The 72,089-nt window shown below is 32.4% G+C and overlaps 2 protein-coding genes across 3 annotated transcripts; both read right to left on the reverse strand.

Moving 5' to 3' along the window:
• Positions 1-11,961: 11,961 nt before the first annotated feature.
• On the reverse strand, positions 11,962-22,912 carry LOC143081925 (uncharacterized). The gene is made up of 5 exons (XM_076257567.1): positions 22,797-22,912; positions 21,182-21,324; positions 18,741-18,910; positions 13,497-13,693; positions 11,962-12,072 (listed from the first exon to the last, which is right to left on the reverse strand). The coding sequence occupies exons 1-5, from the start codon at positions 22,909-22,911 to the stop codon at positions 11,999-12,001; spliced, it is 699 nt and encodes a 232-aa protein (XP_076113682.1). The 5' UTR covers position 22,912; the 3' UTR covers positions 11,962-11,998.
• A 15,714-nt stretch (positions 22,913-38,626) lies between these two features.
• LOC143083590 (uncharacterized) lies at positions 38,627-44,989 on the reverse strand. 2 transcript variants are annotated; one of them, XM_076259853.1, is made up of 6 exons: positions 44,639-44,989; positions 43,104-43,331; positions 41,638-41,858; positions 40,645-40,793; positions 39,845-39,961; positions 38,627-38,947 (listed from the first exon to the last, which is right to left on the reverse strand). In XM_076259853.1, the coding sequence occupies exons 1-6, from the start codon at positions 44,955-44,957 to the stop codon at positions 38,719-38,721; spliced, it is 1,263 nt and encodes a 420-aa protein (XP_076115968.1). In that variant the 5' UTR covers positions 44,958-44,989; the 3' UTR covers positions 38,627-38,718. The 2 variants fall into 2 exon arrangements, with proteins under 2 accessions (XP_076115968.1, XP_076115969.1); XM_076259854.1 differs by having other exon boundaries at positions 38,822-38,957.
• Positions 44,990-72,089: the final 27,100 nt, after the last annotated feature.

A 72,089-nucleotide genomic window follows, 5' to 3' on the forward strand; every position in this document is an offset into this window, starting at 1 on the left:
TCCGAAAATGGTTAATACATCTACTCGGTTAAAATAATTTTGTCGTTTGTCTTTTCAACCTTTTTTCTAATTATAATATAACTGTAACATAATGCCATTTAATAAAAGAATAACATAATGACGGGATCTTTTAAAGTGCAGAGTCACGTTATAAGAACCAAAGAAACACACAAAGTTGCATATACAAAACACACCAACAAAAATAAAAGATAATACAAACACGGGATGTATATCACAGAAAACAATCCAAACAGTAAATAACGGCAACAGTAGTATACCGCTGTTTAAAACTCGTAAATCTATGGACAAAAAAACAAAATTGGGGTAACAAACTAAAACTGAGGGAAACGCATTAAATATAAGAGAACAACGACACAACATTAAAATGTAACATACACAGAAACGGACTAAGCATTAGACAAAATCCGATGAGAATAACAAATATAACATCTAAATTAATATTAATAGTAGTACAAAGACTAATGAAAGAACAATATACCACGTTGTTAAGATGATAAACAACGTCAGTACGCAGAATATATAGATTAAGACCATCATGTATTATTTGTGAAGTTGATACGGAATATTTATCAACAAGGTCTTGGTTCGTTCCGATGAACTTTATTTTTTAGGAAAAGGACGAGTCGCTGGTGATGTTTTACAAAGTCTGAGTAGGAGCTGCAAGCTATTGAATATCGAATAAGTTGGGAAATGTATATCCCATATGCAGGTGAAGTTTGTATAATGCTACTAAGGTGGGGAAAATTTATAATTTCAAAATTAAAATCGTCTCGTTTGTCATAGATTCTGGTACTGAGATGACTGTGTATGTCAAATTCGAGATATAATTTTTTAAATAATGCGGAGGAATCCGTGTCTGTTGTTTCTTTAATTTCAAGATCTGGGGATATATTTATGGAACTTTAATTTCGACTGGAGCCTTATATACAAGATTAAACGATCGAAATGGATGATCAGTCTAGAGTATATTTGTTTGTGACAAAAATATACGATTTTTTATAACGTACTGCAGTTTTTATAAAATTATCAAAGTTTTATTGCTTATTGTCCTGCTTCCATCTTAAACAATCGAAGAAAACAAATAATCCGATGACTGACGCAATAATAGCAGCTCCCATAATTCCAATGGTTTTTGCCGAGGTTCTATTTTCATAAACACTTCTTTTAGATCTTTTATACACTGAAATAAAACAACAAATTGTATGATTTAATATTTTACTTGCATTTATATTGTTCTAAGCACACATTTAGTATGAATGTAAATAGTAAGCAATGCATGCATGCATTTAATTTGATAAATATTGCCAAAGTGGCGTCCATTTGTCTGTGCAGGACGTCCGAATATGCAACCACGCCAAGTGACAATGGGGACGTATAACCGAATACCTGCGCTCTTTGCACTTTGAGAGCCCAACCAACAAATGATCAAAGGGTCTGTTGATGGATTTTTTTCAGGGGCGAATCCAGGATTTTGGAAAGGGGGGGGCGAAGTTAATTATAAATTCGCCGACTGGAGCGAGGCGAAAAATTTTTGGGACCTTTTTAGGCTAAAAAACATAAAATAAGTGTACAATGAACTTTTCACACGGTTCCTAAAGTTTGGCAATGTATATTTCATAGTTGCTGTAAAGTGTAAGGGTCGGACATTTTTAATGCCGTATTCTCCCAATTAAATGTCTATCATAAAATGATTGGATAGATCGAAAGGTATGTACTAATGTATTTGATGTGGGAGTTGTCAGTAAAAAATGGACATGGACAATTCTCGTTTGTCTAATTTGTATAACCTCACATTTTTTGTGTGTGTTGTAAACAAGATATACGCCGGGCTATCGATGAAATTTACAATACGACAAACACGAGTTAAAAACAAACAAACAATTTTTTTCCAAATGTTTGGTTGAAATGTTTCAGCCAACAAGGGAAGTGAGGGTTCCAAATTAACCAAATTTACGAATGAGCCTGAAAGGACAACGAATTTATGAATGACGGTCGACAAATGGAGACATAATGGTCACACCCAGCAGGCAGGTTGCAGCCGGGCCTTGAAAAAGTATTCAATACATCAGTTCGGCGAAACAAATATTCCGATCAGATATGGGATTTACATGCAAACCCCGGCACCAAAAAATAACACCCGTTTATTATTCATCATGTTCATTTTATGCTAAATAATTATGTTTGAAATTTTTGTTTCTAATAGCAAATGAGTGGATAAACTTATTGTTTACAATCTAGATATATACGACCAGAATTTTTTATGTAAGACAAAAATCTGGGTAAGATTTTTTTCTCTCAAACTTCTCAGACTCCCCGCTCAAATCAAATAGTCCGTACCTTAGACTTTAAATATATCTAGAGCTTACTGACTGGGGATCATTATTCAGCTATGTTATCAATAGGCTGGGCGTTTGGGCTTAAACATGTTTACGTAGATAAATAATATTGCTGTGGAACTTTCACGAGAGTGTAATAGAATATTACTTTCTGTTTGGTGGAATTATGAAATAGAAGTCAGTACGTTCTTGCTCGATCGTTTGTCGCTTTGAAGGTGTCATACTTGTCAGCCTCAGCATAAGCAAGTGTTACTGTAATCTGAATTTCAAAATGACTGAATGGCGTTTTTTTCGACGCACTGGTTAACTCCGCCGTTTTGAATCACATGACTTAGACATAACCAATAGTATATATTACAGTAGCTACGAGCGAAAAATATCGTATAAGTTAAGAATTGTCGCATAAAAACAAAATACACGGGAAATGGCAAATTTCACGAAGTCTTAGTCTGATTAATCATTTTAACAAATTAAAAAAAAAAAAAGTCCAAGCAAAAAAGGGGGTTGGGGTTCGCCCTCTACGCCTCCCTCTGGATCCGCCACTGGTTTCAAAGCAAAAATGTCTTTACCTATCTAATATACCATCATTTTGTAGTGGCAGTATAAATGTCACTGACCTATATCTATTACAGCTTTTGTATTTATAATGTTCATTGTTAATTTGATCTCGTCCTATACATTAATGTTATACATGCCACTGGACGTTACGCAACAAACCACCAATCAATGCATACTAAATATAGTGTTGCTCTACCGACTATTTTGCATTAACTTTAGCCATATTTTTGAATTTTTAGTTATTCTCATGTCTAATACATTTCCGAAAATATTGGTTTAGTTTACACGATCTTCATTTTCATATCTATATTATAATTAAGTCATTATTGCTATGTTCTATTATTTAACGTGTACCTATTTATTCCCCCTTTTGTTTGGGTCGTCTCCCTTTTTTGAAATGCTTCAGACGCTATATCTTACATAAGAACTGTTAATGTAAATGTACATGATGCTGAAACAAGATTGCGGTTTTCAGAGTCTATGGTATTTCTCTAGTACTTTAATGTCAACATGTTTACTTTTATTATCAAATAGTGCATAATGAGGTTAACCGATTATTGATTAAGATTGCCTATGTCAATGAAAATAAAATTAAAAAAAAACCAAACGTTTAAAACAATACTTTTGAGATGTTCACTAATCGGGTTTTAGATTTCTTTTCAGATATTCGAAAAAAACAGGTAAGGTTTATTTATGTAGTGCCATTTTTTAAAATGCCAATATTAATGATATATATTTGCAAAAAGTAAAATCCCAAAAATATGGAACTCAGAGGAAAATCTAATCGGAAAGACCATAATCACATGGCAAAATCAAATGACAAAACACATTAACTAGAGGCTCTAAAGAGCCTGTGTCGCTCACCTTGGTCTATGTGCATATTAAACAAAGGACACAGATGGATTCATGACAAAATTGTGTTTTGCTGATAGTGATGTGTTTGTAGATCTTACTTTACTGAACATTCTTGGTACTTAGAATTTTCTCTATCTATAATAAACTTGGACCTTTAGATACAGTGAAAATTTTTTTTTATAAAAATATACAAAAACTTACCAAATTAGTGAAAATTGTTAAAAATTGAATAAAATGGGCAACAACTCCTTAAGGGGTCAACTGACGATTTTGGTCATGTTGACTTATTTCTAGATCTTATTCAGCTGAACATTATTGCTGTTTACAAGTTATCTCTATCTATAACAATATTCAAGATAATAACCAAAAACAGCAAAATTTCCTTAAAATTACTAATTCAGGGGCAGCAACCCAACAACAGGTTATCCGATTTATCTGAAAATTTCAAGGCAGATAGATCTTGACCTGTTACACAATTTTACCCCTTGTCAGATTTGCTCTAAATGCTTTGGTTTTTGAGTTATGAGCCCAAAACTGCATTTTACCCCTATGTTCCATTTTTAGCCATGGCGGCCATCTTGGATGGTTGGCCGGGTCACCGGACACATTTTTTAAACTAGATACCCCAATGATGATTTTGGCCAAGTTTGGTGTAATTTGGCCCAGTAGTTTCAGAGGAGAAGATTTTTGTAAAAGTTAACGACGCCGGACGACGACAGACGACGGACGACGGACGCCAAGTGATGGGAAAAGCTCACTTAGGTGAGCTAAAAACGAATGGTCAAGAACTGTCATATTCCTGACTTGGTATAGGGATTTTCAAATGTAGAAAAGAGGGACGAAAGATACCAGAGGGACAGTAAAACTCATAAATCGAAATAAACTGACAACGCCATGGCTAAAAATGAAAAGGACAAACAGACAAGTAGTACACATGACACAACATAGAAAACTAAAGAATAAACAACACAAACCCCACCAAAAACTAGGGGCGATCTCAGGTGCTCCGGAACGGTAAGCAGATCTTGCTCCACATGTGCCACCCGTCGTGGTGTTAATGAGATACTAGTAACAAATCCGATAAATAGTCTAAATTCGGAAGGTCAGATTAATTTATTTATTCATGAAATGCACATTTATACCCCTGGGGGTTGAAGGCATATACAAACAATACGTGTAGATTATCGGGTTTTCTACACATTGATATCGTAAAATATCAGCCGCGAGCCACAATGTGAATCTTTTTGACGAGTGAGCGTAGCGAACGAGCTAAAAAGTTTCACATTGTGTTGAGCGGCTGATATTTTACATTCCAATGGGAACAAACTGTGCCCCTCTACTCGCCAACTTGTTTCTTTATTATTATGAGGCTGACTTCATTCAGGAACTTCTTAGGAAGAAAGATAAGAAGTTAGCAATATCCTTTAACTCTACTTTCCGCTATATAGAGATGATGTTCTTTCACTAAACAATTCAAAATTTGGTGACTATGTGGAACGCATCTATCCAATCGAACTAGAGATAAAGGATACTACAGATACAGTTAAGTCGGCTTCATATCTTGACTTACATCTAGAAATTGACAATGAGGGTCGGTTGAAAACAAAACTTTACGACAAAAGAGATGATTTCAGCTTTCCAATTGTGAACTTTCCATTTCTAAGTAGCAACATTCCAGCAGCACCTGCATACGGGGTATATATCTCCCAATTGATACGATATTCCCGTGCTTGCATTTCCTATCATGATTTTCTTGATAGAGGTTTGCTGCTCACAAGGAAGCTATTAAACCAAGAGTTCCAAATGGTGAAGTTGAAATCATCCCTTCGTAAATTTTACGGACGCCATCACGAGTTGGTTGACCGTTATGGAATAACCGTTTCACAAATGATATCGGATATGTTCCTTACGTCGTAACTACAATCCCCTTCCCTTTCATGAATATGACCTACCGAATTAGACTATTTTCCGGATTTGTAATCACTTAAGCAACACGAATGGTGCCACATGTGGAGCAGGATCTGCTTACCCTTCCGGAGCACCTGAGATCACCCCTAGTTTTTGGTGGGGTTCGTGTTGTTTATTCTTTAGTTTTCTATGTTGTGTCGTGTGTACTATTGTTTTTCTGTTTGTCTTTTTTATTTTTAGCCATGGCGTTGTCAGTTTGTTTTAGATTTATGAGTTTGACTGTCCCTTTGGTATCTTTCGTCCCTCTTTTACGATATCTATACGTAGAAAACCCGATTATCTGTTTATCGTTCTATTAATGGTTTTTTTTCCTCTCCCTAAGACAGTTTTACGCTTGACGAACGCAAGCTTGATAACGTCTCCTCTCGCATTGTGACGTCGCTGATAACTTCTCCTCTCACATTGTGACGTCGCTGATAGTTCCTGGGTTGAGTTCAATATCGTAGCAGCTACGTAGCTGTTATTGATATCTATGTTACAACTAGTATATAGCTACACGTTCAATAGTCAAAATCTACGTAGCCGCTACGATATTGAACGCAACCCTGGTCTCGTTTTGAAGTCACGATACGAGAATTACTGAGCGACAGAGCAGGGTGATATAGGCGTAGGGAAGGACGATAAAATACAATATACACAATGGAAAAATGAACATATTAAACATCTTATATAAAGTGGTAAAACAGTAATATTTATGCAGGCGTTGTGTCCACTCCCCTCAGTGCAAATGACTTTTTAATGAACGGAACAGTAAGCTGCATAATATCAATGAAAGGGAAGGGGATTGTAGTTACGACGTAAGGAACATATCCGATATTATTTGGGAAACGGTTAATTCATAACGGTCAACCAACTCATGCACTGTGCTTAAACGGCTGTGGGTAACTTAAGTTACCCACAGCCCAAGATGGAGCCGCCTTGCGTCGGTTAGATACTTTTCTTCTATAGAATAACAATACCACGAATGCATCAATTAAACAACTGAATTTAAAAGTTGTATTAATCGTTTAGGGAAATCCCTAAACTGGAAAGGTGATTAAATTCTACAAAATAAACGATCACAGCACGATTTTAAAAAACACTTAGGCTGTCCGTAACTTCAAAACAACTTGTCCGTAACTTTTTTCATCATACCAATAGAGATGTCCGTAACTTTCAAAGAATCGACATACGCATACCTGCCAACTTTTCAAAATGTCCATGGGGGTTTTACGTGCAAGAGGACTCTTGTGGTCCCAAAAAAACTCCCAAGGGGGCTTTACAATGCATTTTAATGTTGTTTGTTGGCTTCTTCATACTTTTAATCGCCTAAAGCATTTATAAAATTAACTGTTATGTTTAAGAATGTGAACAAAATTGCTTTTTCAAAATTTCTATTTGGGAGCTTTCATGGGGGAAATCCCCCACAAATAGTGACAGTTGGCAGGTATGCATACGCGGATGTAATGTTTAAACTGATGATAGAGATTGCATCGAATACTCGAATACATATTCACAAAACGAAGTAGATGTCTAGTATGATATAATTCATTGTATCGATGGAAGACAAAATTGGGAAAATATGAAAAAAATCACGATAAATCCGCCAAACTCGGGTCTCATTTTGTATAACGTCGGGGTACCCGAATCGCCTAGTTCGGAGGGTTGTTTCCGATCATAGCAGATAAACTGTTGAAACATCATTGTTCGTTTTTATTTTTGAACAAGTAGACTACACAAGTATTTTTTACACATACATGTAGCATGTATACACTTACTGATTTTCTGCCAGCAACGACAAGGGTATCGTGAATCCGGGATTTTGGAGGGGAACCCAAATTGCCCAGGCATGCAGTGGATAGACTATACGAGACTTAAGTGCTCAAACTTTTTGCGTCTTTTTGAAAAAGCCAAAAACACTTTTCTCTCATCCCCACAAAAACAAATCCCATCAGCATTGACAGTAAAATGAAAAGGGTGTCAATCTGGACACACTGGGACGTTGCGCACGGTGATATTGCGGCACCCTGGCCAAGATTTACAGTAAATGGGAATACTTAAAAAAAAAGGACATTTTGTATAAATGAATAAACCTAGTTTTACAGCTAGCTGCATATTTCATTTGTATGCAAGTTGCAAACTGAATAAAACTAAAAGACACAATAGGTAAAAGTCAGTGACAATAAAAGGAAAAGAGCAGTCAACATAGTGTAACAATTCGACATAGTGTATAAAAATATAAATAACTATGTAGGACAACAGGGTAATTTAATAGTCTAACAACTCCTGATAACATACAAAGAGAGAAAAAAAAAACATACTAGGAAACATATTCAAAAAATCATAACACTATAACTAACTGGTGGGATGTATAAATACCGAGCCGCGTCAAAGAGTATTCATCAAAATACACATAGAAAGAAACAGAGGTGAAGGTAAACCGCAAACATATAATTAAACTAAAAACATTAAAGAGTATGGAAAAGCCTTGGTCTGACCAGCGAAAAACGTCGATAAGACGCACATCAGTAAATAAAAGTTCAAACCATAACCAGGATGGAGTACCACAAACCCCACATAAAACTTCTGTGGTGTAAGTATGATGCGTTAATAAAATCACATTTGGTGGTGAATGAGTAGTATAAACGGCCGCGAAGGTTACAAATATGATGTTAATTGTCTCCTAATTGTTGAAATTATAATTCTTAAAATTTTAATTCAAAAGTTACCCACATCTAAAAATAAAGTTACGGACAGTCTGCTTAGTTTCGATAAAAAAGTTACGGACATCTTATGCATTTTTTAAAGTTGACCTTGCGCTTTAGTGAACTCTATATTAACAAATTTATGGTAATTGTTAGTCATTTCTTTGTTCAATAATCCTATAAATATTTACATTCTGCATGAAAAACGTCGCAAAAGGTACATTTTGTATGAATTAAATATCAACGAGTTTAGAGTCCGCCATCTTGGGCTGTGGGTAACTAAAGTTACCCACAGCCGTTTAAGCACAGTGTCATGGTGACATCCGTAAAATTTACGAAGAGATGATTTCATCTTCACCATTTGGAAAATGGTGGATTAAACCTGTTTTTATTGCGGTATACCTCTCACTTTGTTGACAGTCTCATCAAATTCCGTTAAATTTACAATGATGCGTGAACTAAACAGACATAATAAATAAAATAGTCAAAAATATGGGTACAGCAGTCATCATCGTGTAACAATTTTAAAAGGAACAGTTTAACAGAACACAAAAACATCTACAAACACATTCATTGATACGCGTGTCTGACGTCAGAAAATTTTATACGTCACATATTTTTGTCCTTCAAGTTATACAAACAATTTTAAAATTTCACATTGGCAATGTTAGCATACAGAAAAAAAAATCAAAAGTATGTATGAAATTATTTCAGAAATAGACCGAGATTTAAAATGGTCCAAAAGTTATATAAAATTTATAAGAATCCACAAAAAGGTCATTAAACTACGCAATTAAATAATTTTGACGTTTGTGGTTCAACGTATTTTCTTATTCATAATAGAAATATATCATAATGACATATATAATAGAACAATATCATACTGATGGGATCTTTTAAATTATAGTCAAAGAAACACAAAAAGTCCCATATACAAAACACACCAGCAAAAATGAAAGATAATGCAAACACATTGACGGGACGTTTAAGTACCGAGCCACGTTCAATGAATATCACATAAAACAATCCAACAGTAAAAGTAATATTAATAATAGAAAAGTCAAACGAAAGAACAATATAACACGTTGTTAAGATGATAATCAACATCAATACGCAGAATCTATACATCAAAACCATCATGTACTATTTGTGAAGTCGATACGAAATATTTATCAACAAGGTCTTGGTACCTTCCGATTAATTTTTTTTTAGAAAAAGGACGAGACGTTCTTTGAAATACCCCTCGTTCATCAACTTTCTGCTCAGTCACTGATGACGTTTTACAAAGTCGAAGTAGGAGCTGCAAGCTCTTGAATATCGAATAAGTTGGGAAATATATATCCCATATGCAGGTGAAGTTGGTATATTGCTACTAAGGTAAGGGAAATTTAAAATTTCAAAATTGAAATCGTCTCGTTTGTCATAGATTCTGGTACTGAGTTGACTGTGTAAGTCAAATTCGAGATATAAGTCTAACAATGAGGCTTCACAAGTGTGAAGAGAAAAAATTTCCAACGAATTTTAAATGGCTTGTATCTTCGGATGGATTTTCCAATCGTGCGAGACCCTCATGGATTGTCAAGGTAGTTGTAAAATTGAATTATTAATCTGATTTTATTCACATTACCATTTTTACATGTTTTAACACCCATTTTATTTGAATAAGATAACAGATGAACTTGCAAGTTAAAAAAAACCCAAGTATGTCCCTAGTACACGGATGACCCATCCGCACTATCATTTTCTTTGTTCAGTGGACTGTGAAAATGGAGTAAAAACTCTAATTTGGCATTAATATTAGAAAGATCATAGGGAACATGTGAACTAAACTTCAAGTTGATTGGACTTCAACTTCATAAACAATACCTCGACCAAAAACTTTAACTTGAAGCGGGACAGATGGACGGATGAACGAAAAGACAAAAAACGGAATGCTTATAAATGGGGCATAAAAAATGTTTCCAAATATACCTACTTGATGTATTCTTTCTATCGACTGTTAAATTTTTCTTTAGTTGTTTCACTTTTTGTTCCAAGTCGATATTATGGATATCAATCTGGGAATCAACTGGTTTATGGATGTCACATGGTTTATAACAATAGGAAAATGCATCCTGCTGTACTGGCGTAGAACACATTCGAACGCATGTCATATTACTTCTATCAACTGCAATGATTTATATGAAATAAATGTTAATTGAGAACATCGTATGTTATAATATAAATTTTTCCGACAAGACAACAATGTTGCCTGCTTTTTGATTTTCTTGGGTTAAATTTAATTAAACCAATATAGCCATCATGACCATAAATTGCGTATAATATAGGTGTTGTCAATTGTTTTGAAAACCACCGTATAGCAATTCTGACAGGACAGAAATGTGAAGGATGTTGAGATGTGCCTACTGTCTATTTACAACAAAACTGTCAGAAAACTCCTTATCATTGTGTTATAGATATTGTTGCCCTTAAAAATAAATAAAGGATTAGGTCCAGTGAGGGCCAATTTTGGCCACAAATTTCAGGTTCATCTAACGAAAGAGTTTTGACACTTTTTAAACACTTAAGTGTCTATTTCAGTGAATTCAGTTAGTAAATGTGAAAGATTTTAACTGGTGTAGTCATTGAAAACCTCCGATTCAAGCTTAAATAGGAAAAAAACTATTAAATATGCCAAAAAATGTAACTTTTCAGATGATTCTTGTCAAAAATGAATTCGGCCGCATCCTTTATTTAAAAGACGATCATCAAGACTTAGACAAGATCTCCAAATAATCAGACGACTTCCTAGCTAAGTTATTGACCTTTAATGACGATGATGTTACATTTTTATTGTTTTTTTGGTACAACTTTTTTGACTTTCTGGTATTAATTCACTCCAAACGTATTATTTGATTTGCCTTGAACTGTTTGGATTCTCGCGCCACCAATAATAAACAAAACGAGAGTATGGTTTCCAATTTATGAGCCTGGTAGCAATGATGATTTTCCCTCCGGGGTGAATAAGGAAATACAAATATGGTCACTGATGTCTTCTTCCAACCTGCAGTTAAATATTTGCCACAGTTGGGTTTTTACATGTGAGGGATGTAAAAGTACGTATCCACGTCCGGCCAGACAAAATATGGTCTTGAAATCCGAGGCTTCTTCGTAAGAGAATGCCACTCTCGTTGACCTTCACAAAGCTATGCAACAGCTCTTTGCGTTGTCCGTAAGGGGCGTTTTCAAGTGGCAGTCTATAATACAGAACCGACCAATGATATTAATTATTTTAATTGTTTAAAAGTTTTTGTCTGGATAATGCATGAAAAGTAAAATCACAAACTGAACTCCGAGGAAAATTCAATCGTGAAGTCCCAAATCAAATGACAAAACACATCAAACGAATAGACAACAACTGTCATATTCCTGACTTGGTACAGGCATTTTCAAATGTAGAAAATGGTGGATTAAACCTGGTTTATAGCGCTAAATCCCTCACTTATATGACAGTAGAATAAAATTTCGTTATATTTACAACGATGATTGCACAAACAGACATGAACAAATTGTAATAGAACATTAACCATCCTACAATTAACTACTAACGTTCTTTATAGACTTACATCTACCAGATACAGTCATACTTTCAGCTAATAAAGCAGTGGCTTCTGTAACAAAACAAGGTTAACGGTTACAAACTCAACAGCATAGATACGATTATACATATGACGAATTCATCCGTATTTCTAGTTATAGGTTGTACTTTGTAAATACAGCTGTTTCTTAAAGCACGCCTCTTTTTGGGAGATAGATATTATTCATAGATAATTTGATTTGTGACATACTGGTTCACAGATATGATCTCTATATTTCATCTCATAGAAACATAACTTGGGACTGTTGGGACCAGTGTAAAATCATACAATTGCGATGAAAAATCAATTCTGAAGTAGGCAAAAGTAAAAGTAGGAGTAGTACATGATAATCTTATTCTAACAAGTTCAGAGCATATAAATGTTGAAAATATGCTGCACAGCCCTATATTTTGACCTCTGAATAAGATAGAAATACATATTAACTTTACATTTTATGATGTAAATAAACTCATCATAGATACCATGACTAAATTTAGTATATACGCCAGACGCGCGTTTCGTCTACAAAAGATTCATCAGTGACGCTCAAACCCAAAAGAGTTAAAAAGACCAAATAAAGTACGAAGTTGAAGAGCACTGAGAACAAAAATTCCTAAAAGTTTTGCAAAATACAGCTAAGGTAATATATGCATGAGGTAGAAAAGCATTAGTATTTCAAAAAAAATTTCAAAAATTTGTAAACAGTTAATTTATAAATATAACCATATCAATGACAATTCATGTCAGCACAAAAAATGCTGACTACTGAGCTTGTGATACGCTCGGGGAAATAAATCTCTACCAGCAGTGGCATCGAACCAGTGGTTGTAAATAAACTCATCATAGATACCAGGACTAAAAGAAGCGAGATTACCCTGACGTCCAACGGCTGTTTTGCCAGACAAGCTGGAGCCGTGGGACGTCAGAGCTCGACCCATATCAAAACGTGGATATTTGCTCGTTCATAATAGATGCGCTGCTTCGTCGCTTCTGGTGCCGATTAACGGCTTGGAATAATATAAATAGGGTATCAATTTGTTCATTGAATGCTTCTTTTTGTAAACTCATTTTGGTGTAAAAGCGTTTACCGAAGTACATTTTGTATGATGCACGGAACCGCTTCATTCTTTAAATGTGCGCACGGTCAACCCTTTTACAACCCTATGAAATTACTAAAAGAAGCATTCAATACTTATAATTACATCTTTTTGCTATGATCATGAAACACGGTTACTAGAAGCACGTCAACATGAATGTTACAATTCATTTTACTATAAAATGAATTAAATAATATACAAGTCTCATCTACCTGCCACTTTTATTTAGACAAGTACATATGCGTCTGGCGTAAATATTAAATTTTATTCCTGGTATCTATGAAGAGTTTATGCATCGGTTCAATAGTTTGCTTAACATTATAATCATCAGAAACTCGTTTCATTTTACTTTAAACTTACCTTTTTCGTAATTGGCCATTGTTTGAAGTGGACTATATAGTATAGCTGGTATCTCTGTTAAGTGAATGTCCTCCCACGTAGGACAACCCAATATGCTGTTTGCATCAAGAATTAATAGCCATCCAGTGTCGTTTGGGCATCCTTCCCATACTGAGTTAATGTAAAAGGTTCGAAAGTGAAGTGGTGGCACTTGATATCTGAAAACACTTACATAAATAAAATACGAACTGTGTTTTTCATTTTTAAACAACTCATTCAGCGAAAGAACTATTTTTTGTTTCTTAATTAAGGTAGGGGAATTCGCTACGGTGTAGACTTTTTTTAGTAACTTCTCTAATGTTATGTTCCTAAAAAATTGTTTCCCATGCTTATAAAAAAGTAAATTACAAAAATACCGAACTCCGAGGAAAAGTTTCTTATCAAATGGCATTTTTAAAAGGTCAAACACATCAAACGAAGGGATAACAACTGTGGTATTCCTGCTTTGATTCAGGCATTTTTTTTTTTCATGTAGAAAGATCATTTAAGAGTATCCAGATAGGAGGAAAAATTTTGTCCTGCATTTTTTTTAGCTGTAATCTCTGTCCTGCCTTTTTATTTTTCAATCTGTTCGGTCCTGTCTTTTTTTTTTAGTTTATCCTGACTTTTTTTTACCTAAATTGTCGTCCTGACTTTTTTTTTGCAAGTGTCTCGTCCTGCCTTTTTTTTTTACTCAAAACTCCTGTCCTGCCTATTTTTTTCAAATTTCATCCTAGCCCCTCCCCCCTCCCCCCTAAAAATTAAATGGTAGCTCCCTTAAAAAGAAAATCAGAAGATATCGGATGCACTTCAAAAGGAGGCCGAAAGGCAGTTTAGTTTAAACATATTTTATTTGCTCAAAGCGAAAAAGGATCAGACACAAGTAAAACATACTTATAAAGTCTTCTCCACAATACAATATATATAACAATACAAATTGAACGTGAGCATACATCATATAATATAAACAACATAAATATAACTTATCTATACTGAAAAAAGTAGAGGGAATGAGGAAAGAACGACAGAGATTAGGTTGATGATGATAATGATGATGATGTGTGTTTTACCTATGTTGATACTATACTACGAGGAATCGTTTTGATCTCTTTATAAAATTGAATACTTGTTTAACAATTTGCACATTTTGATCATAGGAAAGAGTGTCTCTTCCAAAAACCAGTAGTGTTAAGTCCAAATCGCAGATTTCGGGAAGCCAGCTGAGACCATTAAACAGAATAGCCCTTTCATTTAGATAGAAAGGACAATCAAAGAAAAAATGGTGCATGTCCTCAATATCTAAACCACATTTACATGTTGGATCAGATATAATGTTAGCTCTAAACAAGTCACAATTCAAGAACGATGCCGAACATCTAAATTGGGTTAATATTATGTTCAATTTTCTTGGACCATATAAATAATGTTTTAAGTTAGATTGATTCTCATTTCGAATGTCGTAGTTTTTTAGTTCTACTTTGAATTTTGATAACGAGTCTACATTTCGAACTGCTATGTTCAAATTATTCCAAAGTTTAATTGTTGATGGGATAAAGGATTGGGAAGTTAGAGTCAGCCTGCAAAATGGTAAAATGATATCTTGTCCATTTCGCAAGGGATATTGTGTTGTACTTTGAATTTTAGGGGGCACAAGGTTACATAAATATTCAGGGGCATTATTATTCTGAATTTTATAAAATAATTGTAGTTTTCTTCTTTTTCTTCGTTCCTCTAAAGTTTCCCAACCAACCTCTTTTAAGACAGTCTCAGAGTGTGTGTAAACAGGCAAACCTGTTACAATTCGTGCAGCTTCAAGTTGTAGCTGTTCTAGTTTAATTGAATAACCTTTTCCACAATTGTCCCATACTTCAGTTGCATATTCAAAAATTGGTCTAATAAATACTAGATATAATTTTTCCAAATTTTGTCGGCTAAGTTGATATTTGAGTTTTCGCAGTATATTCAGATGTTTTTTAACACTATTTAATATATTTTCAACATGGTTGTTCCATTTTGCGTCACTTCTAAATGTAACCCCTAGATGCTTATGAGATCGCACAATTGGTATTTCTTTGTTGTTCATAGTAAAATTAAGGTTTTGTATCTCATTATTTGAAAACATCATAATTTCTGTTTTTTTCAGGATTGAAAGACATAAGCCACTTTCTTGACCATTCATCCAGCTGTCTCAGGTCACGACTAACAACTGACTGTATAAGTTCCTCGTCATGACCCGAGTAACTGAATGAAGTGTCATCTGCAAATAGTCTGCATAAAGAAGTTAACTGTTCAGCAATATCGTTAATATATATGATAAACAATAAAGGACCAAGAACGGATCCTTGGGGTACACCAGCTGAAACATTGCAAAAAGTAGAGGATGATTCATTAATGATAACCTTTTGTTTTCTTTGATATAGGTAGCTAGTGAACCAATTTAAAAGATTTCCCTCAATGCCATATGCTTTCATTTTATGTAGTAAGCCAATATGCCAAACTTTGTCAAAGGCCTTCGAAAAATCACAAAAAACAAAACAGCAAATTTCTTTTGTTTCTAGTGCATTTAAAATACAATCATAGATTTCTATTAATTGATGCACTGTTGAATGTTTAGGCAAAAAACCTGATTGGTATTCATAAATTAGTTTTTTATTAAATAGATGATTATATACATGTTTAAACACAACTCGTTACATAACTTTCCCCACGCAGCTAATTAAAGATATTGGTCTGTAATTAGATGGCAAAGAAGAGTCCCCCTTTTTGAAAATAGCTATTACATTTGCAATTTTCCAGCTGGTTGGATATATACATTGACTAAGGGACTTATTGAATATAATTTGAAGAGGTATTGCAACTTTATCTGGACAAATCTTGAGCATCCTGTAGCTAATCACATCTGGTCCCGAGGCTTTATTTGGATCAAGAATATTAATCATATCTATAATTTCTTGAATAGTGACATGTATGTCACAAATTTTATTGTTAGATTTAGTTTCAAATTGTGGTAAGTTGATATTTTCTTCATTTAATTTGGAGATTAAATTAAAATACTTGTTCAAAAGCTCACATTTTTCTTCATCTTTATATGCTATTTCGTCTTTTTTTTCGGTACTTATAATATTTTGGAGTGGGGGGATGTTATTTGATCCATTGTTAGATTTGATTAACATTTTCATAATTTTCCAATAAGTTTTTGTATTCGATACATTATTTAGAATGATGTGGTCTAAATTACTTTCAAATTTTTCTTTAGCAACTTTTTTCATATTATTGACCCTATTTCTCTGTCGCTTGTACTTCAAAATATCAGATTGTTTTTTAGATTTAAAAGCCTTTTTTCGTAATCGATCTCTAGTCCGTATTTCTCTCCTAAGCTCGCTATTGAACCATGGTTTGTCGTTTTTTCGTATAGTTACTTGTTTAGTAGGTATGCACTCCCTTGCAATGTTCAGAAAAGTTACAGTAAATATTTCACATAATTCATTAACATCCTTGTCATCGGGAAGAAGTGCATACCAATCTGTTTCATTCATTTTTTTCAAAAATTTATCTTTATCCATTTTATCATATATCCACACTTCTCTTTTAAAAGTACGTGACATTGATGAGGGACACTCAAGAAATATTACTGCTGCATTGTGATCACTAATATTTGAGGGGATATCTAAAACATCTGATAGATAATATGACATACAGTCACTTATTATTATGGGATCTAAGAGTGTACTACTTTTATCAGTAACTCTTGTTGCTTTATCAATTACATTTCTTAGATTGAACAAGTCCATAGTGTCAATAAGTTTATTATTATTGACATTAAAGAGATCAGAATTTAGATCACCAGTAATCACTATATTTTCGTTAAATTGAAAGGCAGTTTCTATTGCATGATTTAATCGTGCCCAGAAGTCAGTGTCCGCATTCGGTGGACGATATGAGTGACAAAGAAGGAAGTTTTGACCTTTGGCTCGTATTTCAACCCAAAGTGTTTCATCAAATGGATTTTCTAGTTCGCTTTTTCGGACGATACCGATATCATCTTTCACATATATCATTAATCCACCACCAAAGTTGTTTCGATCTTTCCTTATAATGTTATTGAAGGAATCTAGTTTTAATTGATCTTCAGATACACTAGGATCTAAATGTGTTTCTGTTACAGCCAGGACATCAAATTCGTCAGTGAAATTATTTAAGAATTCTAATTTGTTTCTAATACTACGAATATTTAAATTACATATTGATATGGATTTATCGATTTCACTAAATCTGACACTAGAGGGTGTACTCGATATGTTATTTTCATCTGGACCAGGGTTTGGTTCAATATTTCCGACAAGAAGAATAAATTGAAGCACAAACAACAGAAAGATAATGTCAGTCTTGGGATTTATAGACTGTAGACAAGCTAGTGAAAAAACATAGAAGGAGCAATGTAAGTTAATTTTTAGTATTTCTAAATAAGTATAATAGTTATAATTAATATAAGTACTACTTTTCCTCTTGCTACATGTACAATGAAATAAGCCAATGGCTGCCCTGTAATCCTCAATGCTGACTCCCATATTGTTTAGGGGGTACAGAAATTAAGTATAACGACAGCCAACGGCATTTTTCACATGGTAACTTGCACACATCATCATCAGAAAAAATGGAGAAGGTAAATATAAAACAAGAAAAATAAAAAATAAAGGTGACGGAAAAACAAACGGTTATCAGAAGGATACCTGGAGTCATATTGGATGATAAAATGGGATTTTTCTTAACTTTTACTATTTTTATAAATCAGTGTGAACCGTGATCTAGCCACTATATTTGAAAGACGAATTGTATGAGCTATAAGGTCCAAACATAGAGTTGGTTTAAAGACGAATACCTACCAATATAGTAATAGTATTAAACACTTCATACTTGCAACTTGAGTATACAGTTTTACATGATATGTATATATATATATATAAATCAAATATAAATATTATGTACAATTGTGTGTGAATACAATACTATTTTGTAAAGAAAGGCAGGCATCAATGAACAAACCAATTTCGTTTGAAAACAACAACTTGGATCCTTTTTCTGTTTGTTTTTACAAGTCAAGAAAAAGAATACAATTGAAAATATGTATTTCAAAATTACATAATGTTCAATATTTATCAAATTGAGTCAAATTTTATTCAAAACATATGTTTTTAAAAGATAAACAAAATATTTAACATCGCTTACCCGATTATACTGAAGAAATTTATTGAAACATTTGTAGTAGAGTTGTATAAATCAGCATAACTTGACTGTTTTAATCGAGCAAGACTGAACCAGTTGGTCTTGTTGCTTCCTACTCCGTCAAACATAAAGTACGCAACCTCCTCACCATTGTTATGTATTTTAACAAGGACCTATAAATTGTAATTAAAAAAAATGTGAAAATACATAAGTGGAGTATATATTTCGATGCTAAAGTATGTTGGGTTTTGAATCAATCTTGATCGAATTAAGCTGTAAAACCAGTTACAGTTTCTTGCTGATGTTTAATGCTGAGACTAAGGGAGGTTTAATACAACAACAAAAAAAGAACCTCTGTCCTTTAAATCCTCTTAGGGAAGACCTGACATCTGTCCTAACAGATGATTCAATCCTAAAAAAAATATGCAGAAGACTATTTGATTATTTTCAAAATAATCTCATTCTAGAATATTGAAAATTTGATTTTTAGATACAAGATGAACATATGAATAAGATATTTTTTCTACACAGACCCGCTAACTGTTTAAATTGCTTGCTACTGGTCGATAGAAATAATTGAAACATTTAACTTTAATCTTTGCATTGTATTGTGAAAAATATATTGTAAAGTAATTGGAAGGAGTAAAATAGTTTTCTGATTAATGAATGGCTATTATTTATTTAGAATTTATTAAACCTTAAAATTAATTTTTGACTCTTCACATTGAATAATCCGCGAAACGGACTATGTAATATGTGAAGAGTCAAAAAATTAATTTTAGGGTTCAATAAATTCAAAATAAATTATTGCATTCATAATAAATAATTTTCTATCAAAAATAAGGCTCAAAGAACGTAGTTCCGGTAAAAGTTGGCGTGTCGCCCTAAAATAGACATTGAAAATAAAAGTAATACTTTTAACCAATCAGAAGACAGTAAAATACACTATTTTTTTTTTACTAATAAATAAATAAAAGTAGAACAAGTTTGGTGTGACATAATGTCAATTTTTCCCTCTTGAAACGTCGGTTTGCATCTCTTGTTGAACGACAGGAAAATCAGACGTTTTGATTTATAAATTTCAGTCAATTAAAAAAACCCAACTGTACATCATATATACTATTAAACGAGCAGACCTCATTTTGTGTGTCGCTTCTCTTCTTTCCACCATCAATTAATCAACACACCTCTGTGTCCTATAGGTACAGTGCATAGTCGCATTTGTCATCCATTCATATGATTATTCAGATTGAGTTATTTTGGGAGAAAAACAAGAAAAAAGGCATCCGGATATTGTCCAGTCATTGGACGAAATCTTAAGTCAGATTAGACTTCCGGTTTGCGTTTTACTGTATAACATATTATACAAAGAATAAAGGGTATTTTCAGAATTCTATCTGCTATGATTTTCAAGATTACTATCCACGGGGGTCACAGAGTTTATTAAATAGAGAGGGTCTGTATACTATATGAATGACCACCATGGATCGGTTAGTAAACTTAGAATTGAAAGTAACTATATTTATATAGTAATGAATGTTCATAATATACAGATATTAAAGCGCTAAAAATATTCATGTGAACTTTTGATACCTTTTCTGAAATTCGCCAGTCATTAAAACTTTTACAAAATTCATTGATTACAAAAAAAAGAAGATGTGGTATGATTGCCATGTTGAGACAACTCTCCAAAAAGAGACCAATATGACACAGAAATTAACAACTATAGGTCACCGTACGACCTTCAACAACGAGCAAAGCCCATACCGCATACTCAGCTTTAAAAGGCTCCGAACTGACAATGTAAAACAATTCAAACCAGAAAACTAGCGGCCTTATTTATGTACAAAAAATGAACGAAAAACAAATATGTAACACATAAACAAACGACAACCACTGAATTACAGGCTCCTTACTTAAATGTTCATAACATACTAAATGTATGTTCATATTGAAATTGAAAGAAAACCAAAAATTGGGAATTTTGGAAATAAAGAGGAGGGATAAACATTTTCCTATCCCCAATAACCTATGACTTGTGAAATTCTCCAGTCATTCAATATTTTACAAAATTCTTCCAACAACACTTTACATACTTTAAACTACGCTCTGAATGCCCGCGATTTCGCGGGTGTGTTCTAGTGTAAATGAAATCATCATAGATACCAGGACTAAATTTTGTATATACGCTAGACGTTCGTTTCGTCTACAAAAGACTCATCAGTCACGCTCGAATCCAACAAAGTTAAAAAGGCCAAATAAAGTACGAAGTTGAAGAGCATTGAGGACCAAAATTCCTAAAAGTTTTGCATAATCCAGCTAAGGTAATAAATGTTCACATCGATAAACCAAAAAATAAACAAACGACGACTGAAAACTTATGTTTTAGCTAGAATTTAATTTAATATCAGTTTAGCTACATTTACTATTTTTACAAATATTACCTCTGAAATACCGAGCTCTGACCATTGGTTTACAATATCCGACTTAAAATGCTCCTTTATTGGTTGCAATAGCGATTGTGCATGAACATTATCTACATTGAGAATATCAGGACCGGTAAATAGTTCATACACACTTCCTTTGCCTACAGATAAAAATAGCACTTTAACATTTCGTACCTATAGATAAACCTTCAGCAGGAACACTAAAATGTAAAAGAAATACACATTATTTTATTTCCATTAAACCAGGTTCAACTTGGGGGTCATCCATAATTGTCAACCATTTTCCATAGTGTACAAAACGTACACTTGGGGGGAGGGGAATAAAAAATCAACATTTTTACCGTACACTATTTTTTATCACTATATAAAACAGTCAGATATGTTTCAGTTTTTTTTCAATTCAAATTTCTATATTAAACTTAACTATGATAGGCAGGATATTTATTTTTTATTAAAAATGATTGCTTCTTCTCTTGAAATCTGAAAACGGTTGATGTACACTTTTTGAGGGAGAGTGGGGGGTCTGAAAAAGTGTATGTTATGTACACTTTGGAAAATGGTTGACAATTATGGATGACCCGACCCCTTACTATTTTCTTTTAAAATGTCCTGTTCCTAGTCAGGAATACGGCAGTTGTTATTAAATAGTTCGTTTCTATGTAGGCTGGCGTTTGTTTTTGTTTCAGTTCATTGTTTTGGTGGTTCCTTTGTTCTACTCTTATACATGTTATAGTTGATCTGATTTTGCTTGAACGACTATGGTACAGCGGTATACTCCTGTTGCATTTATTATATTGTGGTGCAAGTAATTGCTGCAATAAAATACGCAATGACATGTAAGAAAAGAACAAAAGAACACTAAAAAAATGTTCTCTCATTTTAACTAAAATCATTTTTTGTCTTCAAAAAACTATTACCAGACAACTACAGGACTGATTTTTATGAAATAAATACCATTAGATATCATTCATACTCATCTGAAGTATCTGATGAGGTGAACACAAAGAAAAATATTTCTTAAAAAGTTTTACTATGAATTTTAACAAAATTAAAATCGTAAAAGTATGCATTTGTGTTTAACTCATCAGATAATGAATACGAACTTCACAAAATTAATGCACAATAAACCATAAAACTTTAGACATTTATACATCTTATTTTATTTATTTGATACAAATTGTTTAAAAGAGGGACGAAAGATTTCAAAAGGACAATCAAACTCATAAATGGAAAATAAACTGACACGGCATGGCTAAAAATGAACAGGGCAAACAGTCAAACAATAGCACACACAATACAACATAGAAAACTAAAGAATAAACAACACCAATCCCACCAAAAACTAGGGGTGATCTGAGGTGCTCCGGAAGGGTAAGCAGATCCTGCTCCACATGTGGCATACGTCGTAATATTTTTTTGAAAATGATCGATTTTAGTTGAAATAAGAGGGTTTTTTTGTAGTGAGAACTGTTGTATAAAATTAATAATTTCTGTTTCTCTGTCACGATACCGTGGAGGCGTTAATTACAAACTGTAATGATGATAACTTCAATAACAACCATTATAATTGTTAACAATTAATAATCAAAAATATATTTATCTTTTATCTTACCTCCAGTTGCTGCTTTAAATATTAATTTCCATTCATTTGAATCCATAGCAAAAACATTGAAAGCGTATAACAACTTGAAAACGAAAATAATACTCAGCATTGTAAATAAACCCATCATAGATACAACTGATATATTAATGTAAGCTGAATTGTGACAGAAATATAAGAACGATTGCTTGACTTCCCTTACTTATTAAACTGCCAATTAAACACAACAGATACGAAAACTAAAATGGAGCCAAAAAAAAAAGTAACTACGCAGTCACTTTAAACCGATTTAAAAGTACAATTAATCAATCTCAACATTTGTAAATGTTTTCGTTTAGCTTTGTGTAACCGTTACAAAATTTCGTAAAGTTTTGCGACTTTTAAGCTCTATTGTGGTGAAGTAATATTTTAAACAAATGACGATACTTTTCCTTTCATTTGTATGTAAATTAAAGTATAATGAGGAAAATACCAACAAAAGGTTAACCTATTTAAACATTGTCTGCAGACTCCTTATTAAAATTCAAACGAGGAACAATTCAAGAACAAATTGTAGACTACAATATTCACATTGATCTAGAAAAGAGCCTCAAACATAGGTCTTATTACGGACATTTTATTGATTTGACCAATAAAATTACATTTTCTTCAATCCAGACACTTGAATAAAAAATATTTAAATAAATTGTAAAATATTAACCTTGAAGGTAAATATTAATTTATGGAAAATACGTGCGAGAAGATTGTGATCAGGTCAAATTGTCGACAGTATTGCGTCTCTTCTCAAACAGTAATCATTGGCAAGTCATAATATTGTTTACCGAGTGAAGTAGATTTCTAATCAATTTAACAAAACAGCATACTTAAATTTTACTTAAACTTGTTTAGATCAATTAAATTAAAAAAGAAATAATAAAAGTCAATTTTACTCTATAGTCTGAAATAGGAACAATACGTAACGAAGTCTCCACTATGTTTACCGATATACTTGTTTAGTTAATATGTCATGAATAGAATATGGGGGACGTTCATGCAACCGATCAATACATACATAGAAACAAGACAACTATTTTAGTCTTCAATGCATGATTTGTTTCTTAAAATATATTTAATCTTGAACTTATTTTGAGAGTAACTGCATGTTTTCTCATATCGGTACTTTTTGTTTTTATGCTTTTGTGTATCCTAGTATAAGATGTTGTTTAAGTGTCAATGAGACAACTCTCCATTCAAGTCACGATTTGTCAAAGTAAACAATTATACGTCAACACCGAGCCTTGGGTCACACCGAACAGCAAGCTATAAAGAGCCCCAAAACTACTTTTATTATAAAACCATCGAAACAGGAATTCCAACGGTCTTATCTATGTAAAAGATCTGTCAACAAATGACAACCACTGAACATTACGTTCCTGACTTGTGACAATTCGGAAAGTCCCTAATCACATGGCAAAATCAAATGACAAAACAGATCAAAACAAATGGACAAGAACTGTCATATTCCTGACTTGGTTGGTACAGGCATAATGAAATAACAAAATCAATATGCATACTCTGAAGACAACTAGCCGTCCTAATAAATCAGACAATAGTCTTGTGTTTATGCAACATCACGAGTTTATTATTCCCCGTTATGAATATTAAGTGAAAACCCTACGTGTGTAATTTGTAATCAAGGGCAGAATAAAAGCACCTGGGGGTAAATGTGATCTCCGTAACTGCAGTAACGTATATCCAAAGATGGCGGACGACGTTTCTGGCCAAAATGTCTTTTTTTTATTTTCTTAAAATTCTTTATTATTCTTCGGTATTTCGTGTCTTATTTAAAGAATTACTCAGTTTGGAATATAAAGAGTCTTCTCATAAGTCAACCGCTAAATGGAGAAAGCATCATTTCAAAAAATCGCGAGTATATGGGTTACTGTATAGACCGTTTAGAGAAGGAACTGTTGAATTGCGTTGTTTCTGCTTCACTCATTATCTTCGATTTAATTGTTCGGACCAATGTCATAAAATCGTCAAAATAAATGAAATCATCGGGATACAAAAAATATACCCACAATGATATCTAACAACATTAGAAAAAATCCATTGTTTATGACGTCTTCGCACTAAATCCTTCGGATGTTGGATGTGTAATAACTGATAACTTAGTCTTAGTTGCATGATGTTTTTATTAGTTTATATGAAAATAGCTTTCGCGATTACTTTGTTTGAGTAAAATTTATTTTTATTTGTATCCACCTGATGAGTTAAGCCTTTTCAACTAATTTTTTAGTCCGCTCTTTTGGTGTACTGTTACACGATTATCAGAGGTAAGGGGTAAGTTGGACACCAGCTAACACGTTACATCGCCACATTTTGTTTTTGCAATTGCGTTGGCCTGACCCAAGTCAGGAGCCTGCAATTCAGTGGATGTCGTTTGCTGCTGTTACTTGTTTGTATATTGTTATTATTTTTTTTGTGTATCTAATATATAAATAAGGCCATTTGTTGACTTTTTTGAATTGCGTTACGTTTGTCATTTCGGGCCTTCCGGGTCTGTGTGTGGCAGAAATATTAAGATCATTTCAAAAAGAAAACTCTGAAATACCTTCAAATAGAGGAACACACATACAATGTACACTTATAATGCTTCATTGAATATAGATATGGCAGTGCGTATGGAAAAATTTAATCTGTGAAAGCAAGAAAAATAAAGAGCTGGAGTCAATTTTACCCCAAAAAAAACTGACGACTAAGATTTGTCGTAAGTCATGAACAATTCAGTATACTTACGATCAATCTTAGTCGTAAGTTTTTTTGTGAAATCGACTCCAGATGCTTAAATCAAATATTCATACATATGAAAGAGCCAGTTCAATAAAGAGACAAGACATAATAATACGAGTTTTTTCATTTCATTATGTTCATACAATGTTACATTATAGCTGTTTTGCTATGATAGGCATACAAGTATTATTAAACATATGTTGGACTAGTTACTATATAGCTAGGTGTTGATTTTTTGTACATTGTTTAGTAGTATTAATGATTTTGATTTTTGTACCCATTAAATTATTATAATATATCAGCATGACCAGTAGTTATTCAGATATGGACCAGATTTAGAGTTTCTCCAGGGGCCCTGCCCTCCTTTTCTGGAAAAAATTTGGTTGATTATATAGGGAATCACTTAGATCCACCACCGAACAGCAAACTTACAGATATAAACAATATTATGAAATATTCACTTTTTTTTTTTTCATAATGTTATACAAAGCCACAAATTTGCAATTTCTTGAAAAATGTGCAAAAAGAATTAAAATACCCATAACACTTTGGTTTTGTTCATTTCATGAGCAGAATATATTATATACATGTTTGTACATGTAATATATACTTTACTTAATTAGTTGATTTGAAAATCTTGCTAGAGCTGACAAGAGCTTTTGTTTATGTATATTATTGACTTTAGATATAACATTTAATTGATTGAAATTGAAAAAAAGACCTGTAATTAAGGTACTGGCTCAGATTTCTTCCTTAATATGTTGTTTCCATCTGGTCAGGGAACACAGTTATTGTCCTTTGATTTTTTTGTCCACAAATATAGTCCCTAGTACTAGTGTGTACAGGGTTTTACATTTTTGTATACCCCTTCCAAATTTATTTCTTCATATTTATGCCTTAAATAGCAAGTAAGGGTATGGAATTACACTGTAAACAAATTTTGGTCATTAATTTATAAAAAAAAAAGTAGTAATTTTAAGTTCAGCTGTAAAAGGTTAAAAATTAGCATTTCAGAAATTGTCAAAAGTTTTGAAAATTGTCAAAAGTTTTGAAGACTCCGTTAACAGTACTTGTTCATTATTTTAGTGTTCTTGGACTTTCTTTTCTTTTAATAAGAGGAAATAACTCAGATAATTATATGAAAAAATGTGTTGTGTACTAACTTATTTTTATATGTAACAAAAAAGTCTGGTGACCCCATGTTTTCTTTTTTTTTTAAATTTGAAGTCATTTTATATATCTATAATACTATTAAACGAGAAGACCTCATTTTGTTTGTCGCTTCTCTTCTTTCCACAATAAATTAATCAACACGCCTCTGTGTCCTATAGATACAGTGCATAGTCGCATTTGTCATCCATTCATATGATTATTCAGATTGAGTTATTTTGGGGGGAAAACGAGAAAAAAGGCATCCGGATATTGTCCCGTCATTGGACGAAATTTTAAGTATGATTAGACTTCCGGTTTGCGTTTTTCTGTATACTTTGAACATACATAAACTAAGAATAAAGTGTATTTTCAGAATTTTATCTGCTATAATTTTCAAGTTTACTATCTACGGCGGTCACATAGTTTATTAAATAGAGAGGGTCTGTATACTATATGAATGACCACCATGGATCGATTAGTAATCTTAGAATTGTAAGTAAATACACTATATTTATAAAGTAATGAATGTTCATAATATACAGATAAGCGCTTAAATTATTAATGTGAACGTTTAATACCTTTTCTGAAATTCTCCAGTCATTAAATCTTTTACAAAATTCATTGATTACAAAAAAAAGAAGATGTGGTATGATTGCCATGTTGAGACAACTCTCCACAAGAGACCAAAATGACACAGAAATTAACTATAGGTCACCGTAAGACCTTCAACAACGAGCAAAGTCCATACCGCATAATCAGCTTTAAAAGGCCCCGAACTGACAATGTTAAACAATTCAAACGAGAAAACTAACGGCCTTATTTATTCATATAAAAATATTAAACGAGAAGACCTCATTTTGTTTGTCGCTTCTCTTTTTTCCACAATAAATTAATCAACACGCCTCAGTGTCCTATAGATACAGTGCATAGTCGCATTTGTCATCCATTCATATGATTATTCAGATTGAGTTATTTTGGGGGGAAAACGAGAAAAAAGGCATCCGGATATTGTCTCGTCATTGGACGAAATTTGAAGTCTGATTAGACTTCCGGTTTGCGTTTTTCTGTATACTTTGAACATACATATACTAAGAGTAAAGTGTATTTTGCTAAAATTTTCAAGTTTACTATCCACGGCGGTCACAGAGTTTATTAAATAGAGAGGGTCTGTATACTATATGAATGACCACCATGGATCGATTAGTAAACTTAGAATTGAAAGTAAATACACTATATTTATATAGTAATGAATGTTCATAATATACAGATAAGCGCTTAAATTATTCATGTGAACTTTTGATACCTTTTCTGAAATTCTCCAGTCATTAAATCTTTTACAAAATTCATTGATTACAAAAAAAAAGATGTGGTATGATTGCCATGTTGAGACAACTCTCCACAAGAGACCAAAATGACACAGAAATTAACAACTATAGGTCACCGTACGACCTTCAACAACGAGCAAAGCCCATACCGCATACTCAGCTTTAAAAGGCCCCGAACTGACAATGTAAAACAGTTCAAACGAGAAAACTAACGGCCTTATTTATATAAAAAAAATGTCATTCAATATTTTACAAAATTCTTCCAACAACACTTTAATTACTTTAAACTACGCTCTGAATGCCCGCGATTTCGCGGGTGTGTTCTAGTAACTTCATGATAATAGCTACATTTTATCTTAAAATTTTATGGTGTAGTCCTTAAGCCTATATATTCTCGGACATTAAAATTGTGTACAAAATGAAAAAAAAAACTCACTGTGGTGACATTTCCACTTACAAGGATCAATGATGGTGAATCCATTTAAAATGTGTAAAAATATATGTACATGATCATTGAATCAATTTGATGTATATGATATAGTATTTACATGACTGAAAAGAAAGGTTATTTATGTTATTAGGTGACATGTCATCAATTAATAACACACAATCCATACATAAAAACATGCAAAGGGGGATTATTTGTATTGCTATTCTTTAACTCCAGTAGTACATTGAAGCCTTTATATATTTGTTGAGGGGCCAGCTGAAGGACACCTGTTGGTGACCTTTTGTTGTTGTCTGCTCTATGGTCAGGTTGTTGTCTCTTTGACACATTCCCCATTTCCATTCTCAATTTTATTTAGTGCAGAAAAAAATTACACTACCTATTTCGGACCAAAGCACTAGTTGAACTGTTTGACTGAAATTGAAGGTCACGACACCACTGTATAAATTTATCCCAAGTAGGTCCAACATAAGGTGAAACTACTGTAAATTCATAAATTATTGCGTGCATTTATTATTGCGATTTTATGATTTTAAACTTAAATGCGATTTTAATTTTTACGATTTTGCTTAATTCAGTTTTCACAACTCTGTTCCATTATTCGCAATAATTAAGACCTCGCAATAATTTCGGAATTTACAGTGTAAAAATCACAATTTAATTGATTGTTTGTTAAAGGTTCAGTGTCAAGTAAGATAAAGGAAGATGTGGTATGAGTGCCAATGAGGCAACTCTCCATGCAAGTCACAATTTATATAAGTAAACCATTAAAGTTCAAGGAAAATTTTCAATGCAGAGCCTTGGCTGACAACAAACAGCAAGCTATAAAGTGCACTAAAAAATTACTAGTGTAAAACCATTCAAACTAGAAAATCAATGGTGTAATCTATATAAATTAACAAGAAACGAGAAACACTGATGAACTACATAAACAAACATCAACTATTGAACATCAGATTCCTAAACTATGACAGGTGCAATCAATTGCAGGGGAATTATACATCTTAATGGTACCAAACCTTCTTCCTTATCTGAAACCATAGTGTAACATCACAACATAGAAAAACACACTAAAATAACATTTCGAATGGCTTAACTGAATCAACAGACATAGTAACACAAATTAACACACATTGAACGAATAAATTTGATTTATGATACAGTGTAAATACAAAGTTAATAACATTAAGGGATGAATAATTAAAGTAAAAGCTTTTACCACTGTGAAATGTTAAAAAAAAAATATACTAAGAAATTTCTTGTATATAAATAAATCTAATCTAAAACTTGGTATATGCATATTCAAACAAGAATATCAATATAAGAATTGAATATAGCCTTGCTTTCTTTTAGACTACACATCCCAGCACACTCTTGCATGGTAATAGTACATGGAAATACATTTTCTGAATTTGATTAATACAACCAGTCATTTGACGGGCCTACAATGTAAACCCATGGCCTCTTCAGGCAAACATGCTAATCAATTATCATTGAACCTGGGACAGTTTCAACATCAATAGGTAATTAAATCAAAAATATACTTTGAACAGATAAATCAGCTATTAATGACATTCAGTACAGTCATTATCTAAACATAAGGTTGGTTAAAACCTTTATTGATAGTTAATATGTTTATGAGTTTGATAGTTTTCGTGATAAAATGTGTATGCCACCTAAACAGACATCTTTATAAAAGACACTGTCATGACTGTATTTAAATCTTTTAATATTAAAATTGAGAATGGAAATGGGGAATGTGTTAAAGAGACAACAACTGGACAAAAGATGGTTTTTATTGGTGTAAATATTGATTTTGTTATATAACTTTGATGGTTAAGGATGTCTTTATACTAAATTCATCGGATGTTGGATTTGTCCTGATTGATGGGCTTAGATACTTGATTTTTACAGTGCTAGGACATTCCCGTGTATTGCTTTTGCCCAGATTTCCATTACACAACATTTGTTTTTGGTTTTTAACGGTCTATAAACATGATGAATACTTTAACATACATCATCAGGTGCACACTAACATTCCTTATCGCTTGTTTTCCTTGTCACTTGTTATCAATTCTTTTTTTTAATAAATAATCATCAAATGCTGTGTTAAATATTCAACCACAAAAGTTAAAATGTCGTGCCCATACTTGCCATTACTGTTACTGGTTATATCAAGCTTGCGCCTAGCAGAGCATTTGATGTTTATTGTTGAAGGCCTTATAGGGTTTCCTTAAACTGCATACATCCTCTTTATTTGAAATTTGGTGGACAGTTGTCTCATTGGCAATTCTGAAACATTATAGTTTTATAATATGTAAATAATTTTGATTTAATGCATGGTCAAAATTTTGTAAATGATCTGAGCTGTTTATGATTATCAAGTACTTATCTGCAAAGTTAAAACAAATATTCACTGAATCTTTTAAAAAAATTGGCTAAGTAAATTCAAATATTATAGAAGAGAGCAAGAGAAGATTATACATGCAAATTGAATGAAAATCTAGAGGAGGCGTGGAATGCGGGAATGAAACAAGCAGGAAAACAATGCAAGGAGAGCATCGAGAAAGTAGCAAATGTGCTGGAAATAGAAACAGAAAGGGTCAAGGTAACAACAAGAAACCTTATAACTTCATTAGTTCCTATGGGTAGGGTGCCAAAATAAACTAAAATTCTGTGGATTAATTACTTTTAAATCTACTTTTTGGGTTGATATTATGAACAGTAGTTAAACCTGACCTTGAGAAACTGAAACTTGCACTAACCAAATCCTGGTGGAGGTTAACTTCAGCTCCAATGAGCCTTCCTGGGTGATCTCCTCCATTGAGCAGGGAAGTCCACTAGCCAAAGCAGGAGTTTTCTGTAGGGTGGAGGCTCCAGGTCTGAAGTTGTTTTATTCTTAATTGACACGCTTTGACAGTTAGTCACATGCAGAGTCTGAAAAATATCTTCAAACAAATGGATAATAGCATTTGCACAGCTTCAACACATTACAAATTATATAAATTTACATTAGTAATGTCATATTAATGGCCGTACAGTATAAAGTGGAAGGCAAACAACAACCGCCAGCTAAGACTTTATTCAGAGGGAAAATGGATCTGCTAAAATGTGTCATTGTCACTATTGCGCAGTTGGAGTTGATGGCTCTCCTACAGAAAGATCAGCGCCGAGCCTTCCTGGTCGAGGTTAACCTCATTTTTTATTGTTTACAAACTTTTAATGTTTCTTATCATTTATCTATTCTTTTTCAGAGAGAAATATGAGTGGTTTGAAAAGCAGAGCAGACAAACTTGGCTGATCAGGAAACATTTTTTTCCTGTTAAAGCTTGCAAAACCATTGTTCACGGGCATACCACTCAATTACAATAGGGCTTTACTTCAGGGAGAAATGATCCACAGCCAGATTTATCAGAAAGTTTTGCACAGGAACAGTTTTACTGTGGAATATCAAAATATCACGGATAAAGAACGTGTACGAATATTTTTCTTCCTAGGATTAGATGACGATTATTTGGCTGTAAAATCAAGAAAAGTATGCTGATACTGAAGATCAGATTACTGGACCATCTGGTGGTCATTTACATACATTTGAAAAACAAAGATATTCTTTTTAAAATTTGAAATTCAGTGATCCAATTGACCGTTCAACATGTTCAGAGATGTAATGTTGATGAGGAAATCGTTATATTTTGATTTATAACTTAAGTATGGAACGCATTTTCTTTCGAGTTTATTGCTATGTAATCTGTGGTGATTAACCAACCAACTCCAATGTTAACTTAAAGTCAATTAGTAAGTCCATGAATAAATAAAAAGGAATCCGCTCGGTGAAATATGTTTGTCAATACTCTTAAAAGAGACCAGTTACAATCAAACTAATACTATGTATGTATGCAATACATGTATATGCATTTGAAAATATAAAAGATTCATTTCTGCAGAGGATGATGATTAATTCTGATTAAATGGTACATAATGACTTGAGAATATATGTTTTATTTATAATAAACAAATCATTTAAAAAGCGTATGTTTTCGAATATCATATTATATAGTTATGAAAATGAATAATCAGTCTCCTGCTTAATGAAAAAGAAAATGAAAAATTTTGCTTCAATAGTGCAGAAAATGAATAATATGTCCTCTTAGTTTACAAACATAAATAACCGATCAAAAACATATCCTCCTGCAAGTGTCATTGATTTATGGATATATTTGCCACTGACTCGAAGTACTCGCAATCATTCAATCAACTGATGTTTCTCATTCTTGTATAAACTGCGAGTAGGACCTATGTGCCAGTGGTTAAAAAATAACCCACACTGTAGAGCATAATTAACAGCAGATATAAATAAACATGTGGGCAGTGCCATCAGCAGTTTCATTCAAAGACACTTCATACATATCATGTGCTTCTCCATGCTGATGTATTTTCCTGAATTGACTGAGAATTTCGAGTAAATTTAACTTATCTGTCAGTCTACAAACAAAAAAAGAGACCTTAAGATTACAAATATCAAGTACTAGTATATGAGAAATAAGAAGGCATTGCATATTATTTACAAATAATGAATGGTACGTTAAGATTGTATACAACGAGTTCATATAACATGTTTTCACGCTTACATTTTTTTGTCAAGAAATACTATTTGCATGTAAAAAATGCCAGAAGAAATATTGCCAATAAAAAGACCGAGTATCCCGAGAAAAAGCTGTCCATGTTGAGTCCATTTTCAAATGCGACAAGTGTGTGAAAATTTACACATTTGAGTCTTGCATTCAACGCCATCTTAGGAGTGCATACATTGGTAGTATGTACAGATGTTCAATGTGCAGCAAGACATTCTCATACAGATCTAATTCCACCAGACATTTGAAAATAAAGCATGAGGATTCAGTAGAATAATAAACATTTGCTACATTTCTGGAAATTAAACATGGAAAAAAAAAGAAAATTGCCTCGCTCCTTAGACAAACCTGTATGTTATTGGATCATTCTCTATACATCTAAGCACAATATACATTTGCTTATATTCAATTCAATATGGTCGTGTAATGTGTAAAGATAAAAGTTTTTTTTTTTATTTATTTATTGTATGTGATATTTAATTAGTCATTACTGATATACAACAAAGGAGTAGGTTCAGTAAGACCCCTTTTTGGCCCAAAATATAGCAGTTTTACAAAATTGTGAAAGTGTAATCTTTTAGCTATTTATGGAAAGTAGAATGCTTCTGCTACATACATATGGGCTGTTCTTGACAATACAACGCACATATATCGGGTACTAGCATCATTAAGTCATGCTAAATTACTGAAATCTTAACATTCTAGCATTTAATAAAATTTTAGACGGTTTCCGTCTTAAATGAAAGTGCCCGCATTCGTGTTCATTCATAATATTGAACTGTAAGTCGTATTTGATGATAATACATAACATATATAAAGGTTGAGGATGAACACGGATGCGGCCACTTTCATTTTTGACAAAAACCATCTGAAAAGAGACGTTTTTTGGCATATTTGATAGATTTTTCATATTTAAGCTTGAATCGAATCGTTTTTAATGACTAAATCAGTTAAAATCTTTCACATACACCAATTGAATCAATTGAAATAGACACTTAAGTGTTTAAAAAGTGTCCAAAATATTTCGTTAGATGAACCTGAAATGTGAGGCCAAAATCGGCCCTTGCCGGACCCACTCCTTTGTCTTTATATTATTATTAAATTGATATCATTTGCATATTGTACAGTTGAGCAACACAATGAAATTACTGCAGAAACTGTGGTCTAGATTATAGAAAATAGCAGCAATATACAGCGAAGTTGATTACATGTGTAGGACAAACGAGAAAACTGCCGCTTAAGGGAAAGGGACAAAGGTGTCTACACATGCACACTCAAGCTAAAAAATTAATAAATGACCTTCAGTTCTAGGAAAAAATGTAGTCTCATACTACATATCATTGTAACCCTTACAATACGGCAACCACAGATATTGGTTATAAAATGATACATATATAATTTCAATTAATAAACCTTGAATAAAAAGGTCAGGCAAATTTGCTAGCTATAACGATAGTTTTTTTTAACAAACTCCCACGGTCATCCATCCAACAAATAAGCTCATCATAGATATCAGGACATTTTATGTTTACCCCAGACGCACGGCACGTTTCTTCTCCAATAGTCTCATCAGTGACGCTTGAATAAAAAAAATGTTTAAAAGGGCAAATAGAGAACGAAGTTGATAAACATTGAGGACCCCAAAAAAAAAACAACACTTAATTGATATATTTCATAGACAAAATAGAAACGACTGGGACAATTTTCCAAAAATTTACAATATATTACTTCAAAATGTCAATGTAAGGCTTTAGATGAAAAAATGTGGTCTTATGGGAACATAACTCATCATCCCAATGCAGAATAATTTTTTAAAGATCAAATTGTATTGACTTCTAAAGAAACAAAACTAGATTGTTTACCTCGAATAAAGTGAATTTCAAAATGCATTAAATTAATCAATAAGTAAACGCCATACCATTTTTTTATGTGTACTTTTTTTTTTGACGATGTCCCAAATTAATTTGTGTATTTTAAGTTACTATTTTGAGAACTCAATTGCACACAAATGAACAATCGTACCAAATTGTAGTGAATGCTATAAAGAAAAATGGGTATATCACCAAAAAAAAAAGAACCAACTCCCTCCTTTTTTTTCCAACACACATACACTTTGTAGGGACGACAGCATCTTGCAATATCCTGATAAGTTTGGGGATTTCGGAATTTATAGTTTTCAGTAATAGATGCAGGAGTAGATGGGAAAAGTATAGCCCTAAGAAGCGTAATAATATCTTTTAAGGGGGCTCGCGGGTCTAAATGAATTTTTTTATTTAATATAGGATTTCTCTATATTTTTCTATAAATGAACTTTATCTTATACTTAATGGAAAAATGAAATAACAAAATGGGGTCACCGTTCATTTACGCTCACAATCTGCCTTCGAGAGAAGCATACATTTTTGTTAATGTCCTTTTTTTCTGTCGTACTAATAGGAGAAATAGCGGTAATATCGATATAAAAAAAAAAGAACTAAATTACAGAAATCGCTAAAATTTTACAATTATTTAGTTTATGTACAGCTTATTCGAAAACAACAATAACAAATATAGGTCACCGATGAGTTAAAAAAAGATATTTCAATGTTAATGCCAAAAAATGGCATTTTTGCACCAAAGGGAGATAATTTGGAGCTTTTTCAATTATAACTACATTTCAAAAATTCGCTGGGGCCAACACGAATTGATTTTTTGGAATTATTTTTGTACCATATGATAAAGTAACAACTACTTAAGGTAATAAATGAAATTTGTAATGAAAAATTAATGTTTAATTTTTTTCTGAAAATCTTACACCCTCGTTTTTCCTTTCTTTCGTGTTCTTGTTCAATAAAAGAATTATCGCCGTGAAATTATTTCTTTTAGATACTGCTAAAAAAGATATTCAGCAGGAGTATAGTTTTATAGATGATGTTTTAGTAAGTGTCATTGACTTATAGATATATTTATTCAAAGACACTTCATACCCATCATTTGCTCCTCCATGCTGATGTCTGTACCTCAATTTACTGAAAATTTTGAGTAAATGTAACTTATCTGTCAGTCTACAAACAAACTTGCTTTTGTGAAGTCGTAACTTTTTTGTAAATGTTAAACAGTTGAGATATTTGAAGTAGAATTCAAAATTGTAACAAACCTTGAGATTACAAATATCAAGTATATAAAAAATAAGAAGACATTGCATATTATTTACAAAAATAATAAATGGTACGTTTAAATTGTATACAACGAGTTTTTATAACATGTTCTTACGCTTACATTCTTATTGTCAGGAAATACTACTTGCATGTTGCAAATGCCAGAAGAAATATTGCCATTACAGGGAGAATCCATTTCCAAATGTGACAATTGTTGGAAAGCTTACACATTTGAGTCTGGCCTTCAACGCCATCGTAGGTGTGCACATACTGGTAGGATGTACAGATGTTCCATGTGCAACAAGACATTCTCACACAGATCTAGTTCACCACACATTTAAAAATGAATCATGCGGATTCCGTTGAATAATACACATTTGTTACATGTCTGGCATTTAAAAATGGAAAAGAAAAGAATATATATAGCCTCGCTCCTTTGACGCACCTGTATTTTGTGGGATCGTACTCTGTACATCTAAGCACAAGATATATTTGCTTTTATTCAATTTAATATATTCGTGTAATGTGTAAAGATAAAGGTTTTAATTATATTTTATTTATTGTATGTGATATTTAATTAGTCATTACTGATACACAACAGATTTGTCATTGATCTAGATTATAGAAAATAGCAGCAATATACAGCAAAGTTGATTAAATGTGTAAGACAAACCAGAAAACTGCCACTAAAGGAACATGGGACGAAGTGTCTACACATGAACACGCACGCGTAAATATTAATAAATAACCTTTAGCTCAAGGACAACATGTTGACATGGTACATGACAAACTACATATCATAGCAACCAAATATTCGTTATACAATATAATGATACATAAAAATATCAATTATTTAGCCAATTTGCTACCTGTCGCAATAATTTGTAACAAACTCGAACGATTGTTCATCGAACAGACCACACACAATTGATATAGTTCATAGACAAAATAGTTGGAAATTGGCCAATAATCCAAAAGTAAATCACTTCAATTTGAGTATCTTTACATGTTGTGTCGTGTGTGCTGTGGTTTGTTTGTCTTTTTTTTTCATTTTTAGCCATGGCGTTGTCAGTTTGTTTTAGATTTACGAGTTTGACTGTCCCTTTGGTATCTTTCGTCCCTCTTTTACATGTGTAGGTCATAAATCTGGTCACATGGAAAAATAACTCATCCTCCCAATGGAACAATAAATTGTTAAGAATCAAATTGTATTGACTTCTAAAGAAACAAAACTAAATTGCTTACCTCGAATAAAAAGTGAATTCCGAAAGGCATTTAATTAATCAATTAGTTAACACAATATTTATTGTGTGTATTTTGTTCTATTTTCAAAAATCTTGCAGCTTTCTTACTTTGACGATGTTCAAAATTATTCTGTTTATTTTCACTTATTAATTAATAATTGAGCACTCAAATGCACAAATCAAAAGTTGAGGCAAACATATTATTAATGAATAATTATATAAAACGACGCTGTTTCTCAATTGTATATATCAGAAAATAAAATAACAAAAGACACCAAACTCCGAATAAAATTCAAAACAGAAAGTCCACAATCATTTGTCAAAACACATCAAACGAATGAATAACAACTGTCGTATTCCAGACTAGGTACACGCATTTTCTCATTCAGAAAATGTTCGATTAAACCTAGTGTATAGCTATAAAAATCTCACTTTTACGACAGTCGTATACAGTTCCATAGTATTGAAAACAATGTACGAAAAAAATGAGCAAACTTATTATTAAAAATGCCAACAATAGGGGTACAACAGTCAACATGTCCATGATTGTGTTGTAATCTGAATCACTATTAAAACAAGCTAATATGGCATAAATAAAAAGTAAATAGACCAGGGACATAAGCAAACCGTTTTACAAGAATTAAAAAAGTAACCACAATATCATTATACAATCACGGGATGTATAAGTACTGAGCCACGTCTAACTGAAATTAACAAAACAAGACCAAACAATTTACAAAGAAAAAAATAAATTATACTTTAACGTCTTTTAGATGATAATCAACGCCAGTGCCATCTATACACCTTATCGCTAATCCCGGCTGACCCGGCCGCTTGAACTTTTGACGCATACAACAATCACTTTTCCATTGTGGCGTCAGATATTTTGTTTTATGACGTCAAAATTTTACGGGAACCTGTGTGATATCCAGCAATGGCGGACAAATAGCGATAAGGTGTATTCTTTAAGACCATTGTGTATTATTAGTGAAGATGATTCAGATAAAAGACGAGACTGTCTTTGACCTACTATAGTTCAACAACTTTCTGTCGTACAAGACGTCTTGTTATATTTTTAACAAGAAAGCTTGTTTTCGACGAGACTATTACAATCGAAAATAAAAGACGTAACATAAAACTATCTATGTATGTATTTAGTAACTTCTTTAATAATGCTTAAAATCAAGTGAAATTAAATAATTTCCAAGCATTCAATCTTAAATGATTAGGTGAACCGATAGACAAAAAGTTCATTGGTGCTGTAAGATGGAGCGAACACTTCAACGTACGAATCTCCATCTACATCCGCAAATGATAGTTCACCGACAGTTCCATCACCTGCATCCAAAAACATCATCATACTATATAACCAATCAGATGGCTCGTTACTTACTGGTTCTAAGTAATACGCTTTGCCATCATCATCTCCAGATAATAAAATTGAGGGCTTTGATCTACAATAAACTAGTAAAATTTATATGAAATTTAAATGAGAATGCTTTTTTTTTTTATTGCAAATAACATATAAAATAAGGAGCTTTGTTTGGCGCGTTCAATTCACTCATCAACGAATATTAGATATGATTGTGTGTTCTTTTTGTCTTTCATTCCTCACTATGGGCGACACATAAGAAGTAAAAAAAAATTATTAGCAAATCGTATATTCAAAATGTTAAAAATTAGGTATAAAATAATTTAAAACAAATTATATTTACATAACGTCGTGGTACCCAAATTGCATCTTTTTAGCAAACATAGCAGCGGATATTCTTACAAGATTTCCTAGAGAATAAACAATTTGTATTTTTATGATTTGATACTATATGCACGTCTTTCAACATATGTAAAAAATATTTAGACATACACAAAACGTTTACAGTGTTTATCAACAGATACATGCAGTGTTTACTAAAAAAGCAAAATGTACGGAAACGTCGCCATACGACGTCATCTTTTTTAAATTAGCAAATACAATATCTTACAAGTATTCATTTCTTTAAAAAATTAAGAGTGAGCATGGACTAATATCCAATTGTCCAAAATATTTAAAGAAATTAGACATGAGGATACTCCTCATTACAGAATCATTCGTGGTTTGGATGTCAGTTCAGACCCAATTTTTCTATGATTCCATATGGATTAAAAAATAAATTGGTGAAACCATATAGTAAATAATGATACACCTACAAAATAAATACATACCATGAAAACTTTTGTCTGAAGCATAAATAAACGTATGTTAACCTGTCAAAATAGGTGCAATTTGGGTACTGTCACGTTATATAGTAGGATAATTTCTGCAACATATTATATTTTTGAAATAACTTGAAAATAAAGCAATGTGAACATACGCGTTAACTTTGGTATTTGGATACACCGGCATTGCTGCTCCTGGTGCTCCTTTCCCTGTTCCAGATATTCCTGGTTTAAATCCCGTCGCTATTGAGTGTCTCTTGAAGTCTCCAGATCTATATAAACAAAGAACGGCAAGAAGAAAATTCATTGTATGAAATGATATCGTGAAATGTTCGAATTCCGAAAGATTACCCCAGTTTTTTGTATAGTTTGTGCTTCCCATGCTTTAGTTCTTTGTGTTTTGTAATACAATTGGGAATAGAAGAGGGTTATGTGTCGAAGAGACCATACAGTTTAATTGACAGGTTAACAGAAAGTGCATATAATTTCGCGTCAAGATAGTTGATTATTTTGTAATTCTTCGCATTTCATTATATTATTAAAGAAGATGTCAATAATCGAAAAGTATCGTAAACTAAATTAATTTTTGTGTTTGCTGAAAACTTATTCCTGACTTGGTAGAGGCTTTTTCTTATGTAAAAATAGTAGATAAAACCTTGTTGTAAAGCTACCACAACCTCTAAATATAGTGAAAACGATGTGAGCATATAGACTAAACACGAAGCGAGACTTCAAGTCTTTATACATGTTTTTCTTGCCATTGCACAATGGCGGGATGTATAAATACAAAGCCACGTCGAACAAATGGAGAAATATTTATGCAATATTAATGGTGTCAATTGGTATGAGGATTTTATAGTGTTGCAGTTGAACATGCAGGTTGAGTCAATAGTATTGGTAACTGAAAAAAAATTACAGCGTCTTCAATTTTTCAACTTATATATAAATATTGTACCTAAAGTCTGAAGGTACTTCATAGGCATAAAGAGACCCAATTTCGCCATTATTAGTAACCAGAAGGTCTGGTTTACCATCATTGTTCAGATCAGTCACAGTCACATCAAATACATTGCCAATGCTATTATCTATTACCCTGGATTTAATCTGAAAGAGACATGACACATATTCAAATTAGTTTCAACAAAAGATAGAACTAACATTTCATTCATTTACGACCTATAAGAACTAAAATTATCGAGCGAAATATAAATTCTGCATTGTTAATCGTATTTTATAAACAATTATTATGAAAACTCGCATACCACTCTAGGTAAACTGAATTTACAACGCACAACGCAACGAAAGATTATTATTTACCGGATAAAGTCCCTAACATTCATGAATTCATTGAAGTAAATCATGTTAGCTGGCATCCTGTGTATTTATAATTTTCACCTCGGACGTTGATAAAATTAAATATACGACAACACCCAATGGTAACTGAATGGTTAAACCTTTGATGAAGTAGAGCTTCCGTTTTGTAGCGCGGGATATACAAGTACGCAGCCACGTCCGGTCCAGTGGAGACGTTGATCCGATGGTTTGTGTAGAGCGCCACTTCATCTCTTTACCGCTGCAAGCCTAAAACCTTACTGTGGTCCATAATATCCTCGTAATATGCAAGTGAGAAGTTTAATCAGGCGTAAAACATGGTTTGAAAAACCGTTTTCTTCATACGGTAATGCTTGTACCGCTGCAGGATTAGGTCAGTTGTTTTCCATTCGATTGATGTGATTGAGCTTTTTGATTTTGTTACTTGGTAACTGACTGTCCGTTACGACTTTTATTTTCCTTCATGTTCATTATTTTTGTTCGTTTACTTTTTTTGGCACTCCAATAATCCCCCGGTTCCAAATAAAAAAAAAGATGATACCTTTTAGTATTTATTCATTCCAGTTTGCTATCTCATCAAGCAAATAAATCGAGAACTAGATGTAAAAAGTTATACCTTAGACGCATCGGTCCAGTTTGCTATCTTATTATCAACCCAATAAATCGTCAAACTAGATGTGAAGAACTGTGCAGCTATCAAACAGTCACGTGGTCCATCTGTTGTATTCAATACTGCATCAATGACAAAGATGTCTGGTCCATGTGCAATAACAGTTGGTCGCCAAGGTGTATAGTAATTCCCAGGATTTTCTAACCACAGCATTTTAGAATCTTTCCCTGTGTTTTAAAGGTGAAACATGTTTAAATTTTAGGCAACAAATGAAGAATGAGGTCATAATGGTGGTATCTAACACTACAGGGAGATAACTGTAAAATCAGCTAAACGTTTTAATTACGTTGCGTTGTGAAAGCAGTATGAAGCTTCTCAATGATCAAAATTTTTAGTGTTTGTCAAACTGCTATATAAACAGTGTAATTTTTCTGATAAAATGGTTGGTTCAAATATTTTGAAATTTTTACATTTTTGTCAAACAGTCAAAGTAAATACTTTGTCAAAATTTGATGAAAATTAAACGAGCCAAATTAATTTTAGTGAAGGTGTACATGTTAGGTACCACCTTAAGACGTTTTAAAATGTTTCTTACGGTCATAAACCCCGACAGATCACCCAGATATAGAAATTAGGCGATTTTATTGTCTTTACCAAAAATTCTACGGCAAAGCGTCTGTTTGACTGTCAGGGATATATACATACGAAGACACATATGTTTAGAAAAAAGGACATTTAAATGGTTTTGCACTAGTCATTTTTGAGGCCGTCAAAAAACCTTGCTGTTCAGTGTGAGATAAGGCTCCGTGTTGAAAGCCGTACTGTTTCTTTGTGACTTGTATGGAAAATTGTCTCATTTACACTCGTACCACATCTTATATAATGAAGAAATTGTCACTAGATGTTCAACAAACATCAGTCATATCGTCCTCTTACTGAAGCAATTGTTTTTTTTTCAGGTTTCCTTTGTTATTGACATAAACCTCACGCTTGGGAACATAATCAATTTCATTGCATACCAGTCTAATTTGTTGCAAACAAAACTCCTGCATAGTTAAAAATATCTCAAGATTTGAAAATTTTTTAAAATGTGGGTTGTTGTAACTATCTTAAATATAACCAAACAAAATATTTTAAAGTGTTTGGTCGTTCTGGATTAAGATTCGTGCAATGTAAGACATTTGTATAATCTGGGAAAAACAGTGTGATTGAAATGTAGATCATGTGTCCAACCTTTGCTGACAACGCTCCATTTTTTTCGGGATTCTAGCATTTAGTTGTTATGAATCGCAACTTAAATGATTGACGGCAGAAATTTCATCAGTTGATGTACTTATCACTAGAACTGAAAGAGCAATCGAGGGTTTAATGTCAGATCTTTGAGAGCAGAGCATGGACACAGGATAGTTTCATCAACAAATTTAACGAATAAAACTCAACATTGCAACATTCATCTTCAACCTCGAACTAACCTATTCCTATAACAGGTTCCCTAGCTCTACAAGTTAGTATATCTAAGTCTCCATCTAGGTCCATATCTTTCCACACTACTCTGTGATAAAACCATTTCCCTGTTTGGTCGTCTGTTAGTTTGTAAGGTCCTTTCCCATCAATATCGACCAGGCTTATGGAACCATCTGTTTTAAATGGCACTAGGAATCCATCGGGAATTGCAACCATTGTTTTGTTGAAAACGGATCCTTTGAATGAAATAGGAGAAGTCAAAGTATTAACATCTTCATGGATATTAATTGATTGTTGCTTGTTTAACGTCCAGTGACAACTATATGGTGTATATAAAGGACGAAAACAAGTCAACACTGAATACAAAAGGTAGGCGTTGCTAAAAAGCTTTTGAAATTAATAAAGAGGGTAGGCATGTGAGTTGCAATTGAAAAATGACTGAATTCTACAAGGCTTATGCTGTTCTCAGATTTTCTTGACAATAACAGTAAGAACAAAACCCAATCAGAAGAAGCAAACGAAAACCTTTTGGGGTGAATATTTTTAGCATTTTCCATTAAAAATATAAACTGTTTTTAACCACCAAATGATCTTGTTTTTGTTGAAATCGCTAACTTTGCATCTTAGTTCAACATAATATTAGTTTAAACATATTTTAATTGACGAAGAAAATAAAAAAATATAAAACTTGCATACCATTGTTGAATAACAAATGTTGCTAGCGCACGTTTAAAGTATTGCCTATAGAATAGAATACTTTATTAATCAAATTATGGGCCCTTAATTGCGGGTTTTAAATTGCATACAATGATTTTTTTCTATAAAAGAAACGAAATAATAATAAAATACAATATACTGGTGTTGAGACCGGAGTGAAACACTAAACTTCGGCTTGAAAAATAGGTCAAGATCGGATTCAACCGTCACAATTTCAATGTCGACAAGCGAGTGATCATCGTATTTTTAGTACGTATACAATGTACCATTTTGGCCACCAGGCTCAATTTTTATAAAGGGTTTTTAAGATCGGAAAATGTAGAGAAAGATCAAGTATTTAATGACTACTATATGATGTGGTAATCTAAAGGCCAGTGGCAAATAGTTTATTCATGTTTAGGATGGTGACCGTTTTATTATTCATTCTGAAATATATCTTTAAACTTCTAAATATTAAGAATTCAAAATACTTTATATATATACAGAGCAGTAATGGATTTTATGTTAAAGTAGCAAATAAGGGACAATGATGATCAGCATATATAATACAGTTGCTTGCTGTGTATCAAAATCATTTCCAAATGACTTATACCATTGCTTGATGTGTATCAAAATCATTTCCAAATGACATACCATTTAGCATTTCAACGAAATGATTGTAACTTTACAGTGTTTACAACTAATGCATGAAATACTTGCCACTGGACATGAAGTTAGTTACAATATTTCAACTTAAATAACACTTATATAAGTCTTAGATTAAATTAAAAAAAATAGAAATCGAACTTTCTCCAGATGTTAATAAAAATATTTCGACAATACTTACTTGGAACTCCTGAAATCTCGTTTGGCCATGTCACTTTTGTTGTGACTATCTTTGGAATAATATTACTGCTGTTCGATGAGAGTTGTTTCCCTACGTCCGAAACAATCTGCACCGTGTCTGTACTGAACGGCACTGGATCAAATGTTGATATAAGCAGGTCATACTTCGAAGAGTTAACAGTATTGTCAAAAATTTCGTATAATGACGTAAATCCGGGATATTTAATAGGAAACGACGTCACTTTAGTCAAATTGAATTTAAAAGCAAGTACATGGCTGCTTAAAATAGCGACAACTGAGTATTTTAAAAATAAATCCATGTCACAAGTTTATCAATGTAGTTTAAATGTAGATATTTAAAGCAATATCAGTACAGGTATTATAGATGTGAGATAACAGTATCATAATAAGTAAATATACGTGTGTGATAACGAGAGATTGATCAACTTTATAGTATGCATTGATTGATTATTACTTTACATAAAATTTGATCGATAATATAATAATAATTAATTAATGTATTTCTAAGAGAAAAAAATGTTTTAAAAGCTGATTAATTTTATACAGAGGAAATCGACCGAAATTCAAAACAAAGCAGATACATTTCAGAAGTCAAGGAGCTTGATCTCTTCAGTCAACACGCGACGAATGGGATGTACCTATCCTCACTTAATTTAGTTCTTGGCGTACTCTTACATGTGCCAAACAAATGTTATTCTGTAAACGGAGAAGTCAAACTGTAGTTCTTAAATGGATCAATACTTTGAAAAATGCGTTGAATCGCTAAAATCGATATTTATTTCAGTTATTCCTTAATTCTCAAACTATTGATATCAGTTATGTGAAAGGAATCACGTTTTTCATTAGGAGAACAAATGCACGTTACTGCTCATACGTGTAGAAACGTATTCCCTTGTAGTTTTACATTTCTGATTTTTAGTAGCACTAATTCGAATTCTTCAATTTGACAATAAATTAAGTAAACCTTACTCTGATACGACACTGGCCTGAATATCTTCTTTCAAGGCACATACATATATTATTAATTTAATAATTCACTAGTTATAACTCTCATCCATGTTTTATATATTCTAAAGCATTTCATTCGCACTCTATGTTTATAAATGTGCTCACTATTATTGAAATGATTTAGTATCTAGAGGTGGCAGATTTCATATGATATACATTCACACCAATTTCTTTAAAAATATTAATAAAATTGAGAATGGAAATGGATAATGTGTCAATCTATGTTAATAGTTTCTCTCGGGTAAAGAGTACTTTACTTTTTCCGACGTAGTCGGTATAGTTTCGGTTTGTGCCCTTTGAACTTAAGGACGCTTAACTATGGCAACAGAATACGCATGTTCGAAAATCCTTTCTGTGATTGGACAAAATGCTGTCATGGTGGGTGATTTGGCTGTGTGTGAAAAAATGTCTCGTTAATTATATCGTGATGGAAAGCAAGTGAAAAACTATAAATATTTGTACTAGATCTTACAATGATTTATATTTTTATTAAAATAAGTGTTTCTCCAATAGCTCTTTGCATCCGTGACATGTTTATTCGGGACAATGATATAATTTTTAATGTAAACTTTGTTGTACGAACGTACATGACTTTTAGAACGCACCTACGCATGTGAGATTTCCGCGGGGTTTTGGTGAATGTAAACAGAAAGATACGAGTACCGAGAATACTGAACACAAACAGAGAAAACGTTATTTAAATGGTATCTTTTTGCTTCTGAAGGTTATCGAAATGATAGTTTTAAGCATATACTCAAATTTAAATACGTCGGATATCTTTTTTAAAGATAGTTCTTGTTTATATTAAGAACGATATGTTCTTAATCAATGTATAAGTAATAAATTGAGGTAGTGGAAGGCGTGTCTTGTATATTTTTTTTAATTTCTAGTTCTCGGGAGTATAATAACGGAATCTTATTAAAAAATGTGAAATTATTTATGGAAAGAACATAATAAATTCATGAAATTGAATGATCACAGACTGGCTTTTTCCTGTTTTTGACAAGTGTCTGTCGGATCTGCAACTTATATGAAAATAAGAAGAGGTCGACAAGGAGAGCCGTACAGTTCGTTTCCATAGGAATGCCGACAATTAGTTGAAAAAGTCTACCTCCAAATTTAACAAACTCCATCACACACGTCTTTGTAGCATTTTTTACCTTTTTGTTGACTACAAACAAAATATGCCGTATGGTATCCCATCAATTCATAGCGTATGCTACCATATTTACGCTGAAAATCATTGTACAAGCTGTTGATTATTTCATTTAGACGATTTGCATATCCCTGACTTGTTTTTAATTTTTTGGAGTGTTAGAGCATTTAATATTTTTTTTATATGTCGCTGAATGTTGTAAGTCGTTTCACTTCATGGGAAACAAAGATAATATTAAGAATCGTTCTCAAATGATTGAGAGTGGAAATGGGGAATGTGTCAAAGAGACAAACTCGACTAGTAATATACTCAAGTATTTCTCGGACAAACACTCCATGATGTTGTATATTATATGAGCATAAACCTGACGTACCAGAAGTATGGGAGGTATGTTTATTTCTGTATAATCATTTATATATTTGAATGTTTAGAATCGTCTGCATATTTTTTTTTTTTTTTTTGCTGTCGCTCAATATCTTTGTCAATAGATCTAACAGCTAGCAAAAACACCGACCATGACTTGGCATGATATTTTGTTTATCCCCACAATAAAATTGACACTAAGTACCAATCTAAGAGTAAAATATCAATCAGTTATCATCCAAACTCAAATGTAAAGATGTTTATAAAAGTCAGAGAAAAACATTGTGAACTGTCAACATACTAGTGGTACTGATAAATTGTAGAACCAATTATTTGTATATGTAAATAAAAACTAATTAAAAAAGAAAACTCAATATTTCTATCATAAAACAGTATGCAAAGTTTGAATGACAGTGTTTAACTGGTATAAAATTATATAATAAGTTTATCTGAAGAATCGATAAAACTAACCTAGATGCTTCTAAATTTCCGGCTCGGTAAACAGAGAAAACTCGAGAACAAAATGAGGATTTAACTTCCCATTTGGTATTGTCTTACATGATTATTCGTCAATGTTAACCGTTTAAGATTGTGACAACAATTTATTACATCTTTCTTGACGCTGGAGCAAAGTAAGAAATGAATGGAGATTTTTCATGATAATACTTTAGAAATTGAGATAAAACAAATTAATAATAGAAACTTCAAGAAACAAAATGGTATAGAAATATGACAATACTCTCCACCAGAGATCAAATTGCATATAAAAATAACTATAAATCACCGTTTGGCCTTCAACAATACCATGAATAAAACACTCCGAAAAGATAAATTCAAAATGAATAAAATGGAAAAACTAATTAAAAAATAAATATGGATTTACCATCCCGTATGAAATAGGTACATGTACAGTTAAAATTCCAAACCAAATCAATTAAAAGAACGTGCCTTGTTTGTCTTTTACTTTCCGCAAATTCACCATACTCGCAAATGCGCATACTAGACATCTGCAACAGATGGTTTGTTATTTAAGCCATTATGTTCACTTCTCACAGTAGGTATTTTTCCTCTTTTTTAATTGAGAAGGAAAAACATAAATCCATTAATTCAGTTAAATGGATCAACAAAAATCGTTGTGTTTATTAATGCATGTCAGAAGAATAACTTGATGATCTTATCTATACTACTAAACGAGAAGACCTCATTTTGTGTGTCGCTTCTCTTCCTTCCACAATAAATCAATCATCATTCCTCTGTGTCATATAGGTAACATGCATAGTCGCATTTGTCATCCATTCTTATGATTATTCAGATTGAGTTATTTTGGGAGAAAAACGACAAAAAATGGTGTCATACCACCAATTAAAAGTCCCTATCTGTTCAACCAAATTTTGCAATTTTCACAGCTTTCTAAATATTTTACCTTAAGTTTAACTTCATAGAAACTAGGTATATCCTGAATTGTACAGGTGTCACCTTTCTGCATGTCAATTTTCAACATACATTCAAAATCATATAAGAAAGCAGAGAGCTTCCGAAAGGAGGTACCACTAAAAATAACCCCTGGTTTTCTGGAAATCTTAAATTAGTATACTATGGAGCGCATTAATCCTCAATTTTTAATGCAAACTCATAGACAGGTAATATTTGGCTCAAAATGGTCTTAATGTATTTCCCTTTCAACAAAACTTTCATTTCTGCAAATTTGTTGGTTAGTTTAGGTGAACAATGACATCAAATGCACTTTTTTTTGTCCGAGTAGGCCTACTTTCACATACGTTCTATGGTGGTATGACACCCAAGGAGTCCGGATATGATTCCGTCATAAGACTGGATTTTAGTCATAGATAAGACTTCCGGTTTGAAACAACCAATAATATGATAGATAACAAAAATGAAAAATAAATAAACCAATCAGAGCTTTCTCATTATTAACATGGTGTTTAGATCGCAAAAACCACAGCTATTATACCTCCTTATAGAGGACAATCATTTTTTGCGTTTACATGTATCTACATGTAAACTACGCTTATACTACTTTAATATATAGAGAGACTCTCTGTATTCTGTCAGGGACTTTCTATGTTAGTATAGAAAGTCCCTGATTCTTTCTACTGTTTTCTTTGAAATGTTTACTATTTAAGGGGTCATACCACTTGCATATATATTAAAATAAGTAAAACATGCTCAACATCATCTAAAACTACCTGGACCAAAACCTTTAACCTGAAGCGGGACAGACGGACAGAAGAACGAACTTACGAACCAACGAACGGACGGATGCACAGACTAGAAAACATAATGCCCATAAATGGGGCATACAAATTTATTGTTGAAAGGGAAAATAGTGATTTGGCAAAAATGAAAGTAAGGTAGAGATTAGAGGGATGCAGGACGGGGCGTCGGGATCGGGTGTTTTTAAGCTCGGGATTAGGGGATTGATCCTTACGGGATCCGGGGATATATTTTTCGATTTCGGGATATGAATTTCTTTAAATTCTGCATCTCGGGATTTCATGGTTTTAAGCCCGGGATTTCGGGATCAGGACCCCTCTGACCACCCCTCAAATTAGCCTTAGTCGGTCTTAGTCATTTATACATGATTCATATCCTACCATTGACATGTTAATAAGGCTCTCAAAAGAAAAAGCACTGATGGATTGTCCTAGATGCTTATTTTATAAGACTAATAATGGTCTATATATAAGCAGTTACGTTTATTTCATGTTTGAAACGGTGCAAATTTTTTATTTGATTTTAGTTTTACCAAAAGAAGCATTGTGGCAAAGGAGAAGAATAATTGTGGTCTGAGGCCAGACACGCGAAAATAATTGAATTTAACAGAAAGGAAACAAATACCTTGTATCGGACTTTGGAAAAAGGGAGAGGGCTTTTGATACCTTTTATGAAATTCTTCATACATAATATCTTTTACAAAAAATCATTCTACAACAGTTCACAAGCTGTATATGCCCGCGATTTCGCGGGTGTGTTCTAGTATTTGTTAAATGAATTAAATATGTTGAACGTTAAATATACGAAAAGAACGTTACATGTAATATATAAAATGTTGATCGTGAGATATTCATCGTTTGTTTGATTTCATAATTGTATTTTTTTTGGTGGTTATACAAGGTTGCAAAAAAGGAAAAAATGAGGTCGTATTATTTATTATCAATTTGTTTTATCTGTAATCTAATTCCAAATACATGTAAGCATCTTTGAAGACACCCTTCATCAGTTTCAACATTTGTGTTTGTATTTTAAAATAACGATAATGATGATGACAATTCAAGTATATCATGTGTTTATAAAATTTGTAACACTTCAAAAATGAAATAAAAAAAATATTAACACGAGACATAATTGAAATTTATTTTTATCATCACAGGGTTTTTATTTGCAAGCTTTATTTGTAATAGTATTTAATTAAAAGATAATTTAAAATGAAGAGCTATATTTCAAAACTTGTACCGATTTATATTACCATTCAATATAAAAGGCCACCAAATATCAGGATAATGTTAAAGGTCCTATTCATATCATAACATAATGTTTTAATTCATCATCTATTCATATCATGAAATAATCTGTCAATCAGTTCTATAGTATACTATGTGTACGATTAATTGTGAAGATAATTTATTGTTACAATAATAAATATTGTTTAACATGAATGCTTTTAAATTAGTATCACACAAATTGAGCCAAGCGTCGCGTATATATATAGTATCGAAGAGTACCGAATATCATTCCTTATCTGAAAGAGGTAAGTTTTCTGTGTTGATGTTACATTTTGATGAAGAGACATGAACTTTCCACAAAAGTAATATAACATGGAGATCGAAAAAGAAGCATAATAATTATCAATATTGTAATAGGAAATCTGTTATCTTATTTACGATTCTAATTCAATAGCGACTTGTATGTAGAGTTGTCTCATTTTCACTCATACCACAAGTTATATCTAATTATCAGGGTATTGGCAAGGCAATAGATTTATATCAAAATTAGCTTTTCATGTCGAAAACTTGTGGTTAGAAATGAGACTTCACCTTGAAGGTACAACCATGCTGGCTTGTTTATTACTTTTAATGTTGACTGATGAAAAACCCACACTTTACTTCTATATCAGGAATATTGACAAATGGTATTCCACTTGATTTTTCATAACTGTTAAAATGAAAGTTAAAAAATAATAACATGGATATCTTTATTTCTACTTTGTTTAAACTCATGTTTAAACTTGTACAGACTCAACGGAAGCCCATATGGGACCTACAAAAAATAAAAGTATATCTTTGTCTCAATTTACGTATCATTATTTCGATAGAACTAACTCGTTATCACGATATATTTTTATCATAATCTCGACATTTTTATTGTTGTATCGATATTTATATTGTTAAGGTGGGATAGTGTTTTTACACCACTGGGTCGATGCCACTGCTGGTGGACGTTTAGTCCCCGGGGATATCACCAGCCCAGTAGTCAGCACTTTTGTGTTGACACGAATATCAATTGTATGGTCATTTTTATAAACTTCCTGTTTCAAAACTTTGAATTTTTCGAAAAACTAAGGATTTTCTTATCCAAGGAATAGATTACCTTAGTCGTATTTGGCACAACTTTTTGGAATTTTGGGTCCTCAATACTCTTCAACGTTGTTTTTGTTTGGTTTAATAACTATTTTGATCTGAGCGTCACTGATAGGTCTTATTATTGCATCTTTTATGCAAATAACTCCAAACCTTATCATAATGCTAGCGTAGGGTAAAATTGATCAGTATATGCGTAATGATCTGTATCTGCCATATTCAATTTCAGGTTGACCAGAAAACGAATTTAAGAGGTATGGGCCACTATTTGCCTTTTTCTAAAATATTTATCTCAATTTGGCAATATCTTGGTAGATTACCTTAGCTGAATTTGGCAAAACTTTTACGAATTTTGGTCCTCAATGCTCTTCAACTTCGTACTTTATTTGGCCTTTTTAACTTTTTTTGTATTCGAGCGTCACTGATGAGTCTTTTGTAGACGAAACGCGCGTCTGGCGTATATACAAAATTTAGTCCTAGTATCTATGATGAGTTTATTGAAAGTAAAAAAAGCTAAAACCTATTTTAGTCTTTCATAGATATTCCAAAGTATTTCCTGTTTATATAGCTATATAACTCCACTTGAACCTTTAATAAACATTGATTTTAAAAGGAATAAATAGTTACCCTTTGCATAATGAAAAGCGCTTACAATATCAAAAATGTAAATGTATAATAATTACGTAAAGGCTTTCATTGATAGTAGATATTGAATTATAAATATATATACATATACAACACTGCATATATTTACATATTTCTTTTAGAGTTAGAAATACATTTCGCCTAAATTTTCAAAATTACTGTTTCTAATTTTTTTGACCGATCAAATCAAATCCATTCAATTAAATTTTTGGATTAAAAGCTAGAGCCTTAGTTTCAATTGCAAATTGTTCAAATCACTAAGGGCTACAATAAGCTCTGTGGGAAAAACTTTCAGATTTGGCTTCCATATTTTTTCCTATTTAATGAGAACTATATGCCGACGTTTGTTTGAAAAAAAAATAGGTCAGTAACTTGACAAATCAAGCATATGGTATTCGTTTTCTCGTTGTATTTTATTTATGTAATGTTTAATTGAGAATGGAAATTGGGAATGTGTCAAAGAGACAACAACCCGACCAAAGAGCAGAAAACTGCTAAAGGCCACCAAAGTATCTTCAAAATCCCGCACCAGGAAGTGTGCTTCAGCTAGCCCCTAAACAAAAATGTATACTAGTTCAGTGATAATGGACGTTATACTAAACTCCGAAAATTACTAAAGAAACTAAAATTATAAGTCAAACAAGACTAGCAAAGGCAGGAAGCTCCTGACTTGAAACAGGGACCAGAATTCTGCGGGGTTAAGCTATCTTTTGAGAGACCTCAACGCTTTCTCTATACCTTTAGCTTAAATGTAGAAAAAATACACAGCAATAAGCACCGTAAAACTCAGTTTAACAAAAGTCCGAGTCAATGTTACATACATTTAAAAATGATTACTAGCAGTTACTGACATGTCTGCTCCAGACCTCAATTAAATTGTCTGGATCAACATCTTAAAATTTTCAAAAGTATATTCCATTTTCTTTAAAATGAGCCATATACTGACATTTTACATGTAATGATAAAAACGTTATGCAATGAAACATCTCATTATTTGAACATATTTACTGAGGTTGGATAACTAATGGGCAGCGCCGGCTTACCCCACTGGGGGATTAGCCAAACATTCTACAATTCGCGCGCTTAAGATGGATGTCAAACATTAAAAGACATTGAACAGGCTTATTTTTTTTTTTGCTCTGGCAGTTTAGTCCACTTGCCTGATATATCAATTCCTGTTTATATTGATTGCAGTTTGCTCAACGTCAAGTCGCAAATATTTCATAAATAATCCGGACGAAAAGAAGAAAGTGACAGCCTGGGAAGCCAATCGAGTTGCCGCTCCATAAATGTAATGTCATAAAAGGTTTTGTTTCAATCTGCAGCTAACTCGAAAATGTGTAAAACGGTCGATTTTAGAAAAAAGATCCCAGACACACTTGATATATAATTAATATACACGAGGCCAATCAACTATCGGGGGCGCTTGCTAACCCACTTGATGGATCAAACAACAGTTTGAGTAAATCTTAAAGCATAAAAAATTTTGTTTTTTATTTAAAGCAAATTTTTCCTAGGTAAGAGTTGTCTAAATATTCCCTTACTTCAACTCATCTATTAAGACTTCGTGTTGATTCGTGGACCAGGATCTGCTTACCCTTCAGGTGCACCTGAGATCACCCCTAGTTTTGGTGGGGTTCGTGTTGTTTATTCTTTGTTTTTCTATGTTGTGTCATGTGTACTTTTGTTTAACTATTTGTCCTTGACATTTTTAGCCATGGCGTTGTCAGTTTATTTTCGATTAATGAGTTTGACTGCCCCTCTGGTATCTTTTGTCCCTCTTTTAAAAGATATCTACTGTAAATTTAGAAATTATCGCTTGCATTTATAATTGCGATTTTGCCATATTAGACTAAAATGCGATTTAAAATTTTGCGATATTGAGAAAATTCTTGTTTAATTAATATAAAAATATTTTAGAGCGATTTAAAATTTTGCGATAATATGATTAACCCTGTCGCATTTTTCGCAAAAATAAAAACTTTTATAAATTTACAATATACTTCCTCAAGCGGACCTGTGTCATACATGTGTTAACGTAATGTTAAATAAAGGTTAAAATATACTTTGTTAACTTTCAATTGCCTCTGGATATATGGCATTTCTGTAAACCGGTAACCTTAATCTTTTACCTGGACGACTTACATAATTGTAAACAGGAAATATTTTGGAATAATAATAAGAAGAAAAGCTTTTCCGATTTTCAAAATATTGTCAAAATTATAGTTCTGAAACAAATTTTCCGATCAACCTGAACTTAAATTTCGGCGGAGGCAGATCATAATGAAGTGATCAATTGTACTCCTTGCTAAATTTTGACATCTGTATAAGTTATTGAGTTATTGGGAAAAGGTGCCTTAACCCCACTTTAACTATATAATCATATCGAGATGACGAAAACATTCAATCGAGATATCAAAATAAGTATAACGATATGATTATATCGCAATTACGAAAACACTATATCAATATAACGACATAACTATATCGAAAGAATGATTTCACTATTCAGATAATTACAATATAATATTATTTTTTGTAGGTCCCTTATAGGTTTCCGTTAGAATCGGTGTACCTGGAAATATAGACCAAGAAATATAAATTAAAAAGTTCAACAATATATATAGACAATAACTGTTTGATGTCTTTAAATATCAGCTGCATTTTTACTAGGCTTAAAAACAGATGTAATGCGAGCTCTTACTCCTATTTCGAGCTGAGTACAAATACAGCTGATTTTTAAAGACACTAAACCGTTATTGTCTGTATCTTGGAATTAATTTATTTTTTACATTTATTTTTTTATTAAAAATATCTTGAGGCTCGCGTAATAGTATTTAAATCACAGTAAGCTGAAGACGGGTTCGCAAAAAAAAAAAGAATCTCGAATGGTCAACAATAATACATCGCTCAAGGTTAATAATAATTATCTATTTTAACATAACAACTAATTTCAACAGTTAAAAACTAATAACAAAAAATTGTACAATTTGAAACAGAAATGTATGAGTTGTCTTACGCTTCAGAATTTGAGTTGATACATGCTGAAGTTGACATGTTTGATTTTGTTACACATGTACTCATTCAAGTTTTGAAATCGATGATTGTCTTCGAAGACAAATACTGCAATTCATGTTTGTCTGTTATTTGAAGGTTTAATTCTTATTGCTGTAAAGACATTTTTGTAATCAAATGAAACGTATAAAAGTAATCGCAAGTTCGCATGAGGTCAAACAATACGTCATTGGAATGCAACTTCAATACACATTCTAAGGTGACGCAGGTTCGTACAACACTCGTCAACAGCAATACACAAACGTAGTCCGGCAGTGGGCGGAGCTTGTAAGCGATATATGTATAGTATACAAATACAGCATAGCGATATCTGTAGGGCTGTGTCTGTATAGTAAGACACCCAATTGCAGGATTAAACTTTTAATTTTTTTATTTTACTGTCTTGTGTATATTTCGAAGTTTAGTATGACGTCTATTATCAATGAACTAGAATACTTTTTTTTATTATAAGCCAACTGAAGTATGCTTCCGGATGCCGGATTCTCTTGCTGTATTAATGAACCATTGGTGGCCTTCGGCTGTTGTTTGGAATGTGGTAGGGTTGTTGTCTCTTTGACACATTCCCCATTTCCATTCTCAATGTTATTGTTATAAAAAAACATTCAACGTCATTTTTAAAATAATACAAATAAAAAAATGTTGCCATGATTTATCTTCATGTCAAACAGAATGAATGACAAATCAATTGAAATTATAAACACGTTCATTAGTAAACATCTCAAAATTTAGGACACATTTTCAGATTCATACAATATCTTGGTTTTTATATCATTCAAACGTTTTTCATCGTAACTTAATCTGTTTACTCACATTAAATCAAAGATGAGTTCAATATAACGTTAAAAATGTTTGTTTTAAATGAAGAACCCATGTTTGAATCTTCTGCTTTCCCCTCAAAACAATTATATCCAACTTCAATATAATGTCTATTAACATACTTTGATAACTCATCAACATCATCCGCCTCGTCATGGTTCACGTAATATCTGAAACACTAAGCATGTTTCTCGAAATAATGTAATTTCACCTTTTTCTTGATTTTTTCACTTACTCAGTATTAGTGGTCTTTTCTATTAAAGGTTTTCGATATTCATCCTTGACAATACAGATTTTTGGTTATTCAGCTTCATGCATTTAAGTGAATTTCCTTTCTTCAAAACTGTAGGTAACACAATCTTAAAAACAAAAACAATGGATTTAAAACTATATAATCTACAATCAACCAGACCGCTTAACACGTATAATTAAATGTCCACATCACTTCTTCGGCCGACCTAATCAATATTACGTAATATGTAATTCCACACTAAATTACCTCATTTTCTCAATCGTAGTTGTCTGTTGTGATTGAGTCTGAGAAGAATATTTTCTGTATTAGTAGCTACAATATTAATAATAAAAAAAAATTTCCATGCAATTTATCATTTTACTTTAAAATTACCAGAGCCCCATTCAAGCTTTAACTATTTTAACTTGATATAACATGGCCTGGTGTTTAACCGACGCAAGACTTAATTAATATTTGGCCAACTGGGCAGACAGTTACCAACTGTCTTTAAACTACAAAATTGAATTTCCGAAATATTTTGCAACCAAGGCAAGTCATTATTTATAACAAATGATTTGCCACCAAGGTAAATGAAAAAAGTTATGCAAATAATCACTTAAAAAACACCATTGCATATATAAATGACCGCCAAGGTCTTAAAGCCACGAAGGCTATTAATTTCTAATTAATGTTGCCACTAAGCAGATGTTAAACATTATTAAAAAACATCAAGGTCTATAATGAAGACAAAGTCAAATATAAATGACCACAAAGGTCTCAAAGACACCAAGATTAGTATTTGTCATTTTATGTTGCCAATAAATCAAAATCTAAAAAATTTAAAAAATGAACATCTGAACAGTGGAGCAAAGTTGCCCCACGACAGCTTGGATGTATAATGTATAAGGATGTATCATATATTCTTCCACCAATCAGATCAACTATGTAGGTTATTTCTACAATGAAATATAAGTGCAAACCGTTATTTGTAAACGATTTTTTTTTTACTATTTTTGTTCCTTTTATTAATCTTAAACTATTTGTTTTTTTTGTCAGCAAGCCATGGGTTGTTTTATGTGCAAATCAAATAGGATCGATGGAACAGGTGAAGACTATGATAGTGAGGAAAGAAGAAAGGAATTAGAAGGTACATTTTTTCATTGACTGATAAATTTGCTGTTCGGAAATAGTCAGCACAAAACGAGTTATAGTACAAAACATACAATGTATCCGGTACCAGATCTACTTTATATTCAGTACAAGATACACAATGAATCCAGTACAAAGGTATATAATGTATCCACAAACTAGTCTCAATTCAAAATATATGAAAATTGATAAAAAGAATATTTTGTATAAATTTGAGTGCATAAAAGAAAGTGAAGTATACTGTTTGGTCTGTGAGAAGGAAAATTACATTATATTAAGCGATCATATACTCCGATATGGTTTAAGTTTAACATGTTAAATATAGCGATATAGTATCGTCACTCCTGAATATTATAATCTTTACAGACATATTTTAAACATCAATGGAAGTCATTAACTGTAAACCAAGGTCTATTCTGTACCCGTGAATTAATTACATAAGTTTTTTAGAATCCCAACACAATTCCACATTGCAGTTATATGTTTTATACCAAATCGTTCAAATTATAAAGGCATATTGTTATTCATGTGTTTCATTATAGTCAACTGTGTAAATGTATAAATATAAGTGACGATACACCTACGTCATTTAATTGCAGTAATTCCGAATACTAGTATCTTTATGGCCGAATTAAGTTCCCATGTCATAATTGATCTATTGACATCATTCTAGATATTGACCGAGAAATAAAATCATCAATCAGTAAAGGACCGAAATCTTGTCCCCGCCAATTACCAATTTAAATACGTGTCGTAACATCATCCTCGACTCACTCCGTACTTACTGCTTGATATGGATAAAACAAAACGAAGTTGGGAAGTAATCTCCGGAGTCTTTTTTGATTCAATAATAAACATAGTTGATATACTAATATCATAGTTTAAAGTACATTATAATCCTTACAACAACCATTATAACCATATTCCTCGTTTCAAAAATATACTGAAAACAAAATCGCTAAGGGATATGATTTTATTCTGGCTGATAAGGCCCCTTATAATGTTACAATAATGTGGTAATTTTTATAAATTTCCTGTTTCCCAAACTTTAAATTTTTGAAAAAAACTAAGGATTTTCTTATTCCAGGCATAGATTACCTTAGCCGTATTTGGCACAACTTTTTGGAATTTTGGATTATCAATGCTCTTCAACTTTGTACTGGTTTGGCTTTATAAATATTTTGATATGAGCGTCACTGATGAGTCTTATGTAGACGAAACGCGCGTCTGGCGTACAAAATTATAATCCTGGTACCTTTGATAACTATTTACATTTAGGTTCTGCAAAATGAAATCACGAATTCATTCAAACTTGCACCATTTTCGAAAAATGAAAAATTACATCTGTACAAAGAAACCAAAAAAACACTTTAGCTAATTCTTTACAAGCAGAATCAGATACAATTACTTTATCATGAATAAATAGATTTTTAAAAAAAGCAGACTGTGGTATGAGTGCCAATAAGATAACTCTCAATTCAAGTCACAATTTATAAAAGTAAACCATAAAAGATCAATGTACGGTTGTCAACAGGAAGCCAGGGATCACACCGAACAGCAAGATATGAAGTGCCAACAATATTTACCAGTGTAAAATCAATCAAACGGGAAACCAACGGTTTAATCTATTCGATAAAACGAAAAACATGTAACACTTATGAATCACATCAACAAACGACTGAACATCAGATTCCTGACTTAGATCAGCGGGTTTTAAATGTACAAGACCTTCACCCTCATCTGCAGCGATAGTGTTAATCACAACGTAGAACGTCACACTATAAGATATCTATTGGAATGGCTGAAGCTATATATTAAGGTGTTAAAATGGGTATGTAAATGAACAAAACGATTAACATGTATATATTTAGTTAATCTATATGTAAAGGTCAGGGGAAAATTTGAGAGTGAGGTGCACCATAGTACCTCAAATCAGCAGATCCAATTCTTGTTATATAATATACAATTAAGAGAGAGATATAGAGAGAGGCACTGCAGTTTTTCGATTTTACTTCGTGTAAGAGAATGAGCATTTTACCTCCAGGGGGGTGTTTTTTTTATCTAAATAATGTTATGATTCAAATTTTCAAATTTGATAAAAAAAATATATCATAGTCCAGCATACAAAAAAGCAAATTATTTCAAATCCAGGTTTTCCCGTACCATTGTAGCATCCTTGTTTTTAGTGCAAATATCGGTATCCACGTAATCAGTTTGAAGTGTGTATTATATATCGTTATTAACTCGATTTCAAAAGTTCACTTCAGCTAGTGTTTAAGTAGTTTATTGCATATCTACAGTAAATAAAACTTCGACTCTTGGACCTGACATGATAAGGGGTATGTTCTTCTCATATTTCTCATGAAGAAATGATAATAAACCCCTAACGGGAGGGATTGTTTTTTATATTCATAAGAGGAAGACATAACCTTTAAATGAGTTTAATTCAGGTCTTGCGCTGCTGGCATGTCAGTAACTGCTAGTTATCCTTTGTTAAGTTATGTATCATTGTTATTTTGCTCATTTTGTTTTTGTTACCTCTTCTGACATTGGACACGGACTTCTTTTAACTGAGTTTTACAGTGCGTATTGTTTTGTGTGTTTTCTAATAGGGGAGGATTGTAATTTAATAAAACATTTTTAAACCCGCGTCATTTTTGCAGCTGTTTAAGTCAGGAGCCTGTGGCCTTTGTTAATCTGGTATGCTTTCTAATATCAGTTTATTTGCATATTTTGGAGTTAATTATGACGTCCATTATCACTGAACTAGTATTTATTTATGTTTAGGAACACGCTTCCGTGTAGTCATGCTGTATTGCACAGCCATCGGTGGTCTTTGATCTGGTTATTGTTTCTTACAAACTTTCCCTATTTATTATTTTAATTTAATAGTATTGGGTACATGAATTTTTATCAAATATGTCCTATTCTTTCGTAGGACTCTTAATTTTCTTGAAGAGTAAGTATGTGGATAACTTTATAAGTACTGACTTACACTATGTTTTGAGTACTCTTAACCCAAACAAGGCCTTCATTGAATATCAACTGCATGTAGGTATATCATATTTTAAACTACAGGTAAACATTGAGCTTTATCAATGGGAACGTAATTGTGTTTAGTTAAAGTGTGAATTATACCAACCCCTTGAGCGCCAGGGATGTTTGTGACTACCACCTTTGAGTGCCAAGAATCGGCTAAAAAATGTTGTTTTTTCGTGAGAACGTCAACGACGGTAATATTATGCAACGTCATAAACGTCAATGACATCAATTTGTTCTGTTGACGGGCATTTCTCAGACAAGTAAACAGATAGACAGAGTTAACTTGTTGACGATTTAAACATTCAAACAGATATCCAACAGTTGGAAAACAATGTTTATGTTTGTTTTTATCATTTCTTCGGTCTAGCTATATGTATAAGTTGTGTATTGCTTCATCATTTTGATTTCTAAGGGACGAACCATTTACTTTAAAAGAGGGAAGGTTGGGGAGGGGGTCCTGTCGCGCAAAAAAAAATATGTATGTTTCAGAAAAGAAAATGTTCCGAAATAATTGTAAATGTTATTAATTCCCGGAAACATTTTTGAATATATTACAAAATCTAAGTAGATCTGGTAATAATGAAGATTCTGTACATTTTGTACAAGACGAATTTATCAGTTATTTTTAGAAAACTAAACAAAACCGAGCAGAGTTTTAACCTATTTTTAGAAAAAATTCGCAAAAAAAATATGTATTTACTGATTGTGACTGGATTGGGTTTCACATTTGAAGGCATGCACGTCAAACTGAAAGTGCTTATTATATCGACAAATCCAATCGTGATCCCTGTTCAGCTATTTTTTCCCATGTTTTGTATGTTAGATATGAAATCATAATTTTAGAGCAACAGTATACTGTGGTAACCTAATATTTATTCACTTTGCAGAAAGAACACATCTACAACGTGAGTATAAATCAATATTTACTAGAGGTATCAGCACAGCTAGTCTAATAACATATCTCCCTTTTTCGTGGGTACATATTACTTTGTTGCTGTGAAATCAGCATTGACGCCATTTTGTTTTGAGATGTTTGCTTTTCATCATACTATGCATTAGTCAATGACATTGAAACCTGATGTTGTTATCAGACATCTCTAAATCTCATTAAGAATTGCTTATTACATTATACTGTAAATTCAAAAATTATCGAGTGCAGTTATGATAGCATCGTTTCATGAATTGACAAATATTTTATGTAAGTTATTCCAAATTCGAAAAAATCTGAACACAAGTCTTTATTCTAGTTTTTAGAACACAAGCTCTTGTTATTATGATACCCACCGAGTGGCAACAATCGCATTCATAATAACCTCGCAATATTGTTTTCAAATGTATGGTAACCTACGTTGTACATTACAAACGTTTTAGGCCGGACACATATCAGACGATGTTTAATTATCATAGGAGTCAAAGTGCTGATGTTTATTAAAAACATTTTCAGAAAATGAGAACTCGCTAGCGTTGTTTAACCACGTAATTTCAACACATACCCTGCTGCATTGCTTTCAGAAAATGTACAATGTTCGCAAACAGATATAATTTCTATCTACTCATTAGGTCCTGTTCCTCTTGAGGTTATGCAGTTCACTCAGTTTTAGTTTTTTTTACTCACGTTTAATTTTGTATTTTCTTAATTTATTTTATGATATTAAAGCCTTTGATAATTGAGTTGTTTAAAACTAAGTTACTTTACAGGTGAAGCAATTTTATATGGTGAGTACATTACAGTTCTTCTTTTTACTGTAATTGCTTGATAAAAACAATCTTTTTTAAACAAGTATTCACAAGCATTTCATTCAAATATAAAAATTCATATGAACATATTACAAAATACAGTTGTTAGATATAATTGATATCACATGTTGCAAAAGTGCCTTCTCGTATTTCTCTCACATGTGTTTTAACGTTCATTTAAATTTGAAACCTCAATCGAATTCATTTTGCTTTTATTCAGCAGACTGTTACTCACGTTTTACACTTCTGCGTATAAAAAAGAGTCCTGGATTTCAAGCACGATTTTTGTACTCAGACTCTAGAATCAACCAATTAAAATACTGGATTTCGTGTTTTGAGCACTTACTTTATACTCGTAGTACTGAGTAAAGTTTTATGACCGAGAGCCCTGAAATAAAGGATTTTTGAATCAACATACATGTAGTTGTAAAAAAGGGAAGAGGAATAATAATTACATATCTTATGATGTGTATCCTGGTAGATAGAGGCACCGACTATTGAGCATATGATTGCACAACTCTAGACAGAATTGATATCAATGAATGAAAAAATATAGTAATTCAAAATGAAATTTAATCATAATTAATCAAATGCTTATTTTTTTGTATCTACTTATTTTGTTAATATTTGCTTTACTGTATTTATGTAAAAACAAACAAACATTGTTCTGAAACGGTTGAGACCGATAATTCATACTATGAAATAGACACTGTATAGTATTGCACATATTGATTTAAAGTGCAAAAAAAAACTTGTATGGACATGAGATGGGTTTTCTATCGACAAAACCAGTCACATTCCTATAGACATTGATACAAATCGCTTAGCTTTTTGTGGGTTTTTCTGTGTTTTTATATATTGTTGCCTCAAATTACCATGTGTTTGCAGATAAAAACCGTCTACGTGGTGAGTAAAATACATCATTTAATTTTAACTTTTATAACACAGTCCTTGACAATAAGAATTCACAAACACAATTATACAAAATATTTGAAAATGTGAATATCCGTAAGAATATATTACATTTTATCTTACCTCCAAGAGATTTATGGGGATATGATTGGTTAATGGACTACATGTGGTGACTATATTTGATATAGTATATATGTTTAGTTTCCATATAGGGTTAGCAACCAAATGGGATAATTAAGGAGTTACTTTCCTTTTAAAACAAAAGAGATGCCACAACCCTTTATAAAAACAACACAGTGTTGAGAAAAAATCTGAAAGGATTCAACAGACGACGAAATTGACGATGAAAGTTCAAATAAATTCATAAAAGTCAACAAGTTATTACTGTTGGGCATAACGGAGTTACTTCCCTTTAAAAAAAAGAAAGCTGAAAGGATTCAACAGACGAAGGAATAAATACATGTAATACACGATTAAAATATATTCATACAATAAATTTGAAGGTAAAAAGTTGTTATTGTAGGCATTTGTTTCTTGTATAGACAAATAGTAGTATAAGATCTTAAAACTTAATATTGAAGACTTGATCACTTTGATAGGCCGCAGGTCAAAATACCACGTGTAGATAGTCGGTAAGATAAATGCGTTACACGGTGTGCAAGTGACCTTATACGAGATATGTGGGTCAGTAAATTCCATATTGGGATTCGAGCTTTGAATTGAATTTACTGACCCTATATATCTCGTATTAGGTCACTAACACACCGTGTAAGTATTAGATAAAATACAAAGGTAACAAAGAAACAGGCCGGTAACAACCGTTGCCGGATAGTTTTTCTGCACGAGTAGTCAGGTCAAGGTCCAAGGCGAGAGTCGAGGACCTCGACCTGACTACAAGTGCAGAAAAACTATTCGGCTGGTTGTAACCGGCCTGTTTCTTTTGTTACTTTTGTTTTTTATCTGACTTGTACGACGTTTCAAGAAAGTAATACTTTTAGCAAGACTAAACATTTGAGAAACGTAGACAGCCATGAAGCAGTAAATGTAAGTTATATCATAAACACATTTTTTTTTCATTTCCCTTCAACCGAGATTTTTTTTCATTAAAAAAAACCAGGAATTTAATAATTTGGTAAAAAAAAAAGAACCATTTCAAGTAAAAGATAAATGTTTTACACATTTAAGACTTTTTAAAATGCAACTTCGTAAAAAAGTAATATATTAAATATTTTATTGGTAAGTAAGATAACGTTTGATTTTTATGAATAAAACGGAAAGCGGGGAAAGGGGGGGGGGGGGCTAATTCATTTTAAAATAAACAGGCTGTGATCTTTATTTTTGATGAAAAAATGTAGAATGTTCCATTCCATCCCCCCATTCCCCCTTAAAAAAAATCGTGGAAATCGCGCGTTTGTTGCCAAATACATGAATTTAATATGCAGTGGTGGGAGTCCCGGGGGTTGGAACAACCCTTTTTTTGACGATCAATGCATTTAAATGGGGACATAAAGTTGGATCCCCCCACCCTGTTTTGTCCTGGATTTAGACCTGGATCCACCACTGATATAAATTTGATAAAAGTGAATTAAATGTTTATGAAAAAAAATGGATTTTGTCTATATTCAGCCATATACTTTGATTTTTTTATAAATTCATGCTCGTCTCTAGATCTGCTAGTGTTGATCGGGATTAAACACGTGTTACTATATGATCCAATCGCAGCTTACCGCCCAAAATTGATGACATAAGTTGAATGATTTTCTTCTAGATTTGCTGCTTATTTGGACGTGTATTACTTTTTGTTTATAAGATCAATCGTGCATTGGTGAGTTGATAGGGATTTTATCTTTTGATATTAGATTTGATTTTTATTTACTTATTTCCTGTCTTATTTTTATTGAAATATACACGTCAGTATCATCCTTTCTTTACTTTAAGCATTGTCCAAAATACTATTCATGTCTATATATTGAAGAAAACATTTATTGACCGAATATTTTGCTTCAAAAAGGGGGAAGTATGTTCTTTTTTTAGTATAATAACTATTTACTTTTCAACGCCATCACCCAAATGTTTTTGTTTAAATTAGCACCAGGGGCGGATCAAGCCATTTTAAAAGGGGGTCCAAGCCAGGATAAAGCAGGAGGGGTCCCAACCCAGGAAAAAAGGGGGGGTTTCCAACTATATGTCCACATTCAAATGCATTGATCCCCCCCCCCCCCCCCCCCCGGATCCGCCAATGAGCACTATTAACGGTATTAGGAAAATCAGAAATCACGCAAAACATTAATTTGTCATCTGCTTGACCATAATAATTTTTTTCTCATAAAATTTGGGATCAAAATATATATTTTTGGAGAAAACCATAACCCCCCCCCCCCCCCCCACTATTGAAGTTTAATGTCTAATCCCTTAGTGTACTGATATGAATAGTATTTAACTGGAAATGTTTGAAAAAAGATATTGATGCTAACGTAAATATTTTGTTCAATAAAAAGACAGGAAATAAGTCAGTGAACCAAAAAGTTCAAATCTAATTAAAAGTTAAAGTGCCCATGAACTCACTGATCATGCACGAGTGATTCTATTCATAAAAAGTGTCCGTGTAACAACTAAAAAGAGTCCGTGTATCGTCTAAAAAGAGTCCGTGTACATGTAACACCCGTTAATGTACTGTTTTTCTATAGCTGTGCGGGGGGCAAAGTCGTACAACTAATAATACAGTTTCCAGATCAGTAATATCATAATGCAAGCAAAATCAAGGAAATTGTGCAAATGATGATACAAGCATGAAAATTACCACAAAGCATCATTATTATATACTTTTAAGAAATAACTGCTGGCCATTGAAAAAAATATTTTTTTTCAAGATGGCCACGGCCGTTTTCTTCAGTTTGAAAATACTAATTTTTTTCTGGAAAACTTTTCTTTGAACTTCTTTTAGTAGAAACCAATTATCAGATTTGGTGGCTACCTTCCTTACATCACATATTTATTAAAAATGAATATTTGAGATATCCAGTATTTGCGCATGCGTGAAAATGTTACAAAATTCTTTCAAAAACATTTGAACAATAAACTATATATTTAGTGTTTTTTAGTGGTTTAATAACGTTTTTCAAGGTTATGATACACATGTGTTTTACACTTTTGCGCATGTGTAAACTATTTGTAGACATCAAAAGCGATTTGTATGCACTACCAGGCAATTCTCAGGTATTCGATGGATAAAGCCTACAAGAGGTTCTTTTCCAGATCACATCAAAAGAGAAGTAAATCAAGGGGGAGTTGTTTTGGCTCAGCCTGATTCATGTATTCGACAGGTACAAGTACCAAGTCATGAACACTGGGATTGGATGAAAGAAAGAATCAATGACAGTTGGAAACCGAAATAGACTTTTTTAGCTGCCGAACGTTGCAACCTCGTGTCAGGAATTTTAAAATGCAGAGGCAAAAATCCAGCTGTGTTGGTGACTGTAAATGCTACCGTTCTGGCCTTCCTTGTACGGGTTGTTGTATAGGCTGTCAGATATTTATTAGATGAGCAACCTGTTTTTCTAACCAAACTAGGCATTTAAACTTAACAAAGAGTGTTATCACTTTTTAAGTTGATGGAAATTATAAAAATATTTTCTACGTATTTGCCTCCATTTTGGAACCGGAAATCCCTATTTTTTTTCATTTATGTGATGTTTTGTCGTACTTAGGAACTGTTTTAACGTTTTATCATAACTTATTTTGGATTATACCTATAACACAACTTTCGAGGATTCACATCCCTTGTGAAATTGCTTGAAAGTATAAAATATTAAATTTTTGACTTTTTTGCCGGCATTTTGAAACCGGAAGTCATCTAAAGTTTCATGAATGAATTGTTTAGTTGTAATTTAGGAAGTGTCATTTGCTTTTTATCAAATCTAACATTTGATTTTACATATAACACACCTTTCAAAGGATTAACTCATTATTGCCAATTTGTAACGACGCCATTTCCAAAATGTGTGGTGGCCATCTTGAAAAATTGATTTTTTTTTCTGGCCAGCAGCCGATTTTTTATGAGTATCATTTAGGCAACCTTTGTACCAAATTTCATGCTTGTATCACGATTTGCACAATTATGTCCATAATATCTCCCACTATAGGCCTGGCGCATGCATGTTTGTGTGTTTATTATTTAATTTAACGAGTAACGTGCAGTGAAAATATTTTTTTTAACATCATCTTGTTTACATTGGTTACGAACTGAAGTTCATTCAACGTCGTCTATAGAAAAATATTTAACCAACAACAAGATCAACTACCGGAAGTCCTCTCGACCAATCATATGAACGTATTAACTCATATGCCAAATAATATAAGAATTATTAAGAGTTTTACAACGAAAGTAAGCAGAATCTATATACACCAAGACCATCATGTATTATTTGTAAAATTAATATTTATCAACAAGGTCTTGGTACAAATGAACCTCTTGATGAATTTTTTCAAAAATAAAAAAAAGGACGAGACGTTATTTGACATACCCCTGGTTCGTCAACTTTCTGCTCAGATACTTTTGATATTTTACAAAGCTCTTTTATACAAAATTAGTTGGAAAATGTTTATCCTATTCGCAGGTGAAGTTGATATATTGGTACTTAGGTGGGGGAAATTGATAAATTCAAAATCAAAATATATCGTTTTTCATTGATTCTGATACTGAGATGACTGTGTATGTCGAGTCTAAAAATGAGGCGGAGGAAGCATTGTCTGTTGTTTCTGTAATTTCTTGTTCTGGAGACATATTAAAGGAACCCATTAAAAAAAGTTTTGATTGTTAATGGAAAGAATATTATAAATATATCTGAAAGTTAAATTAAATAATCTGCCTTCTTTGATCTGCTTTTATTTGACAATAATTGAACTCATCATAGATACCGAAGGAACTCCGCTGCATCTGAAAATAAGAAGAGATCGGAAAGGCGCACAGTTCGTTCTCATAGTAATGCCGACAATTTGTTGAACGTGTGTACCTTAAAATACACAAATATGTTGTCGATAAGTAACTCCAGCAAACTGATCCCTCGTTCCTCTGTGTAGCATGTTTTACCTTTTTGTTAACAATTCACAAAATCGGCCTAATGGTTTCCCAAAGTGATAAATGTATAGCATATGCTACTATTGTTATGTTGAAAAGCAGTATGGATTATTTCTTAACTGAGATTTTTTAATTCTTTAGTAGAACTTGAAGACGAGCCGGCAATTTACCGTTGTTTGTATGGAATTTTGTGACGCTTAGGTATCCAATACAAACAACGGTAAGTCCTCAGCTTTGTTGTTCAATGTTTTGTTCATTGAAGCCATGAAGGACTTATGATTTGACAAAATTTGATTCTTGTAAAATGATTGCTTTGTATGTGGTATTTCCTGAGTGCTTATTTATGCCTATTCTTTTACAAGACATGCGTAGTAATACAATTTAAATACAATGAAAATATAATTTGAAGATTTGTCTGCAGGAATAACTATTTAAATACAGTTGTATGCTCAACAATTAGTCAAACGACAATTATGGCAATGCATTTCGAAACCACAAATGTGTTGACAAGAAATGTGACATTTTCTTCTTTCTATTACGAAATGTTCCTCGCGTTTATATATAATATTGCATATCATATGAAACTTTGGATGAATTTTGTTATGATGTTAAAAAGGGCAAACTATAAACTAAATGGATGTCAAAAAACATTGATTCTATCGACACAACCATTCATGTGTATAGAGTTGATACAACTCACTCAGTTTTTTGTGGCTTTTTGTTGTATCACTGATTAGTATATTTCGAATTGATTGTATGGATTCGGGCATCAATAAACTAAATTTTATCTAATTAACATGTTTTGCAGATAGACGACATAGTCAACATTATTTTTTTGGTGAGTACAAGTCAGTATTTACTATTACTTTCAATGCTTAATTAAAATAATCATTGACAGTAGGGATTCACAAAACTAATATTATTCTACAGAGTATTTAAACATGTGAAAATCCACCAGAACATATTACATAATACACTATCAAACTGATATCATAACATGCATAAGGAGCACACGTACTTTCTTTGGAATTTCATAAAGGCAAATAGCTGCAAAAACCGTTTATCAAAATAAACAAAACCTTGATTGAAACGCAAAGTCATTAAGATAAGAGTAACATTATCTTTTAAATCATATACTTGTGAAATCACGTGTTCGTCCTATCAATTTTAAATCACACGTGTTTATATACCGTTCACTTAATGAAAAAGTCCATTTGAATATAAATGTCATTTTTGAATTTCCCACCTTGCAAACTGTAACATCAAAGGAGTAGGTTCAGTAAGACCCCTTTTTGGCCCCAAAATATAGCAGTTTTACAAAATTGTTAAAATGTAAACCTTTAGTTATTTATTGGACAGTAGAATGCTTCTGCTACATAAATGGGCTGTTTTTGACATTACAAGGCACATATATCCGGTACTAGCACCATTAAGTCATGCTAAATTACTGAAATCCTCATAATTCTAGCATTTTAGTTAAATTTTAGACGGTTTTCGTGTAAAACGAAAGTGGCCGCATTCATGTTCATCCTTAATATTGTAATGTAAGTTGTATTTTATGATATAACATAACATATATAAAGGTTGAGGATGAACACGGATGCGGCCACTTTCATTTTTACCAAAAACCATCTGAAAAGTGACATTTTTCGGCATATTAGGTAGATTTTTCATATTTGAGCTTGAATCGGATCATATGTTAAAATCTTTCACATCAACTAATTAATTCAAAAAAAATAGACACTTAAGTGTTTAAAAAGTGGTCAAAATCTTTCGTCAGATGAACCTAAAATTTGAGGCCAAAATCGATCCTTACCGGACCTACTCCTTTTCTGATTATTAAAGATAAATATTCGAGGAGTATCGGAAAAAAATGATTTCACGAATACAATTAGGGCATGAGTTCATTAACGGTTACTAGTTCAAAATGTTTCAATAATTGATATCTTTGATTAGCTATTTATTTTCAATTCATTGAGAAATGCTTTTTTTATGAAAGCACAAAATGTAAGGAACTATATCAATTTCTACGTATTCACAATTTAGTTTTGATCCGACGTTATCGACGTCTTGACAACGCGTTTCGTTGTATGACATCAAAGGAGTGAAATAACCACATTTATTTCACATATAGGTGTAATACCACCATTGATTTTCCCCTATTAGTCTTTGTTAAATTTGCACTTTTCAAAAAAATGTGCAGAATTTATCTTTGTTTCAAATAAAGAAATACTTGGCATGAGTAAAGTTTTATCCTGTCCAGTACTATAGAAAAAATTTCACATAACATGTCATTGCATATAAAAACATTACAATCATTTGAAGTTAACCAATCAAATGTCTCCCCTGTTTTATCTGTGTACAAGGTTTAGTCACCATGTAACCTCAAGTTTACAACATTTTCTATAGAAATTCCAAATAAAAAATAATGGTGTTTTGAAATACCCAAGACATAAGTTTATGACACATAAATGTTTTTACTGCAATAAAATGTAGGATTAAATACCTACAACTGTCATATTCAAGGGAATATTTTTTTAGACCTACTTTCGTATACAACCGGATGTGACATACCATGATTTGGTTGTATTACACCTATAAAAACATCCGTTGTTGTCACTTGGAAATCAATGTAATTCATTGCGATCAATGTAATAGATACAGTCATAAGCTTAAAATGTAAGCAAACTACAAATACAAATATAAAATTGAGAATGGAAATGAAGAATGCGTCAAAGAGACAACAACCATACAATGCATGTTGAAACAACAATTATGTTTACTGAAAATGTGCCGTTTAATTTGCTATAATGCTAATTTTTTTGTTAATTTTTCTGGAGTTAGGTAATTTTTATATACATTTTACCTTGCCATATAAATAGTTATCAAAGGTAACAAGATTGTAATTTTATACGCTAGACGCGCGTTTCGTCTACTTGAGACTCATTAGTGACGCTCAGATCAAAATAGTTATAAAGCCAATCAAGTACAAAGTTGAAGAGCATTAAAGACCAAAAATGTCAAACAGTTGTGCCAAATACCGCCAAAGGCTATCTACTCCTGGGATAAGAAAATCCTTAGTTTTTCGAATAAATCAAAGGTTTGTAACAGGAAATTATAAAAATGACAATATAATTAATATTCATGTCAACACCGAAGTACTGACCATGTAATGAGTAAACACTTGATATGAAATGCAGAATATTTTTAAGCAAATCTAATGTAATTTGTTCAACCTTAGAAAATAATAGTACCTGTTATACAGTTTATGAAATTATCGCTTGCTGTAACGTTTACTCTGCATGCGCTTCTGGTTACTGATTTTTAATTTGGTAAAACATTAAATACCCCAAAACACGCGGAAAAAACACAAAAGACAGGTACAACCAAATATTCTGCAGATTTTTAATTCAACTTCAATATATTAGTTCCCTAGAAATAAATTACATATAAATTTATAAAATTTTGTCAAGAACGCTAGTAATCTAACGTGAACATTTAACAACAGTTGTTAATAAGATAAATATAAACGTTTGGAGTACTTTTACCAGCAGGAAAATAAAGAAAGAAAACCCAAATTCATTTAACAAAGGCAACAGTAGTATACCGCTGTTCGAATTT

This window comes from Mytilus galloprovincialis, chromosome 7 (assembly GCF_965363235.1).
Source record: "Mytilus galloprovincialis chromosome 7, xbMytGall1.hap1.1, whole genome shotgun sequence".
In the NCBI taxonomy this organism is placed as follows: domain Eukaryota; kingdom Metazoa; phylum Mollusca; class Bivalvia; order Mytilida; family Mytilidae; genus Mytilus; species Mytilus galloprovincialis.

Excerpts from the sequence above, each read along its gene's own strand:
- LOC143081925 (XM_076257567.1), bottom strand. The coding sequence starts at position 22,911 with ATGGGTTTATTTACAATGCTGAGTATTATTTTCGTTTTCAAGTTGTTA. Across the intron at positions 13,694-18,740 it reads AATTTCTTCAGTATAATCGG|ATATCAAGTGCCACCACTTC; the intron begins GTAAGCGATGTT and ends AAGTGTTTTCAG. Across the intron at positions 12,073-13,496 it reads AATGGCCAATTACGAAAAAG|AAGCCACTGCTTTATTAGCT; the intron begins GTAAGTTTAAAG and ends GTTTTGTTACAG.
- LOC143083590 (XM_076259853.1), bottom strand. The coding sequence starts at position 44,957 with ATGGATTTATTTTTAAAATACTCAGTTGTCGCTATTTTAAGCAGCCAT. Across the intron at positions 43,332-44,638 it reads CGAGATTTCAGGAGTTCCAA|GATCCGTTTTCAACAAAACA; the intron begins GTAAGTATTGTC and ends TTTCATTCAAAG. Across the intron at positions 41,859-43,103 it reads GGAACCTGTTATAGGAATAG|GGAAAGATTCTAAAATGCTG; the intron begins GTTAGTTCGAGG and ends TTTAAAACACAG.